This window comes from Schistocerca piceifrons, chromosome X (assembly GCF_021461385.2).
Source record: "Schistocerca piceifrons isolate TAMUIC-IGC-003096 chromosome X, iqSchPice1.1, whole genome shotgun sequence".
In the NCBI taxonomy this organism is placed as follows: Eukaryota; Metazoa; Arthropoda; class Insecta; order Orthoptera; family Acrididae; genus Schistocerca; species Schistocerca piceifrons.
In genome coordinates this window covers 938,350,399-938,422,487 of record NC_060149.1, presented here as the reverse complement: position 1 = coordinate 938,422,487, position 72,089 = coordinate 938,350,399, and positions in this window count along the sequence as shown.

Below are 72,089 nucleotides of genomic sequence, written 5' to 3'. Positions count from 1 at the left end.
ACCTTCTTATTGACGATGAAACACAGAAACTGCATCTGAATTTAATACAAAAGGCACAATGCCGACTTAAGTAAAAGAGGAATGACACTCTCATTTTCTATCATTTGAGCCTCTCCTGTGAGTCCAGTTTTAGATTCCGATGCTTCACTACAGGTTTACTGTATACCTTACACCTTCTTATTGACGATGAAAAACAAAAATTGCTTCGGAATTAAATTCAAAAGGCACAATGCCGCCTTAAGTACAAGAGGACTGACACTCTAACTATCTATGATTTGAACCTCTCCTGAGACTCCAGTTTTAGATTCCGATGCTTCACATCAGCTTTACTGTACCCTTGGACCTTGTAATTGACGATAAAACACAGAAATTGCATCCGAATCTAATACAAAAGGCACAATGCAGAGTTAAGTACAAGAGGACTGACACTCTAACTATCTATGATTTGAAACTCTCCTGTGAGTCCAGTTTTAGATTCCGATGCTTCACTTCGGGTTTACTGTATACCTAGCACCCTCTTATAGACGATGAAACACAGAAATTGCATCCGAATTTAATACAAAAGTCACAATGCCGAATTAAGTAAAAGAGGACTGACACTCTCACTTTCTACCTCTCCTTTGAGTCCAGTTTTAGATTCTGAAGCTTCACTTCAGGTTTACTGTATACCTTGCACCTTCTTATTGACGATGAAACAGAAATTGCCTCCGAATTTAATACAAAAGGCACAATGCCGAATTAAGTAAAAGAGGGCTGACACTCTTACTTTCTATGATTGGAACCTCTCCTGTGAGTCCAGTTTTAGATTCCGGTGCTTCACTTCAGGTTTACTGTACACCTTGGACCTTCTTATTGACGATGAAACACAGAAATTGCATCCGAATTTAATACAAAGGGCACAATGCCGACTTAAGTAAAAGAGGGCCGACACTCTCACTTTCTATGATTTGAAACTCTCCTGTGAGTTTAGTTTTAGATTACGATGATTCACTTCAGGTTTACTGTATCACTTGGACCTTCTTATTGACGATGAAACACAGAGTTTGCATTCGAATTTAATACAAAAGGCACAATGCCGACTTAAGTGCAAGCGGACTGACACTCTTACTTTCTATGATTTGAACCTCTCCTGTGAGTCCAGTTTTAGATTCCGATGCTTCACTTCAGGTTTACTGTATCCCTTGGGCCTTCTTATTTACGATGAAACACACTAATTGCATCGGAATTAAATTCAAAAGGCACAATGCCGACTTAAGTACAAGAGGACTGACAGTCTAACTTTAAATGATTTGAACTTGTCCTGTGGGTCCGGTATCAGATTCCCATGCTTCACTTCAGTTTTACTGTATCCCTTGGACCTACGTATTGACGATGAAACTCAGAAATTGCATCCAAATTTAATACAAAAGGCACAATGCCGACTTAAGTACAAGAGGACTGACACTCTCACTTTCTATGATTTGAACCTCTCCTGTGAGTCCAGTTTTAGATTCCGATGCTTCACTTCAGGTTTACTGTATCCCTTGGACCTTCTTATTGACGATGAAACACAGAAACTGCATCTGAATTTAATACAAAAGGCACAATGCCGACTTAAGTAAAAGAGGAATGACACTCTCATTTTCTATCATTTGAGCCTCTCCTGTGAGTCCAGTTTTAGATTCCGATGCTTCACTACAGGTTTACTGTATACCTTACACCTTCTTATTGACGATGAAAAACAAAAATTGCTTCGGAATTAAATTCAAAAGGCACAATGCCGACTTAAGTACAAGAGGACTGACACTCTAACTATCTATGATTTGAACCTCTCCTGAGACTCCAGTTTTCGATTCCGATGCTTCACATCAGCTTTACTGTATCCCTTGGACCTTGTAAATGACGATAAAACACAGAAATTGCATCCGAATCTAATACAAAAGGCACAATGCAGAGTTAAGTACAAGAGGACTGACACTCTAACTTTCTATGATTTGAAACTCTCCTGTGAGTCCAGTTTTAGATTCCGATGCTTCACTTCAGGTTTACTGTATACCTAGCACCCTCTTATTGACGATGAAAAACAGAAATTGCATCCGAATTTAATACAAAAGTCACAATGCCGAATTAAGTAAAAGAGGACTGACACTCTCACTTTCTACCTCACCTTTGAGTCCAGTTTTAGATTCTGAAGCTTCACTTCAGGTTTACTGTATACCTTGCACCTTCGTATTGACGATGAAACAGAAATTGCCTCCGAATTTAATACAAAAGGCACAATGCCGAATTAAGTAAAAGAGGGCTGACACTCTTACTTTCTATGATTGGAACCTCTCCTGTGAGTCCAGTTTTAGATTCCGGTGCTTCACTTCAGGCTTACTGTACACCTTGGACCTTCTTATTGACGATGAAACACAGAAATTGCATCCGAATTTAATACAAAGGGCACAATGCCGACTTAAGTAAAAGAGGGCCGACACTCTCACTTTCTATGATTTGAACCTCTCCTGTGAGTCTAGTTTTAGATTACGATGATCACTTCAGGTTTACTGTATCACTTGGACCTTCTTATTGACGATGAAACACAGAGTTTGCATTCGAATTTAATACAAAAGGCACAATGCCGACTTAAGTGCAAGCGGACTGACACTCTTACTTTCTATGATTTGAACCTCTCCTGTGAGTCCAGTTTTAGATTCCGATGCTTCACTTCAGGTTTACTGTATCCCTTGGACCTTCTTATTGACGATGAAACACACTAATTGCATGGGAATTAAATTCAAAAGGCACAATGCCGACTTAAGTACAAGAGGACTGACAGTCTAACTTTAAATGATTTGAACTTGTCCTGTGTGTCCGGTTTCAGATTCCCATGCTTCACTTCAGTGCAAGCGGACTGACACTCTTACTTTCTATGATTTGAACCTCTCCTGTGAGTCCAGTTTTAGATTCCGATGCTTCACTTCAGGTTTACTGTATGCCTTGGACCTTCTTATTGACGATGAAACACACTAATTGCATGGGAATTAAATTCAAAAGGCACAATGCCGACTTAAGTACAAGAGGACTGACAGTCTAACATTAAATGATTTCAACTTGTCCTGTGTGTCCGGTTTCAGATTCCCATGCTTCACTTCAGTGCAAGCGGACTGACACTCTTACTTTCTATGATTTGAACCTCTCCTGTGAGTCCAGTTTTAGATTCCGATGCTTCACTTCAGGTTTACTGTATCCCTTGGACCTTCTTATTGACGATGAAACACACTAATTGCATCGGAATTAAATTCAAAAGGCACAATGCCGACTTAAGTACAAGAGGACTGACAGTCTAACTTTAAATGATTTGAACTTGTCCTGTGTGTCCGGTATCAGATTCCCATGCTTCACTTCAGTTTTACTGTATCCCTTGGACCTTCGTATTGACGATGAAACTCAGAAATTGCATACAAATTTAATACAAAAGGCACAATGCCGACTTAAGTACAAGAGGACTGACACTCTCACTTTCTATGATTTGAACCTCTCGTGTGAGTCCAGTTTTAGATTCCGATGCTTCACTTCAGGTTTACTGTATCCCTTGGACCTTCTTATTGACGATGAAACACAGAAACTGCATCTGAATTTAATACAAAAGGCACAATGCCGACTTAAGTAAAAGAGGAATGACACTCTCATTTTCTATCATTTGAGCCTCTCCTGTGAGTCCAGTTTTAGATTCCGATGCTTCACTACAGGTTTACTGTATACCTTACACCTTCTTATTGACGATGAAAAACAAAAATTGCTTCGGAATTAAATTCAAAAGGCACAATGCCGACTTAAGTACAAGAGGACTGACACTCTAATTATCTATGATTTGAACCTCTCCTGAGACTCCAGTTTTCGATTCCGATGCCTCACATCAGCTTTACTGTATCCCTTGGACCTTGTAATTGACGATAAAACACAGAAATTGCATCCGAATTTAATACAAAAGTCACAATGCCGAATTAAGTAAAAGAGGACTGACACTCTCACTTTCTACCTCTCCTTTGAGTCCAGTTTTAGATTCTGAAGCTTCACTTCAGGTTTACTGTATACCTTGCACCTTCTTATTGACGATGAAACACAGAAATTGCATCCGAATTTAATACAAAATGCACAATGCCTTATTAAGTAAAAGAGAACTGACACTCTCACTTTCTATGATTTGAACCTCTCCTGTGAGTCCAGATTTAGATTCCGATGCATCACTTCAGGTTTATTGTACACCTTGGACCTTCTTATTGACGATGAAACACAGAAATTGCATCCGAATTCAATACAAAAGGCACAATGTCGACTTAAGTACACGAGGACTGACACTCTAACTTTCTATGATTTGAACCTCTCGTGTGAGTCCAGTTTTAGATTCCGATGCTTCACTTCAGGTTAACTGTATACCTTGCACCTTCTTATTGACGGTGAAACACAGAAATTGCATCCGAATTTAATACAAAAGGCACAATGCCGACTTAAGTACAAGAGGACTGACACTCTCACTTTCTACGGTTTGAACCTCTCCTGTGAGTCCAGTTTTAGAGTCTGATGCTTCACTTCAAGATTACTGTATACCTTGCACGTTCTTATTGACGAAGAAACACAGAAATTGCATCCGAATTTAATACAAAAGGCACAATGCCGACTTAAGTCCAAGAGGACAGACACTCTCACTTTCTATGATATGAACCTCTCCTGTGAGTCCAGTTTTAGATTCCGATGCTTCTCTTCAGGTTTACTGTATCCCTTGGACCTTCTCATTGACGATGAAACACAGAGTCTGCATTCCAATTAAATACAAAAGGCACAATGCCAACTTAAGTACAAATGGACTGACACTCTTACTTTATATGATTTGAACCTCTCCTGTGAGTCCAGTTTTAGATTCCGATGCTTCACTTCAGGTCTACTGCATTCCTTCGACCTTCTTATTGACGATGAAACACAGAAGTTGCATTCAAATTTAATACAAAAGGCACAATGCCGATTCAACTACAAGAGGACTGACACTCTCACTTTCTACCTCTCCTTATAGTCCAGTTTTAGATTCCGAAGCTTCACATCATGTTTACTGTATCCCTTGGACCTTCGTATTGACGATGAAACTCAGAAATTGCATCCAAATTTAATACAAAAGGCACAATGCCGACTTAAGTACAAGAGGACTGACACTCTCACTTTCTATGATTTGAACCTCTCCTGTGAGTCCAGTTTTAGATTCCGATGCTTCACTTCAGGTTTACTGTATCCCTTGGACCTTCTTATTGACGATGAAACACAGAAACTGCATCTGAATTTAATACAAAAGGCACAATGCCGACTTAAGTAAAAGAGGAATGACACTCTCATTTTCTATCATTTGAGCCTCTCCTGTGAGTCCAGTTTTAGATTCCGATGCTTCACTACAGGTTTACTGTATACCTTACACCTTCTTATTGACGATGAAAAACAAAAATTGCTTCGGAATTAAATTCAAAAGGCACAATGCCGCCTTAAGTACAAGAGGACTGACACTCTAACTATCTATGATTTGAACCTCTCCTGAGACTCCAGTTTTAGATTCCGATGCTTCACATCAGCTTTACTGTACCCTTGGACCTTGTAATTGACGATAAAACACAGAAATTGCATCCGAATCTAATACAAAAGGCACAATGCAGAGTTAAGTACAAGAGGACTGACACTCTAACTATCTATGATTTGAAACTCTCCTGTGAGTCCAGTTTTAGATTCCGATGCTTCACTTCGGGTTTACTGTATACCTAGCACCCTCTTATAGACGATGAAACACAGAAATTGCATCCGAATTTAATACAAAAGTCACAATGCCGAATTAAGTAAAAGAGGACTGACACTCTCACTTTCTACCTCTCCTTTGAGTCCAGTTTTAGATTCTGAAGCTTCACTTCAGGTTTACTGTATACCTTGCACCTTCTTATTGACGATGAAACAGAAATTGCCTCCGAATTTAATACAAAAGGCACAATGCCGAATTAAGTAAAAGAGGGCTGACACTCTTACTTTCTATGATTGGAACCTCTCCTGTGAGTCCAGTTTTAGATTCCGGTGCTTCACTTCAGGTTTACTGTACACCTTGGACCTTCTTATTGACGATGAAACACAGAAATTGCATCCGAATTTAATACAAAGGGCACAATGCCGACTTAAGTAAAAGAGGGCCGACACTCTCACTTTCTATGATTTGAAACTCTCCTGTGAGTTTAGTTTTAGATTACGATGATTCACTTCAGGTTTACTGTATCACTTGGACCTTCTTATTGACGATGAAACACAGAGTTTGCATTCGAATTTAATACAAAAGGCACAATGCCGACTTAAGTGCAAGCGGACTGACACTCTTACTTTCTATGATTTGAACCTCTCCTGTGAGTCCAGTTTTAGATTCCGATGCTTCACTTCAGGTTTACTGTATCCCTTGGGCCTTCTTATTTACGATGAAACACACTAATTGCATCGGAATTAAATTCAAAAGGCACAATGCCGACTTAAGTACAAGAGGACTGACAGTCTAACTTTAAATGATTTGAACTTGTCCTGTGGGTCCGGTATCAGATTCCCATGCTTCACTTCAGTTTTACTGTATCCCTTGGACCTACGTATTGACGATGAAACTCAGAAATTGCATCCAAATTTAATACAAAAGGCACAATGCCGACTTAAGTACAAGAGGACTGACACTCTCACTTTCTATGATTTGAACCTCTCCTGTGAGTCCAGTTTTAGATTCCGATGCTTCACTTCAGGTTTACTGTATCCCTTGGACCTTCTTATTGACGATGAAACACAGAAACTGCATCTGAATTTAATACAAAAGGCACAATGCCGACTTAAGTAAAAGAGGAATGACACTCTCATTTTCTATCATTTGAGCCTCTCCTGTGAGTCCAGTTTTAGATTCCGATGCTTCACTACAGGTTTACTGTATACCTTACACCTTCTTATTGACGATGAAAAACAAAAATTGCTTCGGAATTAAATTCAAAAGGCACAATGCCGACTTAAGTACAAGAGGACTGACACTCTAACTATCTATGATTTGAACCTCTCCTGAGACTCCAGTTTTCGATTCCGATGCTTCACATCAGCTTTACTGTATCCCTTGGACCTTGTAAATGACGATAAAACACAGAAATTGCATCCGAATCTAATACAAAAGGCACAATGCAGAGTTAAGTACAAGAGGACTGACACTCTAACTTTCTATGATTTGAAACTCTCCTGAGAGTCCAGTTTTAGATTCCGATGCTTCACTTCAGGTTTACTGTATACCTAGCACCCTCTTATTGACGATGAAAAACAGAAATTGCATCCGAATTTAATACAAAAGTCACAATGCCGAATTAAGTAAAAGAGGACTGACACTCTCACTTTCTACCTCACCTTTGAGTCCAGTTTTAGATTCTGAAGCTTCACTTCAGGTTTACTGTATACCTTGCACCTTCGTATTGACGATGAAACAGAAATTGCCTCCGAATTTAATACAAAAGGCACAATGCCGAATTAAGTAAAAGAGGGCTGACACTCTTACTTTCTATGATTGGAACCTCTCCTGTGAGTCCAGTTTTAGATTCCGGTGCTTCACTTCAGGCTTACTGTACACCTTGGACCTTCTTATTGACGATGAAACACAGAAATTGCATCCGAATTTAATACAAAGGGCACAATGCCGACTTAAGTAAAAGAGGGCCGACACTCTCACTTTCTATGATTTGAACCTCTCCTGTGAGTCTAGTTTTAGATTACGATGATCACTTCAGGTTTACTGTATCACTTGGACCTTCTTATTGACGATGAAACACAGAGTTTGCATTCGAATTTAATACAAAAGGCACAATGCCGACTTAAGTGCAAGCGGACTGACACTCTTACTTTCTATGATTTGAACCTCTCCTGTGAGTCCAGTTTTAGATTCCGATGCTTCACTTCAGGTTTACTGTATCCCTTGGACCTTCTTATTGACGATGAAACACACTAATTGCATGGGAATTAAATTCAAAAGGCACAATGCCGACTTAAGTACAAGAGGACTGACAGTCTAACTTTAAATGATTTGAACTTGTCCTGTGTGTCCGGTTTCAGATTCCCATGCTTCACTTCAGTGCAAGCGGACTGACACTCTTACTTTCTATGATTTGAACCTCTCCTGTGAGTCCAGTTTTAGATTCCGATGCTTCACTTCAGGTTTACTGTATGCCTTGGACCTTCTTATTGACGATGAAACACACTAATTGCATGGGAATTAAATTCAAAAGGCACAATGCCGACTTAAGTACAAGAGGACTGACAGTCTAACATTAAATGATTTCAACTTGTCCTGTGTGTCCGGTTTCAGATTCCCATGCTTCACTTCAGTGCAAGCGGACTGACACTCTTACTTTCTATGATTTGAACCTCTCCTGTGAGTCCAGTTTTAGATTCCGATGCTTCACTTCAGGTTTACTGTATCCCTTGGACCTTCTTATTGACGATGAAACACACTAATTGCATCGGAATTAAATTCAAAAGGCACAATGCCGACTTAAGTACAAGAGGACTGACAGTCTAACTTTAAATGATTTGAACTTGTCCTGTGTGTCCGGTATCAGATTCCCATGCTTCACTTCAGTTTTACTGTATCCCTTGGACCTTCGTATTGACGATGAAACTCAGAAATTGCATACAAATTTAATACAAAAGGCACAATGCCGACTTAAGTACAAGAGGACTGACACTCTCACTTTCTATGATTTGAACCTCTCGTGTGAGTCCAGTTTTAGATTCCGATGCTTCACTTCAGGTTTACTGTATCCCTTGGACCTTCTTATTGACGATGAAACACAGAAACTGCATCTGAATTTAATACAAAAGGCACAATGCCGACTTAAGTAAAAGAGGAATGACACTCTCATTTTCTATCATTTGAGCCTCTCCTGTGAGTCCAGTTTTAGATTCCGATGCTTCACTACAGGTTTACTGTATACCTTACACCTTCTTATTGACGATGAAAAACAAAAATTGCTTCGGAATTAAATTCAAAAGGCACAATGCCGACTTAAGTACAAGAGGACTGACACTCTAATTATCTATGATTTGAACCTCTCCTGAGACTCCAGTTTTCGATTCCGATGCCTCACATCAGCTTTACTGTATCCCTTGGACCTTGTAATTGACGATAAAACACAGAAATTGCATCCGAATTTAATACAAAAGTCACAATGCCGAATTAAGTAAAAGAGGACTGACACTCTCACTTTCTACCTCTCCTTTGAGTCCAGTTTTAGATTCTGAAGCTTCACTTCAGGTTTACTGTATACCTTGCACCTTCTTATTGACGATGAAACACAGAAATTGCATCTGAATTTAATACAAAATGCACAATGCCTTATTAAGTAAAAGAGAACTGACACTCTCACTTTCTATGATTTGAACCTCTCCTGTGAGTCCAGATTTAGATTCCGATGCATCACTTCAGGTTTATTGTACACCTTGGACCTTCTTATTGACGATGAAACACAGAAATTGCATCCGAATTCAATACAAAAGGCACAATGTCGACTTAAGTACACGAGGACTGACACTCTAACTTTCTATGATTTGAACCTCTCGTGTGAGTCCAGTTTTAGATTCCGATGCTTCACTTCAGGTTAACTGTATACCTTGCACCTTCTTATTGACGGTGAAACACAGAAATTGCATCCGAATTTAATACAAAAGGCACAATGCCGACTTAAGTACAAGAGGACTGACACTCTCACTTTCTACGGTTTGAACCTCTCCTGTGAGTCCAGTTTTAGAGTCTGATGCTTCACTTCAAGATTACTGTATACCTTGCACGTTCTTATTGACGAAGAAACACAGAAATTGCATCCGAATTTAATACAAAAGGCACAATGCCGACTTAAGTCCAAGAGGACAGACACTCTCACTTTCTACGATTTGAACCTCTCCTGTGAATCCAGTTTTAGAGTCCGATGTTTCACTTCAAGATTACTGTATACCTTGCTCCTTCTTATTGACGAAGAAACACAGAAATTGCATTCGAATTTAATAAAAAGGCACAATGCCGACTTAAGTACAAGAGGACTGACACTCTCACTTTCTATGATACGAACCTCTCCTGTGAGTCCAGTTTTAGATTCCGATGCTTCTCTTCAGGTTTACTGTATCCCTTGGACCTTCTCATTGACGATGAAACACAGAGTCTGCATTCCAATTAAATACAAAAGGCACAATGCCAACTGAAGTACAAATGGACTGACACTCTTACTTTAAATGATTTGAACCTCTCCTGTGAGTCCAGTTTTAGATTCCGATGCTTCACTTCAGGTCTACTGCATTCCTTCGACCTTCTTATTGACGATGAAACACAGAAGTTGCATTCAAATTTAATACAAAAGGCACAATGCCGATTCAACTACAAGAGGACTGACACTCTCACTTTCTACCTCTCCTTATAGTCCAGTTTTAGATTCCGAAGCTTCACATCATGTTTACTGTATCCCAGGGACCTTCTTATTGTCGATGAAACACAGAAATTGCATCCGAGTTTAATACAAAAGGCACAATGCCGAATTAAATAAAAGAGGGCTGACACTCTCACCTTCTACCTCTCCTTTGAGTCTAGTTTTAGATTCCGAAGCTTCACTTTCTGGTTTACTGTATCCCATGGACCTTCTTATTGACGATGAAACACAGAAATTGCCTCCGAATTTAATACTAAAGGCACAATGACGAATTAAGTAAAAGAGGACTGACACTCTCACTTTCTATGATTTGAACCTCTCCCGTGAGTCCAGTTTTAGATTCCGATGCTTCACTTCAGGTTTACTGTACACCATGGACCTTCTTATTGACGATGAAACACAGAAATTGCATCGGAATTTAATAGAAAAGGCACAATGCTGACTTAAGTAAAAGAGGAATGACACTCTCAGTTTCTATGATTTGAACCTCTCCTGTGAGTCTAGTTTTAGATTCCGATGCTTCACTTCAGGTTTACTGTATCACTTGGACCTTCTTATTGACGATGAAACACAGAAATGGCATCCGAATTTAATAGAAAAGGCACAATGCCGACTTAAGTAAAAGAGGAATGACACTCTCAGTTTCTATGATTTGAACCTCTCCTGTGAGTCCAGTTTTAAATTGCGATGCTTCACTTCAGGCTTACTATATACCTTGCACCTTCTTATTGACGGTGAAACACAGAAATTGCATCCGAATTTAATACAAAAGGCACAATGCCGACTTAATTACAAGTGGACAGACACTCTCACTTTCTACGATTTGATCCTCTCCCGTGAGTCTAGTTTTAGAGTCCGATGCTTCACTTCAGGTTTACTGTATACCTTGCACCTTCTTATTGACGATGAAACACAGAAATTGCATCCCAATTTAATACAAAAGGCACAATGCCGAGTTAAGTACAAGAACACGGACACTCTCACTTTCTATGATTTGAACCTATCCTGTGAGTCCAGTTTTAGATTCCGATGCTTAACCTCAGGTTTACTGTATACCTTGCACCTTCTTATTGATGGCGAAACACAGAAATTTCATCCGAATTTAATACAAACGGCACAATGCCGACTTAAGTACAAGAGGACTGACACTCTCACATTCTACGATTTGAACCACTCCTGTGAGTCCAGTTTTAGAGTCCGATGCTTCACTTCATGATAACTGTATCCCTTGCACCTTCTTATTGACGATGAGACACAGAAATTGCATCCGAATTTAATAAAAAGCACATGGCCGACTTAAGTACAAGAGGACTGACACTCTCACTTTCTATGAATTGAACCGCTCCTGTTAGTCCAGTTTTAGATACCGATGGTTCACTTCATGTTTACTGTATCCCTTGGACCTTCTTATTGACTATGAAACACAGAGTTTGCATCCGAATTTAATACAAAAGGCACAATGCCGACTTAAGTAAAAGAGGACTGAAACTCTAACTTTTTTTGATTTGAACCTCTCCTGTGAGTCCAGTTTTAGATTTGGATGCTTCACTTCAGGTTTACTGTATCCCTTGGACTTTCTTAATGACGATGAAACACAGAAATTGCATCCGAATTTAATACAAAAGGCACAATGCCGACTTAAGTACAAGAGGACTGACACTCTCACTTTCTACCTCTCCTTTGAGTACAGTTTTAGTTTCCGAAGCTTCACTTCAGGTTTACTGTATCCCTTGGACCTTTTTATTGACGATGAAACACAGAAATTGCATCCGAATTTAATACAAAAGGCACAATTCCGACTTAAGTACAGGAGGACTGACGCTCTAACTTTCTATGATTTGAACCTCTCCTGTGAGTCCAGTTTCAGATTCTGTTGCTTCACTTCAGGTTTACTGTATCCCTTGGACCTTCTTATTGACCATGAAACACAGAAATTGCATCCGAATTTAATGCAAAAGGCACAATTCCGACTTAAGTACAAGGGGACTGACACTCTCACTTTCTATGATTTGAACCTCTCCAGTGAGTCCAGTTTCAGATTCCGATACTTCACATCAGTTTTACTGTATACCTTGGACCTTCTTATTGACGATGAAACACAGAAATTGCATCCGAATTTAATACTAAATGCACAATGCCGACTTAAGTACAAGAGGACTGACATTCTCACTTCCTATAATTTAAACCTACCTGTGAGTCCAGTTTTAGATTCCGATGCTTCACTTCAGGTTTACTGTATGCCTTGGACCTTCTTATTGACGATGAAACACACTAATTGCATCGGAATTAAATTCAAAAGGCACAATGCCGACTTAAGTACAAGAGGACTGACAGTCTAACTTTAAATGATTTGAACTTGTCCTGTGTGTCCGGTATCAAATTCCCATGCTTCACTTCAGTTTTACTGTATCCCTTGGACCTTCGTATTGACGATGAAACTCAGAAATTGCATCCAAATTTAATACAAAAGGCACAATGCCGACTTAAGTACAAGAGGACTGACCCTCTCACTTTCTTTGATTTGAACCTCTCCTGTGGGTCCAGTTTTAGATTCCGATGCTTCACATCAGGTTTACTGTATCCCTTGGACCTTGTAATTGACGATAAAACACAGAAATTGCATCCGAATCTAATACAAAAGGCACAATGCAGACTTAAGTGCAAGAGGACTTACACTCTCACTTTCTACCTCTCCTTATAGTCCAGTTTTAGATTCCGAAGCTTCACAACAGGTTTACTGTATTTAAGGGACCTTCTTATTGACGATGAAACACAGAAATTGCATCCGAATTTAATACAAAATGCACAATGCCTTATTAAGTAAAAGAGAACTGACACTCTCACTTTCTATGATTTGAACCTCTCCTGTGAGTCCAGATTTAGATTCCGATGCTTCACTTCAGGTTTATTGTACACCTTGGACCTTCTTATTGACGATGAAACACAGAAATTGCATCCGAATTTAATACAAAAGGCACAATGCCGACTTAAGTACACGAGGACTGACACTCTAACTTTCTATGATTTGAACCTCTCGTGTGAGTCCAGTTTTAGATTCCGATGCTTAACTTCAGGTTAACTGTATACCTTGCACCTTCTTATTGACGATGAGACACAGAAATTGCATCCGAATTTAATAAAAAGCACATGGCCGACTTAAGTACAAGAGGACTGACACTCTCACTTTCTATGAATTGAACCGCTCCTGTTAGTCCAGTTTTAGATACCGATGGTTCACTTCATGTTTACTGTATCCCTTGGACCTTCTTATTGACTATGAAACACAGAGTTTGCATCCGAATTTAATACAAAAGGCACAATGCCGACTTAAGTAAAAGAGGACTGAAACTCTAACTTTTTTTGATTTGAACCTCTCCTGTGAGTCCAGTTTTAGATTTGGATGCTTCACTTCAGGTTTACTGTATCCCTTGGACTTTCTTAATGACGATGAAACACAGAAATTGCATCCGAATTTAATACAAAAGGCACAATGCCGACTTAAGTACAAGAGGACTGACACTCTCACTTTCTACCTCTCCTTTGAGTACAGTTTTAGTTTCCGAAGCTTCACTTCAGGTTTACTGTATCCCTTGGACCTTTTTATTGACGATGAAACACAGAAATAGCATCCGAATTTAATACAAAAGGCACAATTCCGACTTAAGTACAGGAGGACTGACGCTCTAACTTTCTATGATTTGAACCTCTCCTGTGAGTCCAGTTTCAGATTCTGTTGCTTCACTTCAGGTTTACTGTATCCCTTGGACCTTCTTATTGACCATGAAACACAGAAATTGCATCCGAATTTAATGCAAAAGGCACAATTCCGACTTAAGTACAAGGGGACTGACACTCTCACTTTCTATGATTTGAACCTCTCCAGTGAGTCCAGTTTCAGATTCCGATACTTCACATCAGTTTTACTGTATACCTTGGACCTTCTTATTGACGATGAAACACAGAAATTGCATCCGAATTTAATACTAAATGCACAATGCCGACTTAAGTACAAGAGGACTGACATTCTCACTTCCTATAATTTAAACCTACCTGTGAGTCCAGTTTTAGATTCCGATGCTTCACTTCAGGTTTACTGTATGCCTTGGACCTTCTTATTGACGATGAAACACACTAATTGCATCGGAATTAAATTCAAAAGGCACAATGCCGACTTAAGTACAAGAGGACTGACAGTCTAACTTTAAATGATTTGAACTTGTCCTGTGTGTCCGGTATCAAATTCCCATGCTTCACTTCAGTTTTACTGTATCCCTTGGACCTTCGTATTGACGATGAAACTCAGAAATTGCATCCAAATTTAATACAAAAGGCACAATGCCGACTTAAGTACAAGAGGACTGACCCTCTCACTTTCTTTGATTTGAACCTCTCCTGTGGGTCCAGTTTTAGATTCCGATGCTTCACATCAGGTTTACTGTATCCCTTGGACCTTGTAATTGACGATAAAACACAGAAATTGCATCCGAATCTAATACAAAAGGCACAATGCAGACTTAAGTGCAAGAGGACTTACACTCTCACTTTCTACCTCTCCTTATAGTCCAGTTTTAGATTCCGAAGCTTCACAACAGGTTTACTGTATTTAAGGGACCTTCTTATTGACGATGAAACACAGAAATTGCATCCGAATTTAATACAAAATGCACAATGCCTTATTAAGTAAAAGAGAACTGACACTCTCACTTTCTATGATTTGAACCTCTCCTGTGAGTCCAGATTTAGATTCCGATGCTTCACTTCAGGTTTATTGTACACCTTGGACCTTCTTATTGACGATGAAACACAGAAATTGCATCCGAATTTAATACAAAAGGCACAATGCCGACTTAAGTACACGAGGACTGACACTCTAACTTTCTATGATTTGAACCTCTCGTGTGAGTCCAGTTTTAGATTCCGATGCTTAACTTCAGGTTAACTGTATACCTTGCACCTTCTTATTGACGGTGAAACACAGAAATTGCATTCGAATTTAATACAAAAGGCACAATGCCGACTTAAGTACAAGAGGACTGACACTCTCACTTTCTACGGTTTGAACCTCTCCTGTGAGTCCAGTTTTAGAGTCTGATGCTTCACTTCAAGATTACTGTATACCTTGCACGTTCTTATTGACGAAGAAACACAGAAATTGCATCCGAATTTAATACAAAAGGCACAATGCCGACTTAAGTCCAAGAGGACAGACACTCTCACTTTCTACGATTTGAACCTCTCCTGTGAATCCAGTTTTAGAGTCCGATGTTTCACTTCAAGATTACTGTATACCTTGCACCTTCTTATTGACGAAGAAACACAGAAATTGCATTCGAATTTAATAAAAAGGCACAATGCCGACTTAAGTACAAGAGGACTGACACTCTCACTTTCTATGATATGAACCTCTCCTGTGAGTCCAGTTTTAGATTCCGATGCTTCTCTTCAGGTTTACTGTATCCCTTGGACCTTCTCATTGACGATGAAACACAGAGTCTGCATTCCAATTAAATACAAAAGGCACAATGCCGACTTAAGTACAAATGGACTGACACTCTTACTTTATATGATTTGAACCTCTCCTGTGAGTCCAGTTTTAGATTCCGATGCTTCACTTCAGGTCTACTGCATTCCTTGGACCTTCTTATTGACGATGAAACACAGAAGTTGCATTCAAATTTAATACAAAAGGCACAATGCCGATTCAACTACAAGAGGACAGACACTCTCACTTTCTACCTCTCCTTATAGTCCAGTTTTAGATTCCCAAGCTTCACATCATGTTTACTGTATCCCAGGGACCTTCTTATTGTCGATGAAACACAGAAATTGCATCCGAGTTTAATACAAAAGGCACAATGCCGAATTCAATAAAAGAGGGCTGACACTCTCACTTTCTACCTCTCCTTTGAGTCCAGTTTTAGATTCCGAAGCTTCACTTTCTGGTTTACTGTATCCCATGGACCTTCTTATTGACGATGAAACACAGAAATTGCCTCCGAATTTAATACTAAAGGCACAATGACGAATTAAGTAAAAGAGGACTGACACTCTCACTTTCTGTGATTTGAACCTCTCCCGTGAGTCCAGTTTTAGATTCCGATGCTTCACTTCAGATTTACTGTACACCTTGGACCTTCTTATTGACGATGAAACACAGAAATTGCATCGGAATTTAATAGAAAAGGCACAATGCCGACTTAAGTAAAAGAGGAATGACACCCTCAGTTTCTATGATTTGAACCTCTCCTGTGAGTCTAGTTTTAGATTCCGATGCTTCACTTCAGGTTTACTGTATCACTTGGACCTTCTTATTGACGATGAAACACAGAAATTGCATCCGAATTTAATAGAAAAGGCACAATGCCGACTTAAGTAAAAGAGGAATGACACTCTCAGTTTCTATGATTTGAACCTCTCCTGTGAGTCCAGTTTTAAATTGCGATGCTTCACTTCAGGCTTACTATATACCTTGCACCTTCTTATTGACGGTGAAACACAGAAATTAAATCCGAATTTAATACAAAAGGCACAATGCCGACTTAATTACAAGTGGACAGACACTCTCACTTTCTACGATTTGATCCTCTCCCGTGGGTCTAGTTTTAGAGTCCGATGCTTCACTTCAGGTTTACTGTATACCTTGCACCTTCTTATTGACGATGAAACACAGAAATTGCTTCCCAATTTAATACAAAAGGCACAATGCCGACTTAAGTACAAGAACACGGACACTCTCACTTTCTATGATTTGAACCTATCCTGTGAGTCCAGTTTTAGATTCCGATGCTTAACCTCAGGTTTACTGTATACCTTGCACCTTCTTATTGATGGCGAAACACAGAAATTTCATCCGAATTTAATACAAACGGCACAATGCCGACTTAAGTACAAGAGGACTGACACTCTCACGTTTTACGATTTGAACCTCTCCTGTGAGTCCAGGTTTAGAGTCCGATGCTTCACTTCATGATAACTGTATCCCTTGCACCTTCTTATTGACGATGAGACACAGAAATTGCATCCGAATTTAATAAAAAGCACATGGCCGACTTAAGTACAAGAGGACTGACACTCTCACTTTCTATGATTTGAACCGCTCCTGTTAGTCCAGTTTTAGATACCGATGCTTCACTTCATGTTTACTGTATCCCTTGGACCTTCTTATTGACTATGAAACACAGAGTTTGCATCCGAATTTAATACAAAAGGCACAATGCCGACTTAAGTAAAAGAGGACTGAAACTCTAACTTTTTTTGATTTGAACCTCTCCTGTGAGTCCAGTTTTAGATTTGGATGCTTCACTTCAGGTTTACTGTATCCCTTGGACTTTCTTAATGACGATGAAACACAGAAATTGCATCCGAATTTAATACAAAAGGCACAATGCCGACTTAAGTACAAGAGGACTGACACTCTCACTTTCTACCGCTCCTTTGAGTCCTGTTCTACATTCCGAAGCTTCACTTCAGGTTTACTGTATCCCTTAGACCTTCTAATTGACGACAAAATACAGAAATTGCATCTGAATTAAATTCAAAGGCACAATGCAGACTTAAGTACAAGAGGACTGACACTCTCACTTTCTACCTCTCCTTTGAGTACAGTTTTAGTTTCCGAAGCTTCACTTCAGGTTTACTGTATCCCTTGGACCTTTTTATTGACGATGAAACACAGAAATTGCATCCGAATTTAATACAAAAGGCACAATGCCGACTTAAGTACAGGAGGACTGACGCTCTAACTTTCTATGATTTGAACCTCTCCTGTGAGTCCAGTTTCAGATTCTGTTGCTTCACTTCAGGTTTACTGTATCCCTTGGACCTTCTTATTGACCATGAAACACAGAAATTGCATCCGAATTTAATGCAAAAGGCACAATTCCGACTTAAGTACAAGGGGACTGACACTCTCACTTTCTATGATTTGAACCTCTCCTGTGAGTCCAGTTTCAGATTCCAATACTTCACATCAGTTTTACTGTATACCTTGGACCTTCTTATTGACGATGAAACACAGAAATTGCATCCGAATTTAATACTAAATGCACAATGCCGACTTAAGTACAAGAGGACTGACATTCTCACTTCCTATAATTTAAACCTACCTGTGAGTCCAGTTTTAGATTCCGATGCTTCACTTCCAGCTTACTGTATACCTTGCACCTTCTTATTGACGATGAAACACAGAAATTGCATCGGAATTTAATACAAAAGGCACAATGCTGACTTAAGTACAAGAGGACTGACACTCTCATTTTCTATGATTTGAACCTATCCTGTGAGTCCAGTATTAGATTCCGTTCCTTCACTTCAGGTTTACTGGATCCCTTGGACCTTCTTATTGACGATGAAACACAGAGTTTGCATCCGAATTTAATACAGAAGGCACAATGCCGACTTAAGAACAAGAGGACTGACACTCTCACTTTCTACTTCTCCCTTGAGTCCAGGTTTAGATTCCGAAGCTTCACTTCAGGTTTACTGTATTTCTTGGACCTTCTTATTGACGATGACACACAGAAATTGCATCTGAATTTAATACAAAAAGCACAATGCCGAATTAAGCAAAGGGGACTGACACTCTCACTTTCTATGATTTGATCCTCTCCTGTGAGTCCAGTTTTGGATTCCGATGCTTCACTTCAGGTTTACCGTATACCTTGGACCTTCTTATTGACGATGAAACACAGAAATTGCATCCGAATTTAATACAAAATGCACAATGCCGACTTAAGTACAAGAGGACTGACACTCTCACTTTCTACGATTTGAACCTCTCCTGTGAGTCCAGTTTTTGAGTCTGATGCTTCACTTTAAGATTACTGTATACCTTGCACCATCTTATTGACGAAGAAACAAGGAAATTGCATCCGAATTTAATAAAAAGGCACAATGCCGACTTAAGTACAAAAGGACTGACACTCTCACTTTCTATGATTTGAATCTCTCCTGTGAGTCCAGTTTTAGATTCCGATGCTTCACTTCAGGTTTACTGTATCCCTTGGACCTTCTTATTAACGATGAAACACAGAGTCTGCATCCGAATTTAATACAAAAGGCAGAATGCCGACTTAAGTAAAAGAGGACCGACACTCTTTCTTTCTATGATTTGAACCCCTCCTGTGAGTCCAGTTTTAGATTCCGATCCTTCACATCAGGTTTACTGTATAACTTGGACCTTCTTATTGACGATGAAATACAGAAATTGCATCGGAATTTAATACAAAAGGCACAATGCCGACTTAAGTACAAGAGGACTGACACTCTCACATTCTATGATTTGAACCTCTCCTGTGAGTCCAGTTTTAGATTCCGATGCTTCACTTCACGTTTACTGTATCCCATGGACCTTCTTATTGACGAAGAAATACTGAAATTGCTTCGGAATTAAATTCAAAATAAACATTCCCGACTTAAGTACAAGAGGACTGACACTCTAACTCTCTATGACTTGAACCTCTCCTGTGAGTCCAGTTCTAGATTCCGATGCTTCACTTCAGGTTTACTGCATACCTTGCACCGTCTTATCGACGATGAAACACAGAAATTGAATCGGAATTAAATTCAAAAGGCACAATGCCGACTTAAGGACAAGAGGACTGACACTCTAACTTTATATGTTATGAACCTCTCCTGTGAGTCCAGATTTAGAGTCCTAAGCTTCGCTTCAGGTTTACTGTATCCCTTGGACCTTCTTATTGACGATGAAACACAGAAATTGCATCCAGATTTAATACAAAAGGCACAATGCCGATTTAAGTACAAGAGGACTGACACTCTCTCTTTCTATGATTTTAACCCCTCCTGTGAGTCCAGTTTTAGATTCCGCTGCTTCACTTCAGGTTTACTGTACCCCATGGACCATCTAATTGACGATGAATCACAGAAATTGCATCCGAATTTTATACAAGAGGCACAATGCCGACCAAAGTACAAGAGGACTGACACTCTCACTTTCTACGATTTGAACCTCTCCTGTGAGTCCAGGTTTAGATTCCGATGCTTCACTTCAGGTTTACTGTATACCTTGCACCTTCTTATTCACGATGAAACACAGAAATTGCATCCCAATTTAATACAAAAGGCACAATGCCGACTTAAGTACAAGAAGACGGACACTCTCTTTTTCTATGCTTTGAACCTATCCTGTGCGTCCAGTTTTAGATTCCGATGCTTAACCTCAGGTTTACTGTATACCTTGCACCTTCTTATTGATGGCGAAACACAGAAATTTCATCCGAATTTAATACAAACGGCACAATGCCGACTTAAGTACAAGAGGACTGACACTCTCACATTCTACGATTTGAACCTTTCCTGTGAGTCCAGCTTTAGTGTCTGATGCTTCACTTCATGATAACTGTATCCCTTGCACCTTCTTATTGACGATGAGACACAGAAATTGCATCCGAATTGAATAAAAAGCACATGGCCGACTTAAGTACAAGAGGACTGACACTCTCACTTTTTATGATTTGAACCGCTCCTGTTAGTCCAGTTTTAGATTCCGATGCTTCACTTCAGGTTTACTGTATCCCTTGGACCTTCTTATTGACTATGAAACACAGAGTCTGCATCCGAATTTAATACAAAAGGCACAATGCCGACTTAAGTACAAGAGGACTGACACTCTAACTTTCTTTGATTTGAACCTCTCCTGTGAGTCCAGTTTCAGATTTGGATGCTTCACTTCAGGTTTACTGTAATCCTTGGACTTTCTTAATGACGATGAAACACAGAAATTGCATCCAAATTTAATACAAAAGGCACAATGCCGACTTGAGTACAAGAGGTCTGACATTCTCACTTTCTACCGCTCCTTTGAGTCCTGTTCTACAGTCCGAAGCCTCACTTCAGGTTTACTGTATTCCTTGGACCTTCTAATTGACGACAAAATACAGAAATTGCGTCGGAATTAAATTCAAAGGCCACAATGCAGACTTAAGTACAAGAGGACTGACACTCTCAATTTCTACCTCTCCTTTGAGTACTGTTTTAGTTTCCGAAGCTTCACTTCAGGTTTACTGTATCTCTTGGACCTTCTTATTGACGATGAAACACAGAAATTGCATCCCAATTTAAAACAAAAGGCACAATGCCGACTTAAGTACAGGAGGACTGACGCTCTAACTTTCTATGATTTGAACCTCTCCTGTGAGTCCAGTTTCAGATTCCGATGCTTCACTTCAGGTTTACTGTATCCCTTAGAACTTCTTATTGACCATGAAACACAGAAATTGCATCCGAATATAATGCAAAAGGCACAATGCCGACTTAAGTACAAGGGGACTGACACTCTCACTTTCTATGATTTGAACCTCTACTGTGAGTCCAGTTTCAGATTCCGATGCTTCACTTCAGTTTTACTGTATCCCTTGGACCTTCTTATTGACGATGAAACACAGAAATTGAATCCGAATTCAATACAAAAGGCACAATGCCGACTTAAGTAGATGAGGACTGACACTCTCACTATCCATGATTTGAGCCTCTCCTGTGAGTCCAGTTTTAGATTCCGATGCTTCACTTCCAGCTTACTGTATACCTTGCACCTTCTTATTGACGATGAAACACAGAAATTGCATCCGAATTTAATACAAAAGGCACAATGCCGACTTAAGTACAAGAGGACTGACACTCTCACTTTCTACTTCTCCTTTGAGTCCAGGTTTAGATTCCGAAGCTTCACTTCAGGTTTACTGTATTTCTTGGACCTTCTTATTGACGATGAAACACAGAAATTGCATCTGAATTTAATACAAAAGCACAATGCCGAATTAAGTAAAATAGGACTGACACTCTCACTTTCTATGATTTGATCCTCTCCTGTGAGTCCAGTTTTGGATTCCGATGCTTCACTTCAGGTTTACTGTATACCTTGGACCTTCTTATTGACGATGGAACACAGAAATTACATCCGAATTTAATACTAAATGCACAATGCCGACTTAAGTACAAGAGGACTGACATTCTCACTTACTATAATTTGAACCTACCTGTGAGTCCAGTTTTAGATTCCGATGCTTCACTTCAGGTTTACTGTATCCCTTGGACCTTCTTATTGACGATGAAACACAGAAATTGCAACCGAATTTAATACAAAAGGCACAATGCCGACTTAAGTACAAGAGGACTGATACTCTCACTTTCTACGATTTGAACCTCTCCTGTGAGTCCAGTTTCTGAGTCTGATGCTTCACTTTAAGATCACTGTATACCTTGCACCTTCTTTTTGACGAACAAACACAGAAATTGCATCCGAATTTAATAAAAAGGCACAATGCCGACTTAAGTACAAGAGGACTGACACTCACACTTTCTATGATTTGAACCTCTCCTGTGAGTCCAGTTTTAGATTCCGATGCTTCACTTCAGGTTTACTGTATCCCTTGGACCTTCTTATTGACGATGAAACACAGAAATTGTATCCGAATTTAATACAAAGAGCACAATGCCGACTTAAGTAAAAGATGGCCGACACTCTCACTTTCTATGATTTGAACCTCTCCTGTGAGTCTAGTTTTAGATTACGATGCTTCACTTCAGGTTTACTGTATCACTTGGACCTTCTTATTGACGATGAAACACAGAGTTTTCATTCGAATTTAATACAAAAGGCACAATGCCGACTTAAGTGCAAGCGGACTGACACTCTTACTTTCTATGATTTGAACCTCTCCTGTGAGTCCAGTTTTAGATTCCGATGCTTCACATCAGGTTTACTGTATCCCTTGGACCTTGTAATTGACGATAAAACACAGATATTGCATCCGAATCTAATACAAAAGGCACAATTCAGACTTAAGTACAAGAGGACTGACACTCTCACATTCTACCTCTCCTTATAGTCCAGTTTTAGATTCCGAAGCTTCACATCAGGTTTACTGTATCCCAGGGACCTTGTTATTGACGTTGAAACACAGAAATTGCATCCGAATTTAATACAAAAGGCTCAATGCCGACTTAAGTACACGAGGACTGACAATCTAACTTTCTATGATTTGAAACTTTCCTATGAGTCCAGTTTTCGATTCCGATGCTTCACTTCAGGTTAACTGTATACCTTGCACCTTCTTATTGACGGTGAAACACAGAAATTGCATCCGAATTTAATACAAAAGGCACAATGCCGACTTAAGTACAAGAGGACCGACACTCTCACTTTCTATGACATGAACCTCTCCTGTGAGTCCAGTTTTAGATTCCGATGCTTCTCTTCAGGTTTACTGTATCCCTTGGACCATCTTATTGACGATGAAACACAGAGTCTGCATTCCAATTAAATACAGAAGGCACAATGCCGACTTAAGTACAAGCGGACTGACACTCTTACTTTATATGATTTGAACCTCTCCTGTGAGTCCAGTTTTAGATTCCGATGCTTCTCTTCAGGTCTACTGCATTCCTTGGACCTTCTTATTGACGATGAAACACAGAAGTTGCATTCAAATCTAATACAAAAGGCACAATGCCGATTAAACTACAAGAGGACTGACACTCTCACTTTCTACCTCTCCTTATAATCCAGTTTTAGATTCCGAAGCTTCACATCAGGTTTACTGGATCCCAGGGACCTTCTTATTGACGATGAAACACAGAAATTGCATCCGAGTTTAATACAAAAGGCACAATGCCGAATTAAGTAAAAGAGGGCTGACACTCTCACTTTCAACCTCTCCTTTGTGTCCAGTTTTAGATTCCGAAGCTTCACTTTCTGGTTTACTGTATCCCTTGGACCTTCTTATTGACGATGAAACACAGAAATTGCCTCCGAATTTAATACAAATGGCACAATGCCGAATTAAGTAAAAGAGGACTGACACTCTCCCTTTCTATGATTTGAACCTCTCTTGTGAGTCCAGTTTTAGATTCCGATGCTTCACTTCAGGTTTACTGTACACCTTGGACCTTCTTATTGACGATGATACACAGAAATTGCATCCGAATTTAATAGAAAAGGCACAATGCCGACATAAGTAAAAGAGGAATGACACTCTCAGTTTCTATGATTTGAACCTCTCCTGTGAGTCTAGTTTTAGATTCCGATGCTTCACTTCAGGTTTACTGTTTCACTTGGACCTTCTTATTGACGATGAAACACAGAAATTGCATCCGAATTTAATAGAAAATGCACAATGCCGACTTAAGTAAAAGAGGAATGACACTCTCAGTTTCTATGATTTGAACCTCTCCTGTGAGTCCAGTTTTAGATTCTGATGGTTCACTTCAGGCTTACTATATACCTTGCACCTTCTTATTGACGGTGAAACACAGAAATTGCATCCGAATTTAATACAAAAGGTACAATGCCGACTTAAGTACAAGTGGACAGACACTCTCACTTTCTACGATTTGAACCTCTCCCGTGAGTCCAGTATTAGAGTCCGATGCTTCACTTCAAGGTTACTGTATACCTTGCACCTTCTTATTGACAAAGAAACACAGAAATTGCATCCGAATTTAATAAAAAGGCAAAATGCCGACTTAAGTACAAGTGGACTGACACTCTGACTTTCTTTGATTTGAACCTCTCCTGTGAGTCCAGTTTTAGATTCCGATGCTTCACTTCAGGTTTACTGTATACCTTGGACCTTCTTATTGACGATGAATCACAGAAATTGCATCCGAATTTATTACAAAATAAACAATGCCAACCTAATTACAAGAGGACTGACACTCTAACTGTCTATGATTTGAACCTCTCCTGTGAGTGCAGTTTAAGATTCCGATGCTTCACTTCAGGTTTACTGTATCCCTTGGACCTTCTTATTGACGATGAAACACAGAAATTGCATCCGAATTTAATCCAAAATGCACAATGCCGACTTAAGTGCAAGAGGACTGACATTCTCACTTTCTATGATTTGAACCTCTCCTGTGAGACCAGTTTTAGATTCCGATGCTTCACTTCAGGTTTACTGTATCCCTTGGACCTTCTTATTGACGATGAAACACAGAAATTGCATCCGAATTTAATACAAAATAAACAATGCCGACTTAAGTACACGAGGACTGACACTCTAACTTTCTATGATTTGAACATCTCCTGTGAGTCCAGTTTTAGATTCCGATGATTCACTACAGGTTTCCTGTATACCTTGGACCTTCTTATTGACGATTAATCACAGAAATTGCATCCGAATTTAATACAAAATAAACAATGCCGACCTAAGTACAAGAGGACTGACACTCTAACTGTCTATGATTTGAACCTCTCCTGGGAGACAAGTTTTTGATTCCGATGCTTCACTTCAGGTTTACTGTATCCCTTGGACCTTCTTATTGACGATGAAACACAGAAATTGCATCCGAATTTAATAAAAAAGGCACAATGCCGACATAAGTACACGAGGACTGACACTCTAACTATCTATGATTTGAACCTTTCCTGTGAGTCCAGTTTTAGATTCCGAGGTTTCACTTCAGGTTTACTGTATCCCTTGGACCTTCTTATTGACGATGAAACACACAAACTGCCTCTGAATTTAATACAAAAGGCACAATGCCGACTTAAGTAAAAGAGGAATGACACTCTCATTTTCTATCATTTGAACCTCTCCTGTGAGTCCAGTTTTAGATTCCGATGCTTCACTTCTGGTTTACTGTAAACCTTGCAATTTCTTATTGACGATGAAAAACAAAAATTGCTTCGGAATTAAATTCAAAAGACACAATGCCGACTTAAGTACATGAGGACTGACACTCTAACACTCTATGATTTGAACCTCTCCTGCGAGTCAGTTTTAGATTCCGATGCTTCACTTCAGGTTTACTGTATCCCTTGTACCTTCTTATTGACGATGAAACACAGAAATTGCATCCGAGTTTAGTACAAAGGGCACAATGCCGACTTAAGTAAAAGATGGCCGACACTCTCACTTTCTATGATTTGAACCTCTACTGTGAGTCCAGTTTTAGATTCCGATGCTTCACTTCAGGTTTACTGTATCCCTTGGACCTTCTTATTGACGATGAAACACAGAAATTGTATCCGAATTTAATACAAAGAGCACAATGCCGACTTAAGTAAAAGATGGCCGACACTCTCACTTTCTATGATTTGAACCTCTCCTGTGAGTCTAGTTTTAGATTACGGTGCTTCACTTCAGGTTTACTGTATCACTTGGACCTTCTTATTGACGATGAAACACAGAGTTTTCATTCGAATTTAATACAAAAGGCACAATGCCGACTTAAGTGCAAGCGGACTGACACTCTCACTTTCTATGATTTGAACCTCTCCTGTGAGTCCAGTTTTAGATTCCGATGCTTCACTTCAGGTTTACTGTATCCCTTGGACCTTCTTATTGACGATGGAACACAGAATCTGCATCCGAATTTAATACAAAAAGCACAATGCCGACTTAAGTACAAGAGGACTAACACTCTAACTATCTATGATTTGAACCTCTCCTGTGAGTCCAGTTTTAGATTCCGATGCTTCACATCAGGTTTACTGTATACCTTGGACCTTGTAATTGACGATAAAACACAGATATTGCATCCGAATCTAATACAAAAGGCACAATTCAGACTTAAGTACAAGAGGACAGACACTCTCACATTCTACCTCTCCTTATAGTCCAGTTTTAGTTTCCGAAGCTTCACATCAGGTTTACTGTATCCCAGGGACCTTGTTATTGACGATGAAACACAGAAATTGCATCCGAATTTAATACAAAAGGCACAATGCCGACTTAAGTACACGAGGACTGACACTCTCACTTTCTATGATATGAACCTCTCCTGTGAGTCCAGTTTTAGATTCCGATGCTTCTCTTCAGGATTACTGTATCCCTTGGACCTTCTTATTGACGATGAAACACAGAGTCTGCATTCCAATTAAATACAGAAGGCACAATGCCGACTTAAGTACAAGCGGACTGACACTCTTACTTTATATGATTTGAACCTCTCCTGTGAGTCCAGTTTTAGATTCCGATGCTTCTCTTCAGGTCTACTGCATTCCTTGGACCTTCTTATTGACGATGAAACACAGAAGTTGCATTCAAATTTAATACAAAAGGCACAATGCCGATTAAACTACAAGAGGACTGACACACTCACTTTCTACCTCTCCTTATAGTCCAGTTTTAGATTCCGAAGCTTCACATCAGGTTTACTGTATCCCAGGGACCTTCTTATTGACGATGAAACACAGAAATTGCATCCGAGTTTAATACAAAAGGCACAATGCCGAATTAAGTAAAAGAGGGCTGACACTCTCACTTTCAACCTCTCCTTTGTGTCCAGTTTTAGATTCCGAAGCTTCACTTTCTGGTTTACTGTATCCCTTGGACCTTCTTATTGACGACGAAACACAGAAATTGCCTCCGAATTTAATACAAATGGCACAATGCCGAATTAAGTAAAAGAGGACTGACACTCTCCCTTTCTATGATTTGAACCTCTCCTGTGAGTCCAGTTTTAGATTCCGATGCTTCACTTCAGGTTTACTGTACACCTTGGACCTTCTTATTGACGATGATACACAGAAATTGCATCCGATTTTAATAGAAAAGGCACAATGCCGACTTAATTAAAGAGGAATGACACTCTCAGTTTCTATGATTTGAACCTCTCCTGTGAGTCTAGTTTTAGATTCCGATGCTTCACTTCAGGTTTACTGTATCACTTGGACCTTCTTATTGACGATGAAACACAGAAATTGCATCCGAATTTAATAGAAAAGGCACAATGCCGACTTAAGTAAAAGAGGAATGACACTCTCAGTCTCTATGATTTGAACCTCTCCTGTGAGTCCAGTTTTAGATTCCGATGGTTCACTTCAGGCTTACTATATACCTTGCACCTTCTTATCGACGGTGAAACACAGAAATTGCATCCGAATTTAATTCAAAAGGTACAATGCCGACTTAAGTACAAGTGGAGAGACACTCTCACTTTCTACGATTTGAACCTCTCCCGTGAGTCCAGTATTAGAGTCCGATGCTTCACTTCAAGGTTACTGTATACCTTGCACCTTCTTATTGACAAAGAAACACAGAAATTGCATCCAAATTTAATAAAAAGGCACAATGCCGACTTAAGTACAAGTGGACTGACACTCTGACTTTCTTTGATTTGAACCTCTCCTGTGAGTCCAGTTTTAGATTCCGATGCTTCACTTCAGGTTTACTGTATACCTTGGACCTTCTTATTGACGATGAATCACAGAAATTGCATCCGAATTAATTACAAAATAAACAATGCCGACCTAAGTACAAGAGGACTGACACTCTTACTGTCTATGATTTGAACCTCTCCTGTGAGTCCAGTTTAAGATTCCGATGCTTCACTTCAGGTTTACTGTATCCCTTGGACCTTCTTATTGACGATGAAACACAGAAATTGCATCCGAATTTAATCCAAAATGCACAATGCCGACTTAAGTATAAGAGGACTGACATTCTCACTTTCTATGATTTGAACCTCTCCTGTGAGACCAGTTTTAGATTCCGATGCTTCACTTCAGGTTTACTGTATCCCTTGGACTTCTTATTGACGATGAAACACAGAAATTGCATCCGAATTTAATACAAAATATACAATGCCGACTTAAGTACACGAGGACTGACACTCTAACTTTCTATGATTTGAACCTCTCCTGTTAGTCCAGTTTTAGATTCCGATGCTTCACTTCAGGTTTCCTGTATACCTTGGACCTTCTTATTGACGATGAATCACAGAAATTGCATCCGAATTTAATACAAAATAAACAATGCCGACCTAAGTACAAGAGGACTGACACTCTAACTGTCTATGATTTGAACCTCTCCTGTGAGACAAGTTTTAGATTCCGATGCTTCACTTCAGGTTTACTGTATCCCTTGGACCTTCTTATTGACGATGAAACACAGAAATTGCATCCGAATTTAATACAAAAGGCACAATGACGACTTAAGTACACGAGGACTGACACTCTAACTATCTATGATTTGAACCTTTCCTGTGAGTCCAGTTTTAGATTCCGAGGTTTCACTTCAGGTTTACTGTATCCCTTGGACCTTCTTATTGACAATGAAACACAGAAATTGCATCCGAATTTAATACAAATGGCACAATGCCGACTTAAGTACAAGATGACTGACACTCTAACTATCTATGATTTGAACCTCTCCTGTGACTCCAGTTTTAGATTCCGATGCTTCACATCAGCTTTACTGTATCCCTTGGACCTTGTAATTGACGATAAAACACAGAAATTGCATCCGAATCTAATACAAAAAGCACAATGCAGAGTTAAGTACAAGAGGACTGACACTCTAACTTTCTATGATTTGAACCTCTGCTGTGAGTCCAGTTTCAGATTCCGATGCTTCACTTCAGGTTTACTGTATACCTTGCACCCTCTTATTGACGATGAAACACAGAAATTGCATCCAAATTTGATACAAAAGGCAGAATGCAGATTTAACTACAAGAGGACAGACATTCTCACTTTCTACTTCTCCTTATAGTCCAGTTTTAGATTCCGAAGCTTCACATCAGGTTTTACTGTATCCCTTGGACCTTCTTATTGACGATGAAACACAGAAATTGCATCTGAATTTAATACAAAAGGCACAATGCCGAATTAAGTAAAAGAGGACTGACACTCTCACTTTCTACCTCTCCTTTGAGTCCAGTTTTAGGTTCTGAAGCTTCACTTCTGGTTTACTGTATACCTTGCACCTTGTTATTGACGATGAAACACAGAAATTGATTCCGAATTTAATACAAAAGGCACAATGCCGAATTAAGTAAAAGAGGACTGACACTCTTACTTTCTATGATTGGAACCTCTCCTGTGAGTCCAGTTTTAGATTCCAGTGCTTCACTTCAGGTTTACTGTACACCTTGAACCTTCTTATTGACGATGAAACACAGAAATTGCATCCGAATTTAATACAAAGGGCACAATGCCGACTTAAGTAAAAGAGGACGGACACTCTCACTTTCTATGATTTGAACCTCTCCTGTGAGTCTAGTTTTAGATTACGATGCTTCACTTCAGGTTTACTGTATCACTTGGACCGTCTTATTGACGATGAAATACAGAGTTTTCATTCGAATTTAATACCAAAGGCACAATGCCGACTTAAGTGGAAGCGGACTGACACTCTTACTTTCTATGATTTGAACCTCTCCTGTGACCCCAGTTTTAGATTCCGATGCTTCACATCAGCTTTACTGTATCCCTTGGACCTTGTAATTGACGATAAAACACAGAAATTGCATCCGAATCTAATACAAAAAGCACAATGCAGAGTTAAGTACAAGAGGACTGACACTTTAACTTTCTATGATTTGAACCTCTGCTGTGAGTCCAGTTTCAGATTCCGATGCTTTACTTCAGGTTTACTGTATACCTTGCACCCTCTTATTGACGATGAAACACAGAAATTGCATCCAAATTTGATACAAAAGGCACAATAAAGATTTAACTACAAGAGGACAGACACCCTCACTTTCTACTTCTCCTTATAGTCCAGTTTTAGATTCCGAAGCTTCACATCAGGTTTTACTGTATCCCTTGGACCTTCTTAATGACGATGAAACACAGAAATTGCATCCGAATTTAATACAAAAGGCACAATGCCGAATTAAGTAAAAGAGGACTGACACTCTCACTTTCTACCTCTCCTTTGAGTCCAGTTTTAGGTTGTGAAGCTTCACTTCTGGTTTACTGTATACCTTGCACCTTCTTATTGACGATGAAACACAGAAATTGATTCCGAATTTAATACAAAAGGCACAATGCCGAATTAAGTAAAAGAGGACTGACACTCTTAGTTTCTATGATTGGAACCTCTCCTGTGAGTCTAGTTTTAGATTCCAGTGCTTCACTTCAGGTTTACTGTACACCTTGGACCTTCTTATTGACGATGAAACACAGAAATTGCATCCGAATTTAATACAAAGGGCACAATGCCGACTTAAGTAAAAGAGGGCGGACACTATCACTTTCTATGATTTGAACCTCTCCTGTGAGTCTAGTTTTAGATTACGATGCTTCACTTCAGGTTTACTGTATCAGTTGGACCTTCTTATTGACGACGAAATACAGAGTTTTCATTCGAATTTAATACCAAAGGCACAATGCCGACTTATGTACAAGAGGACTGACATTCTAACTTTCAATGATTTGAACTTGTCCTGTGTGTCCGGTTTCAGATTCCCATGCTTCACTTCAGTTTCACTGTATCCCTTGGACCTTCGTATTGACGATGAAACTCAGAAATTGCATCCGAACTTAATACAAAAGGCACAATGCCGACTGAAGTACAGGAGGACTGACACTCTTACTTTCTTTGATTTTAACCTCTCCTGTGAGTCCACTTTTAGATTCCGATGCTTCACTTCAGGTTTACTGTATCCCTTGGACCTTGTAATTGACGATAAAACACAGATATTGCATCCGAATCTAATACAAAAGGCACAATTCAGACTTAAGTACAAGAGGACAGACACTCTCACATTCTACCTCTCCTTATAGTCCAGTTTTAGATTCCGAAGCTTCACATCAGGTTTACTGTATCCCAGGGACCTTGTTATTGACGATGAAACACAGAAATTGCATCCGAATTTAATACAAAAGGCACAATGCCGACTTAAGTACACGAGGACTGACACTCTCACTTTCTATGATATGAACCTCTCCTGTGAGTCCAGTTTTAGATTCCGATGCTTCTCTTCAGGATTACTGTATCCCTTGGACCTTCTTATTGACGATGAAACACAGAGTCTGCATTCCAATTAAATACAGAAGGCACAATGCCGACTTAAGTACAAGCGGACTGACACTCTTACTTTATATGATTTGAACCTCTCCTGTGAGTCCAGTTTTAGATTCCGATGCTTCTCTTCAGGTCTACTGCATTCCTTGGACCTTCTTATTGACGATGAAACACAGAAGTTGCATTCAAATTTAATACAAAAGGCACAATGCCGATTAAACTACAAGAGGACTGACACACTCACTTTCTACCTCTCCTTATAGTCCAGTTTTAGATTCCGAAGCTTCACATCAGGTTTACTGTATCCCAGGGACCTTCTTATTGACGATGAAACACAGAAATTGCATCCGAGTTTAATACAAAAGGCACAATGCCGAATTAAGTAAAAGAGGGCTGACACTCTCACTTTCAACCTCTCCTTTGTGTCCAGTTTTAGATTCCGAAGCTTCACTTTCTGGTTTACTGTATCCCTTGGACCTTCTTATTGACGACGAAACACAGAAATTGCCTCCGAATTTAATACAAATGGCACAATGCCGAATTAAGTAAAAGAGGACTGACACTCTCCCTTTCTATGATTTGAACCTCTCCTGTGAGTCCAGTTTTAGATTCCGATGCTTCACTTCAGGTTTACTGTACACCTTGGACCTTCTTATTGACGATGATACACAGAAATTGCATCCGATTTTAATAGAAAAGGCACAATGCCGACTTAATTAAAGAGGAATGACACTCTCAGTTTCTATGATTTGAACCTCTCCTGTGAGTCTAGTTTTAGATTCCGATGCTTCACTTCAGGTTTACTGTATCACTTGGACCTTCTTATTGACGATGAAACACAGAAATTGCATCCGAATTTAATAGAAAAGGCACAATGCCGACTTAAGTAAAAGAGGAATGACACTCTCAGTCTCTATGATTTGAACCTCTCCTGTGAGTCCAGTTTTAGATTCCGATGGTTCACTTCAGGCTTACTATATACCTTGCACCTTCTTATCGACGGTGAAACACAGAAATTGCATCCGAATTTAATTCAAAAGGTACAATGCCGACTTAAGTACAAGTGGAGAGACACTCTCACTTTCTACGATTTGAACCTCTCCCGTGAGTCCAGTATTAGAGTCCGATGCTTCACTTCAAGGTTACTGTATACCTTGCACCTTCTTATTGACAAAGAAACACAGAAATTGCATCCAAATTTAATAAAAAGGCACAATGCCGACTTAAGTACAAGTGGACTGACACTCTGACTTTCTTTGATTTGAACCTCTCCTGTGAGTCCAGTTTTAGATTCCGATGCTTCACTTCAGGTTTACTGTATACCTTGGACCTTCTTATTGACGATGAATCACAGAAATTGCATCCGAATTAATTACAAAATAAACAATGCCGACCTAAGTACAAGAGGACTGACACTCTTACTGTCTATGATTTGAACCTCTCCTGTGAGTCCAGTTTAAGATTCCGATGCTTCACTTCAGGTTTACTGTATCCCTTGGACCTTCTTATTGACGATGAAACACAGAAATTGCATCCGAATTTAATCCAAAATGCACAATGCCGACTTAAGTATAAGAGGACTGACATTCTCACTTTCTATGATTTGAACCTCTCCTGTGAGACCAGTTTTAGATTCCGATGCTTCACTTCAGGTTTACTGTATCCCTTGGACTTCTTATTGACGATGAAACACAGAAATTGCATCCGAATTTAATACAAAATATACAATGCCGACTTAAGTACACGAGGACTGACACTCTAACTTTCTATGATTTGAACCTCTCCTGTTAGTCCAGTTTTAGATTCCGATGCTTCACTTCAGGTTTCCTGTATACCTTGGACCTTCTTATTGACGATGAATCACAGAAATTGCATCCGAATTTAATACAAAATAAACAATGCCGACCTAAGTACAAGAGGACTGACACTCTAACTGTCTATGATTTGAACCTCTCCTGTGAGACAAGTTTTAGATTCCGATGCTTCACTTCAGGTTTACTGTATCCCTTGGACCTTCTTATTGACGATGAAACACAGAAATTGCATCCGAATTTAATACAAAAGGCACAATGACGACTTAAGTACACGAGGACTGACACTCTAACTATCTATGATTTGAACCTTTCCTGTGAGTCCAGTTTTAGATTCCGAGGTTTCACTTCAGGTTTACTGTATCCCTTGGACCTTCTTATTGACAATGAAACACAGAAATTGCATCCGAATTTAATACAAATGGCACAATGCCGACTTAAGTACAAGATGACTGACACTCTAACTATCTATGATTTGAACCTCTCCTGTGACTCCAGTTTTAGATTCCGATGCTTCACATCAGCTTTACTGTATCCCTTGGACCTTGTAATTGACGATAAAACACAGAAATTGCATCCGAATCTAATACAAAAAGCACAATGCAGAGTTAAGTACAAGAGGACTGACACTCTAACTTTCTATGATTTGAACCTCTGCTGTGAGTCCAGTTTCAGATTCCGATGCTTCACTTCAGGTTTACTGTACACCTTGAACCTTCTTATTGACGATGAAACACAGAAATTGCATCCGAATTTAATACAAAGGGCACAATGCCGACTTAAGTAAAAGAGGGCGGACACTCTCACTTTCTATGATTTGAACCTCTCCTGTGAGTCTAGTTTTAGATTACGATGCTTCACTTCAGGTTTACTGTATCACTTGGACCGTCTTATTGACGATGAAATACAGAGTTTTCATTCGAATTTAATACCAAAGGCACAATGCCGACTTAAGTGGAAGCGGACTGACACTCTTACTTTCTATGATTTGAACCTCTCCTGTGACCCCAGTTTTAGATTCCGATGCTTCACATCAGCTTTACTGTATCCCTTGGACCTTGTAATTGACGATAAAACACAGAAATTGCATCCGAATCTAATACAAAAAGCACAATGCAGAGTTAAGTACAAGAGGACTGACACTTTAACTTTCTATGATTTGAACCTCTGCTGTGAGTCCAGTTTCAGATTCCGATGCTTTACTTCAGGTTTACTGTATACCTTGCACCCTCTTATTGACGATGAAACACAGAAATTGCATCCAAATTTGATACAAAAGGCACAATAAAGATTTAACTACAAGAGGACAGACACCCTCACTTTCTACTTCTCCTTATAGTCCAGTTTTAGATTCCGAAGCTTCACATCAGGTTTTACTGTATCCCTTGGACCTTCTTAATGACGATGAAACACAGAAATTGCATCCGAATTTAATACAAAAGGCACAATGCCGAATTAAGTAAAAGAGGACTGACACTCTCACTTTCTACCTCTCCTTTGAGTCCAGTTTTAGGTTGTGAAGCTTCACTTCTGGTTTACTGTATACCTTGCACCTTCTTATTGACGATGAAACACAGAAATTGATTCCGAATTTAATACAAAAGGCACAATGCCGAATTAAGTAAAAGAGGACTGACACTCTTAGTTTCTATGATTGGAACCTCTCCTGTGAGTCTAGTTTTAGATTCCAGTGCTTCACTTCAGGTTTACTGTACACCTTGGACCTTCTTATTGACGATGAAACACAGAAATTGCATCCGAATTTAATACAAAGGGCACAATGCCGACTTAAGTAAAAGAGGGCGGACACTATCACTTTCTATGATTTGAACCTCTCCTGTGAGTCTAGTTTTAGATTACGATGCTTCACTTCAGGTTTACTGTATCAGTTGGACCTTCTTATTGACGACGAAATACAGAGTTTTCATTCGAATTTAATACCAAAGGCACAATGCCGACTTATGTACAAGAGGACTGACATTCTAACTTTCAATGATTTGAACTTGTCCTGTGTGTCCGGTTTCAGATTCCCATGCTTCACTTCAGTTTCACTGTATCCCTTGGACCTTCGTATTGACGATGAAACTCAGAAATTGCATCCGAACTTAATACAAAAGGCACAATGCCGACTGAAGTACAGGAGGACTGACACTCTTACTTTCTTTGATTTTAACCTCTCCTGTGAGTCCACTTTTAGATTCCGATGCTTCACTTCAGGTTTACTGTATCCCTTGGACCTTCTTATTGACGATGGAACACAGAATCTGCATCCGAATTTAATACAAAAAGCACAATGCCGACTTAAGTACAAGAGGACTAACACTCTAACTATCTATGATTTGAACCTCTCCTGTGAGTCCAGTTTTAGATTCCGATGCTTCACATCAGGTTTACTGTATCCCTTGGACCTTGTAATTGACGATAAAACACAGAAATTGCATCCGAATCTTATACAAAGGGCACAATGCGGACTTAAGTACAAGAGGACTGACACTCTCACATTCTACCTCTCCTTATAGTCCAGTTTTAGATTCCGAATCTTTACATCAGGTTTACTGTATCCCAGGGACCTTCTTATTGACGATGAAACACAGAAATTGCATCCGAAAATAATACAAAATGCACAATGCCGTATTCAGTAAAAGAGGAATGACACTCTCACTATCTATGATTTGAACCTCTCCTGTGAGTCCAGATTTAGATTCCGATGCTTCACTTCAGGTTTACTGTACACCTTGGACCTTCTTATTGACGATAAAACAATGAAATTGCATCCGAATGTAATACAAAAGGCACAATGCCGACTTAAGTAAACGAGGACTGACACTCTAACTTTCTATGATTTGAACCTCTCCTGTGAGTCCAGTTTTAGATTCCGATGCTTCACTTCAGGTTAACTGTATCCCTTGCACCTTCTTATTGACGAAGAAACACAGAAATTGCATCCGAATTTAATAAAAAGGCACAATGTCGACTTAAGTAGAAGAGGACTGACACTCTCACATTCTATGATATGAACCTCTCCTGTGAGTCCAGTTTTAGATTCCGATGCTTCTCTTCAGGTTTACTGTATCCCTTGGACCTTCTTATTGACGATGAAACACAGAGTCTGCATTCCAATTAAATACAAAAGGCTCAATGCCGACTTACGTACAAGCGGACTGACACTCTTACTTTATATGATTTGAACCTCTCCTGTGAGTCCAGTTTTAGATTCCGATGCTTCACTTCAGGTCTACTGCATTCCTTGGACCTTCTTATTGACGATGAAACACAGAAGTTGCATTCAAATTTAATACAAAAGGCACAATGCCGATTCAACTACAAGAGGACTGACACTCTCACTTTCTACGTCTCCTTATACTCCAGTTTTAGATTCCGAAGCTTCACATCAGGTTTACTGTATCCCAGGGACCTTCTTATTGACGATGAAACACAGAAATTGCATCCGAGTTCTATACAAAAGGCACAATGCCGAATTAAGTAAAAGAGGGCTGACACTCACACTTTCTACCTCTCCTTTGAGTCCAGTTTTAGATTCCGAAAGTTCACTTTCTGGTTTACTGTATCCCTTGGACCTTCTTATTGACGATTAAACACAGAAATTGCCTCCGAATTTAATACAAAAGGCACAATGCCGAATTAAGTAAAAGAGGACTGACACTCTCACTTTCTATGATTTGAACCTCTCCTGTGAGTCCAGTTTTAGATTCCGATGCTTCACTTCAGGTTTACTGTACACCTTGGACCTTCTTATTGACGATGAAACACAGTAATTGCATCCGAATTTAATAGAAAAGGCACAATGCCGACTTAAGTAAAAGAGGAATGACACTCTCAGTTTCTATGATTTGAACCTCTCCTGTGAGTCTAGTTTTAGATTCCGATGCTTCACTTCAGGTTTACTGTATCACTTGGACCTTCTTATTGACGATGAAACACAGAAATTGCATCCGAATTTAATAGAAAAGGCACAATGCCGACTTAAGTAAAAGAGGAATGACACCCTCAGTTTCTATGATATGAACCTCTCCTGTGAGTCCAGTTTTAGATTCCGATGCTTCACTTCAGGCTTACTATATACCTTGCACCTTCTTATTGACGGTGAAACACAGAAATTGCATCCGAATTTAATACAAAAGGCACAATGCCGACTTAAGTACAAGTGGACAGACACTCTCACTTTCTACGATTTGAACCTCTCCCGTGAGTCCAGTATTAGAGTCAGATGCTTCACTTCAAGATTACTGTATACCTTCCACCTTCTTATTGACAATGAAACACAGAAATTGCATCCGAATTTAATAAAAAGGCACAATGCCGACTTAAGTACAAGTGGACTGACACTCTGACTTTCTTTGATTTGAACCTCTCCTGTGAGTCCAGTATTAGATTCCGATTTTTCACTTCAGGTTTACTGTATACCTTGCACCTTCATATTGACGACGAAACACAGAAATTGCATCCGAATTTTATACAAAAGGAACAATGCCGACTTAAGTGCAAGAGGACTAACACTCTAATTTTCTACGATTTGAACCTCTCCTGTGAGTCCAGTTTTAGATTCCGATGCTTCACTTCAGGTTTACTGTATACCTTGGACCTTCTTATTGCCGATTAAACACAGAAATTGCATCGGAATTAAATTCAAAAGCCACAATGCAGGCTTAAGTACAGGAGGACTGACACTCTAACTTTTGTATGATTTGAACCTCTCCTGTGAGTCCAGTTTTAGATTCCGTTGCTTCACATCAGGTTTACTGTTTCCCTTGGACCATCTTATTGACGATGAATAACAGAAATTGCGTCCGAATTTAATGCAAGAGGCACAATGCCGACCTAAGTACAAGAGGACTGACACTTTCACTTTCTACGATTTGAACCTCTCCTGTGAGTCCAGTTTTAGATTCCGATGCTTCACTTCAGGTTTACTGTATACCTTGCACCTTCATATTGACGACGAAACACAGAAATTGCATCCGAATTTTATACAAAAGGAACAATGCCGACTTAAGTGCAAGAGGACTAACACTCTAATTTTCTACGATTTGAACCTCTCCTGTGAGACCAGTTTTAGATTCCGATGCTTCACTTCAGGTTTACTGTATCCCTTGGACCTTCTTATTGACGATGAAACACAGAAATTGCATCCGAATTCAATACAAAAGGCACAATGCCGACATAAGAACAAGAGGACTGACACTCTCACTTTCTATGGTTTGAACCTCTCCTGTGAGTCCAGTATTAGATTCCGATTTTTCACTTCAGGTTTACTGTATACCTTGCACCTTCATATTGACGACGAAACACAGAAATTGCATCCGAATTTTATACAAAAGGAACAATGCCGACTTAAGTGCAAGAGGACTAACACTCTAATTTTCTACGATTTGAACCTCTCCTGTGAGTCCAGTTTTAGATTCCGATGCTTCACTTCAGGTTTACTGTATACCTTGGACCTTCTTATTGCCGATTAAACACAGAAATTGCATCGGAATTAAATTCAAAAGCCACAATGCAGGCTTAAGTACAGGAGGACTGACACTCTAACTTTTGTATGATTTGAACCTCTCCTGTGAGTCCAGTTTTAGATTCCGTTGCTTCACATCAGGTTTACTGTTTCCCTTGGACCATCTTATTGACGATGAATAACAGAAATTGCGTCCGAATTTAATGCAAGAGGCACAATGCCGACCTAAGTACAAGAGGACTGACACTTTCACTTTCTACGATTTGAACCTCTCCTGTGAGTCCAGTTTTAGATTCCGATGCTTCACTTCAGGTTTACTGTATACCTTGCACCTTCTTATTGACGATGAAAGACAGAAATTGCATCCCAATTTAATACAAAAGGCACAATGCCGACTTAAGTAAAAGAGGAATGACACCCTCAGTTTCTATGATTTGAACCTCTCCTGTGAGTCCAGTTTTAGATTCCGATGCTTCACTTCAGGCTTACTATATACCTTGCACCTTCTTATTGACGGTGAAACACAGAAATTGCATCCGAATTTAATACAAAAGGCACAATGCCGACTTAAGTACAAGTGGACAGACACTCTCACTTTCTACGATTTGAACCTCTCCCGTGAGTCCAGTATTAGAGTCAGATGCTTCACTTCAAGATTACTGTATACCTTGCACCGTCTTATTGACAATGAAACACAGAAATTGCATCCGAATTTAATAAAAAGGCACAATGCCGACTTAAGTACAAGTGGACTGACACTCTGACTTTCTTTGATTTGAACCTCTCCTGTGAGTCCAGTTTTAGATTCCGATGCTTCACATCAGGTTTACTGTTTCCCTTGGACCATCTTATTGACGATGAATAACAGAAATTGCGTCCGAATTTAATGCAAGAGGCACAATGCCGACCTAAGTACAAGAGGACTGACACTTTCACTTTCTACGATTTGAACCTCTCCTGTGAGTCCAGTTTTAGATTCCGATGCTTCACTTCAGGTTTACTGTATACCTTGCACCTTCATATTGACGACGAAACACAGAAATTGCATCCGAATTTTATACAAAAGGAACAATGCCGACTTAAGTGCAAGAGGACTAACACTCTAATTTTCTACGATTTGAACCTCTCCTGTGAGACCAGTTTTAGATTCCGATGCTTCACTTCAGGTTTACTGTATCCCTTGGACCTTCTTATTGACGATGAAACACAGAAATTGCATCCGAATTCAATACAAAAGGCACAATGCCGACATAAGAACAAGAGGACTGACACTCTCACTTTCTATGGTTTGAACCTCTCCTGTGAGTCCAGTATTAGATTCCGATTTTTCACTTCAGGTTTACTGTATACCTTGCACCTTCATATTGACGACGAAACACAGAAATTGCATCCGAATTTTATACAAAAGGAACAATGCCGACTTAAGTGCAAGAGGACTAACACTCTAATTTTCTACGATTTGAACCTCTCCTGTGAGTCCAGTTTTAGATTCCGATGCTTCACTTCAGGTTTACTGTATCCCTTGGACCTTCTTATTGACGATGGAACACAGAATCTGCATCCGAATTTAATACAAAAAGCACAATGCCGACTTAAGTACAAGAGGACTAACACTCTAACTATCTATGATTTGAACCTCTCCTGTGAGTCCAGTTTTAGATTCCGATGCTTCACATCAGGTTTACTGTATCCCTTGGACCTTGTAATTGACGATAAAACACAGAAATTGCATCCGAATCTTATACAAAGGGCACAATGCGGACTTAAGTACAAGAGGACTGACACTCTCACTTTCTACCTCTCCTTATAGTCCAGTTTTAGATTCCGAATCTTTACATCAGGTTTACTGTATCCCAGGGACCTTCTTATTGACGATGAAACACAGAAATTGCATCCGAAAATAATACAAAATGCACAATGCCGTATTCAGTAAAAGAGGAATGACACTCTCACTATCTATGATTTGAACCTCTCCTGTGAGTCCAGATTTAGATTCCGATGCTTCACTTCAGGTTTACTGTACACCTTGGACCTTCTTATTGACGATAAAACAATGAAATTGCATCCGAATGTAATACAAAAGGCACAATGCCGACTTAAGTAAACGAGGACTGACACTCTAACTTTCTATGATTTGAACCTCTCCTGTGAGTCCAGTTTTAGATTCCGATGCTTCACTTCAGGTTAACTGTATCCCTTGCACCTTCTTATTGACGAAGAAACACAGAAATTGCATCCGAATTTAATAAAAAGGCACAATGTCGACTTAAGTAGAAGAGGACTGACACTCTCACATTCTATGATATGAACCTCTCCTGTGAGTCCAGTTTTAGATTCCGATGCTTCTCTTCAGGTTTACTGTATCCCTTGGACCTTCTTATTGACGATGAAACACAGAGTCTGCATTCCAATTAAATACAAAAGGCTCAATGCCGACTTACGTACAAGCGGACTGACACTCTTACTTTATATGATTTGAACCTCTCCTGTGAGTCCAGTTTTAGATTCCGATGCTTCACTTCAGGTCTACTGCATTCCTTGGACCTTCTTATTGACGATGAAACACAGACGTTGCATTCAAATTTAATACAAAAGGCACAATGCCGATTCAACTACAAGAGGACTGACACTCTCACTTTCTACGTCTCCTTATACTCCAGTTTTAGATTCCGAAGCTTCACATCAGGTTTACTGTATCCCAGGGACCTTCTTATTGACGATGAAACACAGAAATTGCATCCGAGTTCTATACAAAAGGCACAATGCCGAATTAAGTAAAAGAGGGCTGACACTCACACTTTCTACCTCTCCTTTGAGTCCAGTTTTAGATTCCGAAAGTTCACTTTCTGGTTTACTGTATCCCTTGGACCTTCTTATTGACGATTAAACACAGAAATTGCCTCCGAATTTAATACAAAAGGCACAATGCCGAATTAAGTAAAAGAGGACTGACACTCTCACTTTCTATGATTTGAACCTCTCCTGTGAGTCCAGTTTTAGATTCCGATGCTTCACTTCAGGTTTACTGTACACCTTGGACCTTCTTATTGACGATGAAACACAGTAATTGCATCCGAATTTAATAGAAAAGGCACAATGCCGACTTAAGTAAAAGAGGAATGACACTCTCAGTTTCTATGATTTGAACCTCTCCTGTGAGTCTAGTTTTAGATTCCGATGCTTCACTTCAGGTTTACTGTATCACTTGGACCTTCTTATTGACGATGAAACACAGAAATTGCATCCGAATTTAATAGAAAAGGCACAATGCCGACTTAAGTAAAAGAGGAATGACACCCTCAGTTTCTATGATATGAACCTCTCCTGTGAGTCCAGTTTTAGATTCCGATGCTTCACTTCAGGCTTACTATATACCTTGCACCTTCTTATTGACGGTGAAACACAGAAATTGCATCCGAATTTAATACAAAAGGCACAATGCCGACTTAAGTACAAGTGGACAGACACTCTCACTTTCTACGATTTGAACCTCTCCCGTGAGTCCAGTATTAGAGTCAGATGCTTCACTTCAAGATTACTGTATACCTTCCACCTTCTTATTGACAATGAAACACAGAAATTGCATCCGAATTTAATAAAAAGGCACAATGCCGACTTAAGTACAAGTGGACTGACACTCTGACTTTCTTTGATTTGAACCTCTCCTGTGAGTCCAGTATTAGATTCCGATTTTTCACTTCAGGTTTACTGTATACCTTGCACCTTCATATTGACGACGAAACACAGAAATTGCATCCGAATTTTATACAAAAGGAACAATGCCGACTTAAGTGCAAGAGGACTAACACTCTAATTTTCTACGATTTGAACCTCTCCTGTGAGTCCAGTTTTAGATTCCGATGCTTCACTTCAGGTTTACTGTATACCTTGGACCTTCTTATTGCCGATTAAACACAGAAATTGCATCGGAATTAAATTCAAAAGCCACAATGCAGGCTTAAGTACAGGAGGACTGACACTCTAACTTTTGTATGATTTGAACCTCTCCTGTGAGTCCAGTTTTAGATTCCGTTGCTTCACATCAGGTTTACTGTTTCCCTTGGACCATCTTATTGACGATGAATAACAGAAATTGCGTCCGAATTTAATGCAAGAGGCACAATGCCGACCTAAGTACAAGAGGACTGACACTTTCACTTTCTACGATTTGAACCTCTCCTGTGAGTCCAGTTTTAGATTCCGATGCTTCACTTCAGGTTTACTGTATACCTTGCACCTTCATATTGACGACGAAACACAGAAATTGCATCCGAATTTTATACAAAAGGAACAATGCCGACTTAAGTGCAAGAGGACTAACACTCTAATTTTCTACGATTTGAACCTCTCCTGTGAGACCAGTTTTAGATTCCGATGCTTCACTTCAGGTTTACTGTATCCCTTGGACCTTCTTATTGACGATGAAACACAGAAATTGCATCCGAATTCAATACAAAAGGCACAATGCCGACATAAGAACAAGAGGACTGACACTCTCACTTTCTATGGTTTGAACCTCTCCTGTGAGTCCAGTATTAGATTCCGATTTTTCACTTCAGGTTTACTGTATACCTTGCACCTTCATATTGACGACGAAACACAGAAATTGCATCCGAATTTTATACAAAAGGAACAATGCCGACTTAAGTGCAAGAGGACTAACACTCTAATTTTCTACGATTTGAACCTCTCCTGTGAGTCCAGTTTTAGATTCCGATGCTTCACTTCAGGTTTACTGTATACCTTGGACCTTCTTATTGCCGATTAAACACAGAAATTGCATCGGAATTAAATTCAAAAGCCACAATGCAGGCTTAAGTACAGGAGGACTGACACTCTAACTTTTGTATGATTTGAACCTCTCCTGTGAGTCCAGTTTTAGATTCCGTTGCTTCACATCAGGTTTACTGTTTCCCTTGGACCATCTTATTGACGATGAATAACAGAAATTGCGTCCGAATTTAATGCAAGAGGCACAATGCCGACCTAAGTACAAGAGGACTGACACTTTCACTTTCTACGATTTGAACCTCTCCTGTGAGTCCAGTTTTAGATTCCGATGCTTCACTTCAGGTTTACTGTATACCTTGCACCTTCTTATTGACGATGAAAGACAGAAATTGCATCCCAATTTAATACAAAAGGCACAATGCCGACTTAAGTAAAAGAGGAATGACACCCTCAGTTTCTATGATTTGAACCTCTCCTGTGAGTCCAGTTTTAGATTCCGATGCTTCACTTCAGGCTTACTATATACCTTGCACCTTCTTATTGACGGTGAAACACAGAAATTGCATCCGAATTTAATACAAAAGGCACAATGCCGACTTAAGTACAAGTGGACAGACACTCTCACTTTCTACGATTTGAACCTCTCCCGTGAGTCCAGTATTAGAGTCAGATGCTTCACTTCAAGATTACTGTATACCTTGCACCTTCTTATTGACAATGAAACACAGAAATTGCATCCGAATTTAATAAAAAGGCACAATGCCGACTTAAGTACAAGTGGACTGACACTCTGACTTTCTTTGATTTGAACCTCTCCTGTGAGTCCAGTTTTAGATTCCGATGCTTCACTTCAGGTTTAATGTATACCTTGGACCTTCTTATTGACGATGAATCACAGAAATTGCATCCGAATTTAATACAAAATAAACAATGCCGACCTAAGTACAAGAGGACTGAAACTCTAACTGTCTATGATTTGAACCTCTCCTGTGAGTCCAGTTTAAAATTCCGATGCTTCACTTTAGGTTTACTGTATCCCTTGGACCTACTTACTGACGATGAAACACAGAAATTGCATCCGAATTTAATCCAAAATGCACAATGCCGACTTAAGTACAAGAGGACTGACATTCTCACTTTCTATGATTTGAACCTCTCCTGTGAGACCAGTTTTAGATTCCGATGCTTCACTTCAGGTTTACTGTATCCCTTGGACCTTCTTATTGACGATGAAACACAGAAATTGCATCCGAATTCAATACAAAAGGTACAATGCCGACATAAGAACAAGAGGACTGACATTCTCACTTTCTATGGTTTGAACCTCTCCTGTGAGTCCAGTATTAGATTCCGATGCTTCACTTCAGGTTTACTGTATACCTTGCACCTTCATATTGACGACGAAACACAGAAATTGCATCCGAATTTAATACAAAAGGAACAATGCCGACTTAAGTGCAAGAGGACTAACACTCAAACTTTCTACGATTTGAACCTCTCCTGTGAGTCCAGTTTTAGATTCCGATGCTTCACTTCCGGTTTACTGTATACCTTGGACCTTCTTATTGCCGATTAAACACAGAAATTGCATCGGAATTAAATTCAAAAGGCACAATGCAGGCTTAAGTACAGGAGGACTGACACTCTAACTTTTGTATGATTTCAACCTCTCCTGTGAGTCCAGTTTTAGATTCCGTTGCTTCACATCTGGTTTACTGTTTCCCTTGGACCATCTTATTGACGATGAATCACAGAAATAGCGTCCGAATTTAATGCAAGAGGCACACTGGCGACCTAAGTACAAGAGCACTGACACTTTCACTTTCTACGATTTGAACCTCTCCTGTGAGTCCAGTTTTAGATTCCGATGCTTCACTTCAGGTTTACTGTATACCTTGCACCTTCTTATTCACGATGAAAGACAGAAATTGCATCCCAATTTAATACAAAAGGCACAATGCCGACTTAAGTACAAGAAGACGGACACTCTCACTTTCTATGATTTGAACCTATCCTGTGAGTCCAATTTTAGATTCCGATGCTTAACTTCAGGTTTACTGTATACTTTGCACCTTCTTATTGATGGCGAAACACAGATATTGCATCCGAATTTAATACAGACGGCACAATGCCGACTTAAGTACAAGAGGACTGACACTCTCACATTCTACGATTTGAACCTCCCCTGTGAGTCCAGTTTTAGAGTCCGATGGTTCACTTCATGATAACTGTATCCCTTGCACCTTCTTATTGATGATGAGACACAGAAATTGCATCCGAATTGAATAAAAAGGCACATGGCCGACTTAAGTACAAGAGGACTGACACTCTCACTTTCTATGATTTGAACCGCTCCTCTTAGTCCAGTTTTAGATTCCGATGCTTCACTTCAGGTTTACTGTATCCCTTGGACCTTCGTATTGACTATGAAACACAGAGTTTGCATCCGAATTTAATACAAAAGGCACAATGCCGACTTAAGTACAAGAGGACTGACACTCTAACTTTCTTTGATTTGAACCTCTCCTGTGAGTCCAGTTTTAGATTTAGATGCTTCACTTCAGGTTTACTGTATCCCTTGGACTTTCTTAATGACGATGAAACACAGAAATTGCATCCGAATTTAATACAAAAGACACAATGCCGACTTAAGTACAAGAGGATTGACACTCTCAGTTTCTATGATTTGAACTTATCCTGTGAGTCCAGTATTAGATTCCGTTCCTTCACTTCAGGTTTACTGTATCCCTTGGACCTTCTTATTGACGATGAAACACAGAGGTTGCATCCGAATTTAATACAAAAGGCACAATGCCGACTTAAGAACAAGAGGACTGACACTCTCACTTTCTACTTCTCCTTTGAGTCTAGGTTTAGATTCCGAAGCTTCACTTCAGGTTTACTGTATACCTTGGACCTTCTTATTGACGATGAAACACAGAAATTGAAACCGAATTTAATACAAAAGGCCCAATGCCGACATAAGAACAAGAGGACTGACACTCTCACTTTCTATGATTTGAACCTCTCCTGTGAGTCCAGTTTTAGATACCGACGCTTCACTTCAGGTTTACTGTATTCCTTGGACCTTGTAATTGACGATAAAACACAGAAATTGCATCCGAATCTAATACAAAAGGCACAATGCAGAGTTAAGTACAAGAGGACTGACACTCTAACTTTCTATGTTTTGAACCTCTCCTGTGTGTCCAGTTTTAGATTCCGATGCTTCACTTCAGGTTTACTGTATACCTTGCACCCTCTTATTGACGATGAAACACAGAAATTGCATCCAAATTTGATACAAAAGGCAAAATGAAGGTTTAACTACAAGAGGACAGACACTCTCACTTCTACTTCTCCTTATAGTCCAGTTTTAGATTCCGAAGCTTCACATCAGGTTTTACTGTATCCCTTGGACCTTCTTATTGACGATGAAACACAGAAATGGCATCCGAATTTAATACAAAAGGCACAATGCCGGCTTAAGTAAAAGAGGACCGACACTCTCTCTTTCTATGATTTGAACCTCTCCTGTGAGTCCAGTTTTAGATTCCGATGCTTCACTTCAGGTTCACTGTATAACTTGGACTTCCTTATTGACGATGAAACACAGTAATTGCATCGGAATTTAATACAAAAGACACAATGCCGACTTAAGTACAAGAGGACTGTCACTCTCACATTCTATGATTTGAACCTCTCCTGTGAGTCCAGTTTTAGATTCCGATGCTTCACTTCAGGTTTACTGTATACCTTGGACCTTCTTATTGACGATGAAACACAGAAATTGCATCCGAATTTAATACTAAATGCACAATGCCGACTTAAGTACAAGAGGACTGACATTCTCACTTTCTATGATTTGAACCTACCTGTGAGTCCAGTTTTAGATTCCGATGCTTCACTTTAGGTTTACTGTATCCCATGGACCTTCTTGTTGACGATGAAACACAGAAATTGCATCCGAATTTAATACAAACGGCACAATGCCGACTTAAGTACAAGAGGACTGACACTCTCACTTTCTATGATTTGAACCTCTCCTGTGAGTCCTGTTTTAGATTCCAATGCTTCACTTCAGGTTTACTGTATCCCTTGGACCTTCTTATTGACGTTGAAACACAGAAACTGACTCTGAATTTAATACAAAAGGCACAATGCCGACTTAAGTAAAAGAGGAATGACACTCTCATTTTCTATCATTTGAACCTCTCCTGTGAGTCCAGTTTTAGATTCCGATGCTTCACTACAGGTTTACTGTAAACCTTGCACCCTCTTATTGACGATGAAAAACAAAAATTGCATCGGAATTAAATTCAAAAGACACAATGCCGACTTAAGTACAAGAGGACTGACACTCTAACACTCTATAATTTGAACCTCTCCTGTGGGTCCAGTTTTAGATTCCGATGCTTCACTTCAGGTTTACTGTATACCTTGGACCTTCTTATTGACGATGAAACGCAGAAATTGCTTCCGAATTTAGTACAGAATGCAGAATGCCGACTTAAATACAAGAGGACAGACATTCTCACTTTCTATGATTTGAACCTCTCCTGTGAGTCCAGTTTTAGATTCCGATGCTTCACTTCAGGTTTACTGTATCCCTTGGACCTTCTTATTGACGATGAAACACAGAAATTGCATCCGAATTTAATACAAAGGGCACAATGCCGACTTAAGTACAAGAGGACTGACACTCTCACTTTCTATGATTTGAACCTCTCCTGTGAGTCCAGTTTTAGATTCCGATGCTTCACTTCAGGTTTACTGTATCCCTTGGACCTTCTTATTGACGATAAAACACAGAAATTGCATCCGAATCTTATACAAAGGGCACAATGCGGACTTAAGTACAAGAGGACTGACACTCTCACTTTCTACCTCTCCTTATAGTCCAGTTTTAGATTCCGAATCTTTACATCAGGTTTACTGTATCCCAGGGACCTTCTTATTGACGATGAAACACAGAAATTGCATCCGAAAATAATACAAAATGCACAATGCCGTATTCAGTAAAAGAGGAATGACACTCTCACTATCTATGATTTGAACCTCTCCTGTGAGTCCAGATTTAGATTCCGATGCTTCACTTCAGGTTTACTGTACACCTTGGACCTTCTTATTGACGATAAAACAATGAAATTGCATCCGAATGTAATACAAAAGGCACAATGCCGACTTAAGTAAACGAGGACTGACACTCTAACTTTCTATGATTTGAACCTCTCCTGTGAGTCCAGTTTTAGATTCCGATGCTTCACTTCAGGTTAACTGTATCCCTTGCACCTTCTTATTGACGAAGAAACACAGAAATTGCATCCGAATTTAATAAAAAGGCACAATGCCGACTTAAGTAGAAGAGGACTGACACTCTCACATTCTATGATATGAACCTCTCCTGTGAGTCCAGTTTTAGATTCCGATGCTTCTCTTCAGGTTTACTGTATCCCTTGGACCTTCTTATTGACGATGAAACACAGAGTCTGCATTCCAATTAAATACAAAAGGCTCAATGCCGACTTACGTACAAGCGGACTGACACTCTTACTTTATATGATTTGAACCTCTCCTGTGAGTCCAATTTTAGATTCCGATGCTTCACTTCAGGTCTACTGCATTCCTTGGACCTTCTTATTGACGATGAAACACAGAAGTTGCATTCAAATTTAATACAAAAGGCACAATGCCGATTCAACTACAAGAGGACTGACACTCTCACTTTCTACGTCTCCTTATACTCCAGTTTTAGATTCCGAAGCTTCACATCAGGTTTACTGTATCCCAGGGACCTTCTTATTGACGATGAAACACAGAAATTGCATCCGAGTTCTATACAAAAGGCACAATGCCGAATTAAGTAAAAGAGGGCTGACACTCACACTTTCTACCTCTCCTTTGGTCCAGTTTTAGATTCCGAAAGTTCACTTTCTGGTTTACTGTATCCCTTGGACCTTCTTATTGACGATTAAACACAGAAATTGCCTCCGAATTTAATACAAAAGGCACAATGCCGAATTAAGTAAAAGAGGACTGACACTCTCACTTTCTATGATTTGAACCTCTCCTGTGAGTCCAGTTTTAGATTCCGATGCTTCACTTCAGGTTTACTGTACACCTTGGACCTTCTTATTGACGATGAAACACAGTAATTGCATCCGAATTTAATAGAAAAGGCACAATGCCGACTTAAGTAAAAGAGGAATGACACTCTCAGTTTCTATGATTTGAACCTCTCCTGTGAGTCTAGTTTTAGATTCCGATGCTTCACTTCAGGTTTACTGTATCACTTGGACCTTCTTATTGACGATGAAACACAGAAATTGCATCCGAATTTAATAGAAAAGGCACAATGCCGACTTAAGTAAAAGAGGAATGACACCCTCAGTTTCTATGATATGAACCTCTCCTGTGAGTCCAGTTTTAGATTCCGATGCTTCACTTCAGGCTTACTATATACCTTGCACCTTCTTATTGACGGTGAAACACAGAAATTGCATCCGAATTTAATACAAAAGGCACAATGCCGACTTAAGTACAAGTGGACAGACACTCTCACTTTCTACGATTTGAACCTCTCCCGTGAGTCCAGTATTAGAGTCAGATGCTTCACTTCAAGATTACTGTATACCTTCCACCTTCTTATTGACAATGAAACACAGAAATTGCATCCGAATTTAATAAAAAGGCACAATGCCGACTTAAGTACAAGTGGACTGACACTCTGACTTTCTTTGATTTGAACCTCTCCTGTGAGTCCAGTTTAAAATTCCGATGCTTCACTTTAGGTTTACTGTATCCCTTGGACCTACTTACTGACGATGAAACACAGAAATTGCATCCGAATTTAATCCAAAATGCACAATGCCGACTTAAGTACAAGAGGACTGACATTCTCACTTTCTATGATTTGAACCTCTCCTGTGAGACCAGTTTTAGATTCCGATGCTTCACTTCAGGTTTACTGTATCCCTTGGACCTTCTTATTGACGATGAAACACAGAAATTGCATCCGAATTCAATACAAAAGGCACAATGCCGACATAAGAACAAGAGGACTGACACTCTCACTTTCTATGGTTTGAACCTCTCCTGTGAGTCCAGTATTAGATTCCGATTTTTCACTTCAGGTTTACTGTATACCTTGCACCTTCATATTGACGACGAAACACAGAAATTGCATCCGAATTTTATACAAAAGGAACAATGCCGACTTAAGTGCAAGAGGACTAACACTCTAATTTTCTACGATTTGAACCTCTCCTGTGAGTCCAGTTTTAGATTCCGATGCTTCACTTCAGGTTTACTGTATACCTTGGACCTTCTTATTGCCGATTAAACACAGAAATTGCATCGGAATTAAATTCAAAAGCCACAATGCAGGCTTAAGTACAGGAGGACTGACACTCTAACTTTTGTATGATTTGAACCTCTCCTGTGAGTCCAGTTTTAGATTCCGTTGCTTCACATCAGGTTTACTGTTTCCCTTGGACCATCTTATTGACGATGAATAACAGAAATTGCGTCCGAATTTAATGCAAGAGGCACAATGCCGACCTAAGTACAAGAGGACTGACACTTTCACTTTCTACGATTTGAACCTCTCCTGTGAGTCCAGTTTTAGATTCCGATGCTTCACTTCAGGTTTACTGTATACCTTGCACCTTCTTATTGACGATGAAAGACAGAAATTGCATCCCAATTTAATACAAAAGGCACAATGCCGACTTAAGTAAAAGAGGAATGACACCCTCAGTTTCTATGATTTGAACCTCTCCTGTGAGTCCAGTTTTAGATTCCGATGCTTCACTTCTGGCTTACTATATACCTTGCACCTTCTTATTGACGGTGAAACACAGAAATTGCATCCGAATTTAATACAAAAGGCACAATGCCGACTTAAGTACAAGTGGACAGACACTCTCACTTTCTACGATTTGAACCTCTCCCGTGAGTCCAGTATTAGAGTCAGATGCTTCACTTCAAGATTACTGTATACCTTGCACCTTCTTATTGACAATGAAACACAGAAATTGCATCCGAATTTAATAAAAAGGCACAATGCCGACTTAAGTACAAGTGGACTGACACTCTGACTTTCTTTGATTTGAACCTCTCCTGTGAGTCCAGTTTTAGATTCCGATGCTTCACTTCAGGTTTAATGTATACCTTGGACCTTCTTATTGACGATGAATCACAGAAATTGCATCCGAATTTAATACAAAATAAACAATGCCGACCTAAGTACAAGAGGACTGAAACTCTAACTGTCTATGATTTGAACCTCTCCTGTGAGTCCAGTTTAAAATTCCGATGCTTCACTTTAGGTTTACTGTATCCCTTGGACCTACTTACTGACGATGAAACACAGAAATTGCATCCGAATTTAATCCAAAATGCACAATGCCGACTTAAGTACAAGAGGACTGACATTCTCACTTTCTATGATTTGAACCTCTCCTGTGAGACCAGTTTTAGATTCCGATGCTTCACTTCAGGTTTACTGTATCCCTTGGACCTTCTTATTGACGATGAAACACAGAAATTGCATCCGAATTCAATACAAAAGGCACAATGCCGACATAAGGACAAGAGGACTGACATTCTCACTTTCTATGGTTTGAACCTCTCCTGTGAGTCCAGTATTAGATTCCGATGCTTCACTTCAGGTTTACTGTATACCTTGCACCTTCATATTGACGACGAAACACAGAAATTGCATCCGAATTTAATACAAAAGGAACAATGCCGACTTAAGTGCAAGAGGACTAACACTCAAACTTTCTACGATTTGAACCTCTCCTGTGAGTCCAGTTTTAGATTCCGATGCTTCACTTCCGGTTTACTGTATACCTTGGACCTTCTTATTGCCGATTAAACACAGAAATTGCATCGGAATTAAATTCAAAAGGCACAATGCAGGCTTAAGTACAGGAGGACTGACACTCTAACTTTTGTATGATTTCAACCTCTCCTGTGAGTCCAGTTTTAGATTCCGTTGCTTCACATCTGGTTTACTGTTTCCCTTGGACCATCTTATTGACGATGAATCACAGAAATAGCGTCCGAATTTAATGCAAGAGGCACACTGGCGACCTAAGTACAAGAGCACTGACACTTTCACTTTCTACGATTTGAACCTCTCCTGTGAGTCCAGTTTTAGATTCCGATGCTTCACTTCAGGTTTACTGTATACCTTGCACCTTCTTATTCACGATGAAAGACAGAAATTGCATCCCAATTTAATACAAAAGGCACAATGCCGACTTAAGTACAAGAAGACGGACACTCTCACTTTCTATGATTTGAACCTATCCTGTGAGTCCAATTTTAGATTCCGATGCTTAACTTCAGGTTTACTGTATACTTTGCACCTTCTTATTGATGGCGAAACACAGATATTGCATCCGAATTTAATACAGACGGCACAATGCCGACTTAAAAACAAGAGGACTGACACTCTCACATTCTACGATTTGAACCTCCCCTGTGAGTCCAGTTTTAGATTTAGATGCTTCACTTCAGGTTTACTGTATCCCTTGGACTTTCTTAATGACGATGAAACACAGAAATTGCATCCGAATTTAATACAAAAGACACAATGCCGACTTAAGTACAAGAGGATTGACACTCTCAGTTTCTATGATTTGAACTTATCCTGTGAGTCCAGTATTAGATTCCGTTCCTTCACTTCAGGTTTACTGTATCCCTTGGACCTTCTTATTGACGATGAAACACAGAGGTTGCATCCGAATTTAATACAAAAGGCACAATGCCGACTTAAGAACAAGAGGACTGACACTCTCACTTTCTACTTCTCCTTTGAGTCTAGGTTTAGATTCCGAAGCTTCACTTCAGGTTTACTGTATACCTTGGACCTTCTTATTGACGATGAAACACAGAAATTGAAACCGAATTTAATACAAAAGGCCCAATGCCGACATAAGAACAAGAGGACTGACACTCTCACTTTCTATGATTTGAACCTCTCCTGTGAGTCCTGTTTTAGATTCCGACGCTTCACTTCAGGTTTACTGTATTCCTTGGACCTTGTAATTGACGATAAAACACAGAAATTGCATCCGAATCTAATACAAAAGGCACAATGCAGAGTTAAGTACAAGAGGACTGACACTCTAACTTTCTATGTTTTGAACCTCTCCTGTGTGTCCAGTTTTAGATTCCGATGCTTCACTTCAGGTTTACTGTATACCTTGCACCCTCTTATTGACGATGAAACACAGAAATTGCATCCAAATTTGATACAAAAGGCAAAATGAAGGTTTAACTACAAGAGGACAGACACTCTCACTTCTACTTCTCCTTATAGTCCAGTTTTAGATTCCGAAGCTTCACATCAGGTTTTACTGTATCCCTTGGACCTTCTTATTGACGATGAAACACAGAAATGGCATCCGAATTTAATACAAAAGGCACAATGCCGGCTTAAGTAAAAGAGGACCGACACTCTCTCTTTCTATGATTTGAACCTCTCCTGTGAGTCCAGTTTTAGATTCCGATGCTTCACTTCAGGTTCACTGTATAACTTGGACTTCCTTATTGACGATGAAACACAGTAATTGCATCGGAATTTAATACAAAAGACACAATGCCGACTTAAGTACAAGAGGACTGTCACTCTCACATTCTATGATTTGAACCACTCCTGTGAGTCCAGTTTTAGATTCCGATGCTTCACTTCAGGTTTACTGTATACCTTGGACCTTCATATTGACGATGAAACACAGAAATTGCATCCGAATTTAATACTAAATGCACAATGCCGACTTAAGTACAAGAGGACTGACATTCTCACTTTCTATGATTTGAACCTACCTGTGAGTCCAGTTTTAGATTCCGATGCTTCACTTTAGGTGTACTGTATCCCATGGACCTTCTTGTTGACGATGAAACACAGAAATTGCATCCGAATTTAATACAAACGGCACAATGCCGACTTAAGTACAAGAGGACTGACACTCTCACTTTCTATGATTTGAACCTCTCCTGTGAGTCCTGTTGTAGATTCCAATGCTTCACTTCAGGTTTACTGTATCCCTTGGACCTTCTTATTGACGTTGAAACACAGAAACTGACTCTGAATTTAATACAAAAGGCACAATGCCGACTTAAGTAAAAGAGGAATGACACTCTCATTTTCTATCATTTGAACCTCTCCTGTGAGTCCAGTTTTAGATTCCAATGCTTCACTACAGGTTTACTGTAAACCTTGCACCCTCTTATTGACGATGAAAAACAAAAATTGCATCGGAATTAAATTCAAAAGACACAATGCCGACTTAAGTACAAGAGGACTGACACTCTAACACTCTATAATTTGAACCTCTCCTGTGGGTCCAGTTTTAGATTCCGATGCTTCACTTCAGGTTTACTGTATACCTTGGACCTTCTTATTGACGATGAAACGCAGAAATTGCTTCCGAATTTAGTACAGAATGCAGAATGCCGACTTAAATACAAGAGGACAGACATTCTCACTTTCTATGATTTGAACCTCTCCTGTGAGTCCAGTTTTAGATTCCGATGCTTCACTTCAGGTTTACTGTATCCCTTGGACCTTCTTATTGACGATGAAACACAGAAATTGCATCCGAATTTAATACAAAGGGCACAATGCCGACTTAAGTACAAGAGGACTGACACTCTCACTTTCTATGATTTGAACCTCTCCTGTGAGTCCAGTTTTAGAGTCCGATGTTTCACTTCAGGTTTACTGTATAACTTACACCTTCTTATTGACGATGAAACACAGAAATTGCATCCGAATTTTATACAAAAGGCACAATGCCGACTTGAGTGCAAGAGGACTTACACACTAACTTTCTATGATTTGAACCTCTCCCGTGAGTCCAGTTTTAGTTTCCGATGCTTCACTTCAGGTTTACTGTATCCCTTGGACCTTCTTATTGACGATGAAACACAGAAATTGCATCCGAATTTAATACAAATGTCACAATGCCAACTTAAGTACAAGAGGACTGACACTCTAACTTTCCATGATTTGAACCTCTCCTGTGACTCCAGTTTTTGATTCCGATGCTTCACATCAGCTTTACTGTATCCCTTGGACCTTGTAATTGACGATGAAACACAGAAATTGCATCAAAATTTGATACAAAAGGCAAAATCAAAATTTAACTACAAGAGGACAGACACTCTCACTTTCTACTTCTCCTTATAGTCCAGTTTTAGATTCCGAAGCTTCACATCAGGTTTTACTGTATCCCTTGGACCTTCTTATTGACGATGAAACACAGAAATGGCATCCGAATTTAATACAAAAGGCACAAGGCCAAATTAAGTAAAAGAGGTCTGACACTCTCACTTTCTACCTCTCCTTTGAGTCCAGTTTTAGGTTCTGAAGCTTCACTTATGGTTTACTGTATACCTTGCACCTTCTTATTGACGATGAAACACAGAAATTGCCTCCGAATTTAACACAAAAGGCACAATGCCGAATTAAGTAAAAGAGGACTGACACTCTTACTTTCTATGATTGGAACCTCTCCTGTGAGTCCAGTTTTAGATTCCGGTGCTTCACTTCAGGTTTACTGTACACCTTGGACCTTCTTATTGACGATGAAACACAGAAATTGCATCCGAATTTCATACAAAGGGCACAATGCCGACTTAAGTAAAAGAGGGCCGACACTCTCACTTACTATGATTTGAACCTCTCCTGTGAGTCTAGTTTTAGATTACGATGCTTCACTTCAGGTGTACTATATCACTTGGACCTTCTTCTTGACGATGAAACACAGAGTTTTCATTCGAATTTAATACAAAAGGCACAATGCAGACTTAAGTACAAGAGGAGTGACACTCTCACTTTCTACCTCTCCTTATAGTCCAGTTTTAGATTCCGGTGCTTCACTTCAGGTTTACTGTATCCCTTGGACCTTCTTATTGACGATGAAACACACAAATTGCATCGGAATTAAATTCAAAATCCACAATGCCGACTTAAGTACAAGAGGACTGACAGTCTAACTTTCAATGATTTGAACTTGTCCTGTGTGTCCGGTTTCAGATTCCCACGCTTCACTTCAGTATTACTGTATCCCTTGGACCTTCGTATAGACGATGAAACTCAGAAATTGCATCCGAATTTAATACAAAAGGCACAATGCCGACTTAAGTACAAGAGGACTGACACTCTCACTTTCTTTGATTTGAACCTCTCCTGTGAGTCCAGATTTAGATTCCGATGCTTCACTTCAGGTTTACTGTACACCTTGGACCTTCTTATTGACGATGAAACAGAGAAATTGCATCCGAATTTAATACAAAAGGCATAATGCCGACTTAAGTACACGAGGACTGACACTCTAACTTTCTATTATTTGAACCTCTCCTGTGAGTCCAGTTTTAGATTCCGATGCTTCACTTCAGGTTAACTGTATACCTTGCACCTTCTTATTGACGGTGAAACACAGAAATTGCATCCGAATTCAATACAAAAGGCACAATGCCGACTTAAGTACATGAGGACTGACACTCTCACTTTCTACGGTTTGAACCTCTCCTGTGAGTCCAGTTTTAGAGTCTAATGCTTCACTTCAAGATTACTGTATACCTTGCACGTTCTTATTGACGAAGAAACACAGAAATTGCATCCGAATTTAATACCAAAGGCACAATGCCGACTTAAGTCCAAGAGGACGGACACTCTCACTTTCTACGATTTGAACCTCTCCTGTGAATCCAGTTTTAGAGTCCGATGCTTCACTTCAAGATTACTGTATACCTTGCACCTTCTTATTGACGAAGAAACACAGAAATTGCATCCGAATTTAATGAAAAGGCACAATGCCGACTTAAGTACAAGCGGACTGACACTCTTACTTTATATGATTCGAACCCCTCCTGTGAGTCCAGTTTTAGATTCCGATGCTTCACTTCAGGTCTACTGTATTCCTTAGACCTTCTTATTGACGATGAAACAAAGAAGTTGCATTCAAATTTAATACAAAAGTCACAATGCCGATTAAACTACAAGAGGACTGACACTCTCACTTTCTATGATTTGAACCTCTCCTGTGAGTCCAGTTTTAGATTCCGATGCTTCACTTCAGGTGTACTGTACACCTTGGACCTTCTTATTGACGATGAAACACAGAAATAGCATCCGAATTTAATACAAAAGGCACAATGCCGAATTAAGTAAAAGAGGAATGACACTCTCAGTTTCTATGATTTGAACCTCTCCTGTGAGTCCAGTTTTAGATTCCGATGCTTCACTTCAGGTTTACTGTACACCTTGGACCTTCTTATTGACGATGAAACACAGAAATAGCATCCGAATTTAATACAAAAGGCACAATGCCGAATTAAGTAAAAGAGAGCTGACACTCTCACTTTCTACCTCTCCTTTGAGTCCAGTTTTAGATTCCGAAGCTTCACTTTCTGGTTTACTGTATCCCTTGGACCTTCTTATTGACGATGAAACACAGAAATTGCCTCCGAATTTAATACAAAAGGCACAATGCCGAATTAAGTAAAAGAGGACTCACACTCTCACTTTCTATGATTTGAACCTCTCCTGTGAGTCCAGTTTTAGATTCCGATGCTTCACTTCAGGTTTACTGTACACCTTGGACCTTCTTATTGACGATGAAACACAGAAATAGCATTCGAATTTAATACAAAAGGCACAATGCCGACTTAAGTAAAAGAGGAATGACACTCTCAGTTTCTATGATTTGAACCTCTCCTGTGAGTCTAGTTTTAGATTCCGATGCTTCACTTCAGGTTTACTGTATCACTTGGACCTTCTTATTGACGATGAAACACAGTAATTGCATCGGAATTAAATTCAAAAGGCACAATGCCGACTTAAGTACAAGAGGACTGACACTCTCACTTTCTTTGATGTGAACATCTCCTGTGAGTCCAGTTTTAGATTCCGATGCTTCACTTCAGGTTTACTATACACCTTGCACCTTCTTATTGGCGGCGAAACACAGAAATTGCATCCGAATTTAATACAAAAGGCACAATGCCGACTTAAGTACAAGTGGACAGACACTCTCACTTTCTACGATTTGAACCTCTCCCGTGAGTCCAGTATTAGAGTCCGATGCTTCACTTCAAGATTACTGTATACCTTGGACCTTCTTATTGACGATGAATCACAGAAATTGCATCAGAACTTAATACAAAAGGCACAATGCCGACCTAAGTACAAGAGGACTGTCACTCTAACTGTCTATGATTTGAACCTCTCCTGTGAGACCAGTGTAAGATTCCGATGCTTCACTTCAGGTTTACTGTATCCCTTGGACCTTCTTATTGACGATGAAACACAGAAATTGCATCCGAATTTAATACAAAAGGCACAATGCCGACTAAAGTACAGGAGGACTGACGCTCTAACGTTCTATGATTTGAACCTCTCCAGTGAGTCCAGTTTCAGATTACGATGCTTCACTTTAGGTTTACTGTATCCCTTGGACCTTCTTATTGACCATGAAACACAGAAATTGCATCCGAATTTAATGCAAAAGGCACAATGCCGATTTAAGTACAAGGGGACTGACACTCTCATTTTCTATGATTTGAACCTCTCCTGTGAGTCCAGTTTCAGATTCCGAAGCTTCACTTCAGTTTAAATGTATCCCTTGGACCTTCTTATTGACGATGAAACACAGAAATTGAATCCGAATTCAATACAAAAGGCACAATGCCGACTTAAGTAGATGAGGACTGACACTCTCACTATCTATGATTTGAACCTCTCCTGTGAGTCCAGTTTTAGATTCCGATGCTTCACTTCAGGCTTACTGTATACCTTGTACCTTCTTATTGACGATGAAACACAGACTTTGCATCCGAATTTAATACAAAAGGCATGATGCCGACTTAAGAACAAGAGGACTGACACTCTCACTATCTACTTCTCCTTTGAGTCCAGTTTTTGATTCCGAAGCTTCACTTCAGGTTTTACTGTATTTCTTGGACCTTCTTATTGACGATGAAACACAGAAATTGCATCTGAATTTAATACAAAACGCACAATGCCGAATAAAGTAAAAGAGGACTGACACTCTCACTTTCTATGATTTGATGCTCTCCTGTGAGTCCAGTTTTGGATTCCGATGCTTCACTTCAGGTTTACTGTATACCTTGGACCTTCTTATTGACGATGAAACACAGAAATTGCAACCGAATTTAATACAAAAGGCACAATGCCGACATAAGAACAAGAGGACTGACACTCTCACTTTCTATGATTTGAACCTCTCCTGAGAGTCCAGTTTTAGATTCCGATGCCTCACTTCAGGTGTACCGTATACCTTGTACCTTCTTATTGACGACGAAACACAGAAATTGTATCCGAACTTTATACAAAAGGCTCAATGCCGACTTAAGTGCAAGAGGACTAATACTCTAACTTTCTATGATTTGACCCTCTCCTGTGAGTCCAGTTTTAGATTCCGATGCTTCCCTTCAGGTTTACTGTATACCTTGGACCTTCTTATTGACGATTAAACACAGACATTGCATCGGAATTAAATTCAAAAGGCACAATGCAGGCTTAAGTACAAGAGGACTGACATTCTAACTTTCTATGATTTGAACCTCTCCTGTGAGTCCCGTTAAAGATTCCGAAGCTTCACTTGAGGTTTACTGTATCCCTTGGACTTTCTTATTGACGATGAAACACAGAAATTGCATCCGAATTTAATACAAAAGGCACAATGCCGACTTAAGTACAGGAGGACTGACACTCTAACTTTCTATGATTTGAACCTCTCCTGTGAGTCCAGTTTTAGATTCCGTTGCTTCACTTCTGGTTTACTGTATACCTTGCACCTTCTTATTGACGATGAAACAGAGATATTGCATCCCAATTTAATACAAAAGGCACAATGTCGACTTAAGTACAAGAAGATGGACACTCTCACTTTGTATGATTAGAACCTATCCTGTGAGTCCAGTTTTAGATTCCGATGCTTCACTTCAGGTTTACTGTATACCTTGCACCTTCTTATTGATGGCGAAACACAGAAATTGCATCCGAATTTAAAACAAACGGCACAATGCCGACTTAAGTACAACAGGATGGACACTCTCACATTCTACGATTTGAACCTCTCCTGTGAGTCCAGTTTTAGAGTCCGATGCTTCACTTCATGATAACTGTATCCCTTGCACCTTCTTATTGACGATGAGACACAGAAATTGCATCCGAATTTAATAAAGAGGCATAATGCCGACTGAAGTACAAGAGGACTGACACTCTCACTTTCTATGATTTGAACCGCTCCTGTTAGTCCAGTTTTAGATTCCGATGCTTCACTTCAGTTTTACTGTATCCCTTGGACCTTCTTATTGACTATGAAACACAGAGTTTGCATCCGAATTTAATACAAAAAGCACAATGCCGACTTAAGTACAAGAGGACTGACACTCTAACTTTCTATGATTTGAACCTCTCCTGTGAGTCCAGTTTTAGATTCGGATGCTTCACTTCAGGTTTACTGTATACCTTGGACCTTCTTATTGAGGAGTAAAAACAGAAATTGCATCGGAATTAAATTCAAAAGGCACAATGCAGGCTTAAGTACAAGAGGACTGACACTCTAACTTTCTATGATTTGAACCTCTCCTGTGCGTCTAGTTTAAGATTCCGAAGCTTCACTTCAGGTTTACTGTATCCCTTGGACCTTCTTATTGACGATGAAACACAGAAATTGCATCCGAATTTAATACAAAAGGCACAATGCCGACTTAAGTACAGGAGGACTGACACTCTAACTTTCTATGATTTGAACCTCTCCTGTGAGTCCAGTTTTAGATTCCGTTGCTTCACTTGAGGTTTACTGTTTCCCTTGGACCATCTTATTGACGATGAATCACAGAAATTGCATCCGAATTTAATACAAGAAGCACAATGCCGACCCAAGTACAAGAGGACTGACACTCTCACTTTCTACGATTTGAACCTCTCCTGTGAGTCCAGTTTTAGATTCCGATGCTTCACTTCAGGTTTACTGTATACCTTGCACCTTCTTATTGACGATGAAACACAGAAATTGAATCCCAATTTAATACAAAAGGCACAATGCCGACTTAAGTACAAGAAGACGGACACCCTCACTTTCTATGATTTGAACCTATCCTGTGAGTCCAGTTTTAGATTCCGATGCTTCACTTCAGGTTTACTGTATACCTTGTACCTTCTTTTTGATGGCGAAACACAGAAATTGTCCCGAATTTAATACAAACGGCACAATGCCGACTTAAGTACAAGAGGACTGACACTCTCACATTCTACGATTTGAACCTCTCCTGTGAGTCCAGTTTTAGAGCCCGATGCTTCACTTCATGATAACTGTATCCCTTGCACCTTCTTATTAACGATGAGACACAGAAATTGCATCCGAAGTTAATAAAAAGCATATGGCCGACTTAAGTACAAGAGGACTGACACTCTCACTTCCTACTATTTGAACCGCTCCTGTTAGTCCAGTTTTAGATTCCGATGCTTCACTTCAGGTTAACTGTATCCCTTGGACCTTCTTATTGACTATGAAACACAGAGTTTGCATCCGAATTTAATACAAAAGGCACAATGCCGACTTAAGTACAAGAGGACTGACACTCTAACTTTCTATGATTTGAACCTCTCCTGTGTGTCGAGTTTTAGATATGGATGCTTCACTTCAGGTTTACTGTATCCCTTGGACTTTCTTATTGACGATGAAACACAGAAATTGCATCCGAATTTAATACAAAAGGCACAATGCCGACTTAAGTACAAGAGGACTGACACTCTCACTTTCTACCGCTCCTTTGAGTCCTGTTCTAGATTCCGAAGCTTCACTTCAGGTTTACTGTATCCTTGGACCTTCTAATTGACGACAAAATACAGAAATTGCATCGGAATTAAATTCAAAAGTCACAATGCAGACTTAAGTACAAGAGGACTGACACTCTCACTTTCTACCTCTCCTTTGAGTCCAGTTTTAGTTTCCGAAGCTTCACTTCAGGTTTACTGTATCCCTTGGACCTTCTTATTGAAGATGAAACACATGAAATTGCATCCGAATTTAATACAAAATGCACAATGCCGACTAAAGTACAGGAGGACTGACGCTCTAACTTTCTGTGATTTGAACCTCTCCTGTGAGTCCAGTTTCACATTCCGATGCTTCACTTCAGGTTTACTGTATCCCTTGGACCTTCTTATTGACCATGAAACACAGAAATTGCATCCGAATTTAATGCAAAAGGCACAATGCCGACTTAAGTACAAGGGGACTGACACTCTCACTTTCTATGATTTGAACCTCTCCTGTGAGTCCAGTTTCAGATTCCGATGCTTCACTTCAGTTTTACTGTATCCCTTGGACCTTCTTATTGACGATGAAACACAGAAATTGAATCCGAATTCAATGCAAAAGGCACAATGCCGACTTATGTAGATGAGGACTGACACTCTCACTATCTATGATTTGAACCTCTCCTGTGAGTCCAGTTTTAGATCCCGATGCTTCACTTCAGGCTTACTGTATACCTTGCACCTTCTTATTGACGATGAAACACAGAAATTGCATCGGAATTTAATACAAAAAGCACAATGCCGACTTAAGTACAAGAGGACTGACACTCTCAGTTTCTATGATTTGAACCTATCCTGCGAGTCCAGTATTAGATTTCGTTCCTTCACTTCAGGTTTACTGTATCCCTTGGACCTTCTTATTGACGATGAAACACAGAGTTTGCATCCGAATTTAATACAAAAGGCACGATGGCGACTTAAGAACAAGAGGACTGACACTCTCACTTTCTACTTCTCCTTTATGTCCAGTTTTAGATTCCGATGCTTCACTTCAGGTTTACTGTATCCCTTGAACCTTCTTATTGACAAGGAAACACAGAAATTGCATCCGAATTTAATACAAAAGGCACAATGCAGAGTTAAGTACAAGAGGACTGACACTCTAACTTTCTATGTTTTGAACCTCTCCTGTGAGTCCAGTTTTAGATTCCGATGCTTCACTTCAGGTTTAATGTATACCTTGCACCCTCTTATTGACGATGAAACACAGAAATTGCATCAAAATTTGATACAAAAGGCAAAATGAAGATTTAACTACAAGAGGACAGACACTCTCACTTTCTACTTCTCCTTATAGTCCAGTTTTAGATTCCGAAGCTTCACATCAGGTTTTACTGTATCCCTTGGACCTTCTTATTGACGATGAAACAAAGATATGGCATCCGAATTTAATACAAAAGGCACAATGCCGAATTAAGTAAAAGAGGACTGACACTCTCACTTTCTACCTCTCCTTTGAGTCCAGTTTTAGGTTCTGAAGCTTCACTTATGGTTTACTGTATACCTTGCACCTTCTTATTGACGATGAAACACAGAAAATGCCTCCGAATTTAACACAAAAGGCACAATGCCGAATTAAGTAAAAGAGGTCTGACACTCTTACTTTCTATGATTGGAACCTCTCCTGTGAGTCCAGTTTTAGATTCCGGTGCTTCACTTCAGGTTTACTGTACTCCTTGGACCTTCTTATTGACGATGAAACACAGAAATTGCATCCGAATTTAATACAAAGGGCACAATGCCGACTTAAGTAAAAGAGGGCCGACACTCTCACTTTCTATGATTTGAACCTCTCCTGTGAGTCTAGTTATAGATTACGATGCTTCACTTCAGGTTTACTATATCACTTGGACCTTCTTCTTGACGATGAAACACAGAGTTTTCATTCGAATTTAATACAAAAGGCACAATGCAGACTTAAGTACAAGAGGAGTGACACTCTCACTTTCTACCTCTCCTTATAGTCCAGTTTTAGATTCCGGTGCTTCACCTCAGGTTTACTGTATCCCTTGGACCATCTTATTGACGATGAAACACACTAATTGCATCGGAATTAAATTCAAAAGCCACAATGCCGACTTAAGTACAAGAGGACTGACAGTCTAACTTTCAATGATTTGAACTTGTCTTGTGTGTCCGGTTTCAGATTCCCATGCTTCACTTCAGTTTTACTGTATCACTTGGACCTTCGTATTGACGATGAAACTCAGAAATTGCATCCGAATTTATTACAAAAGGGCACAAAGCCGACTTAAGTACAAGAGGACTGACACTCTCACTTTCTTTGATTTGAACCTCTCCTGTGAGTCCAGTTTTAGATTCCGGTGCATCACTTCAGGTTTACTGTATCCCTTGGACCTTCTTATTGACGATGAAACACAGAATCTGCATCGGAATTTAATACAAAAAGCACAATGCCGACTTAAGTACAAGAGGACTAACACTCTAACTATCTATGATTTGAACCTCTCCTCTGAGTCCAGTTTCAGATTCCGATACTTCACATCAGGTTTACTGTATCCCTTGGACCTTGTTATTGACGATAAAACACAGAAATTGCATCCGAATCTAATACAAAAGGCGAAATGCAGACTTAAGTACAAGAGGAGTGACACTCTCACTTTCTACCTCTCCTTATAGTACAGTTTTAGATTCCGAAGCTTCACATCAGGTTTACTGTATCCCAGGGACCTTCTTATTGACGATGAAACACAGAAATTGCATCCGAATTTAATACAAAATGCACAATGCCGAATTAAGTAAAAGAGGACTGACACTATCACTTTCTATGATTTCAACCTCTCCTGTGAGTCCAGATTTAGATTCCGATGCTTCACTTCCGGTTTACTGTACACCTTGGACCTTCTTGTTGACGATGAAACACAGAAATTGCATCCGAATTTAATACAAAAGGCATAATGAAGACTTAAGTACACGAGGACTGACACTCTAACTTTCTATTATTTGAACCTCTCCTGTGAGTCCAGTTTTAGATTCCGATGCTTCGCTTCAGGTTAACTGTATACCTTGCACCTTCTTATTGACGGTGAAACACAGAAATTGCATCCGAATTTAATACAAAAGGCACAATGCCGACTTAAGTACATGAGGACTGACACTCTCACTTTCTACGGTTTGAACCTCTCCTGTGAATCCAGTTTTAGAGTCTAATGCTTCACTTCAAGATTACTGTATACCTTGCACGTTCTTATTGACGAAGAAACACAGAAATTGCATCCGAATTTAATACCAAAGGCACAATGCCGACTTAAGTCCAAGAGGACGGACACTCTCACTTTCTACGATTTGAACCTCTCCTGTGAATCCAGTTTTAGAGCCGATGCTTCACTTCAAGGTTTCTGTATACCTTGCACCTTCTTATTGACGAAGAAACACAGAAAGTGCATCCGAATTTAATGAAAAGGCACAATGCCGACTTAAGTACAAGCGGACTGACACTCTTACTTTATATGATTCGAACCTCTCCTGTGAGTCCAGTTTTAGATTCCGATGCTTCACATCAGGTCTACTGTATTCCTTGGACCTTCTTATTGACGATGAAACAAAGAAGTTGCATTCAAATTTAATACAAAAGTCACAATGCCGATTAAACTACAAGAGGACTGACACTCTCACTTTCTATGATTTGAACCTCTCCTGTGAGTCCAGTGTTAGATTCCGATGCTTCACTTCAGGTTTACTGTACACCTTGGACCTTCTTATTGACGATGAAACACAGAAATAGCATCCGAATTTAATACAAAAGGCACAATGCCGAATTAAGTAAAAGAGGAATGACACTCTCAGTTTCTATGATTTGAACCTCTCCTGTGAGTCCAGTTTTAGATTCCGATGCTTCGCTTCAGGTTTACTGTACACCTTGGACCTTCTTATTGACGATGAAACACAGAAATAGCATCCGAATTTAATACAAAAGGCACAATGCCGAATTAAGTAAAAGAGAGCTGACACTCTCACTTTCTACCTCTCCTTTGAGTCCAGTTTTAGATTCCGAAGCTTCACTTTCTGGTTTACTGTATCCCTTGGACCTTCTTATTGTCGATGAAACACAGAAATTGCCTCCGAATTTAATACAAAAGGCACAATGCCGAATTAAGTAAAAGAGGACTGACACTCTCACTTTCTATGATTTGAACCTCTCCTGTGAGTCCAGTTTTAGATTCCGATGCTTCACTTCAGGTTTACTGTACACCTTGGACCTTCTTATTGACGATGAAACACAGAAATAGCATCCGAATTTAATACAAAAGGCACAATGCCGACTTAAGTACAAGCGGACTGACACTCTCACTTTATATGATTTGAACATCTCCTGTGAGTCCAGTTTTAGATTCCGATGCTTCACTTCAGGTCTACTGTATTCCTTGGACCTTCTTATTGACGATGAAACACCGTAATTGCATCGGAATTAAATTCAAAAGGCACAATGCCGACTTAAGTACAAGAGGACTGACACTCTCACTTTCTTTGATGTGAACATCTCCTGTGAGTCCAGTTTTAGATTCCGATGCTTCACTTCAGGTTTACTATATACCTTGCACCTTCTTATTGGCGGTGAAACACAGAATTTGCATCCGAATTTAATACAAAAGGCACAATGCCGACTTAAGTACAAGTGGACAGACACTCTCACTTTCTACGATTTGAACCTCTCCCCGTGAGTCCAGTATTAGAGTCCGATGCTTCACTTCAAGATTACTGTATACCTTGGACCTTCTTATTGACGATGAATCACAGAAATTGCATCCGAATATAATACAAAAGGCACAATGCCGACCTAAGTACAAGAGGACTGTCACTCTAACTGTCTATGATTTGAACCTCTCCTGTGGGTCCAGTTTAAGATTCCGATGCTTCACTTCAGGTTTACCGTATCCATTGGACCTTCTTATTGACGATGATACACAGAAATTGCATCCGAATTTAATACAAAAGGCACAATGCCGACTAAAGTACAGGAGGACTGACGCTCTAACGTTCTATGATTTGAACCTCTCCAGTGAGTCCAGTTTCAGATTACGATGCTTCACTTCAGGTTTACTGTATCCCTTGGACCTTCTTATTGACCATGAAACACAGAAATTGCACCCGAATTTAATGCAAAAGGCACAATGCCGACTTAAGTACAAGGGGACTGACACTCTCACTTTCTATGATTTGAACCTCTCCTGTGAGTCCAGTTTCAGATTCCGAAACTTCACTTCAGTTTTACTGTATCCCTTGGACCTTCTCATTGACGATGAAACATAGAAATTGAATCCGAATTCAATACAAAAGGCACAATGCCGACATAAGTAGATGAGGACTGACACTCTCACTATCTATGATTTGGACCTCTCCTGTGAGTCCAGTTTTAGATACCGATGCTTCACTTCAGGCTTACTGTATACCTTGTACCTTCTTATTGACGATGAAACACAGAGTTTGCATCCGAATTTAATACAAAAGGCACAATGCCGACTTAAGAACAAGAGGACTGACACTCTCACTATCTACTTCTCCTTTGAGTCCAGTTTTAGATTCCGAATCTTCACTTCAGGTTTACTGTATTTCTTGGACCTTCTTATTGACGATGAAACACAGAAATTGCATCTGAATTTAATACAAAAAGCACAATGCCGAATTAAGTAAAAGAGGACTGACACTCTCACTTTCTATGATTTGATGCTCTCCTGTGAGTCCAGTTTTGGATTCCGATGCTTCACTTCAGGTTTACTGTATACCTTGGACCTTCTTATTGACGATGAAACACAGAAATTGCATCCGAATTTAATACTAAATGCACAATGCCGACTTAGGTACAAGAGGACTGACATTCTCACTTTCTATGATTTGAACCTACCTGTGAGTCCAGTTTTAGATTCCGATGCTTCACTTCAGGTTTACTGTATCCCTTGGACATTCTTATTGACGATGAAACACAGAAATTGCAACCGAATTTAATACAAAAGGCACAATGCCGACATAAGAACAAGAGGACTGACACTCTCACTTTCTATGATTTGAACCTCTCCTGAGAGTCCAGTTTTAGATTCCGATGCCTCACTTCAGGTGTACCGTATACCTTGTACCTTCTATTTGACGACGAAACACAGAAATTGTATCCGAATTTTATACAAAAGGCACAATGCCGACTTAAGTGCAAGAGGACTAATACTCTAACTTTCTATGATTTGAACCTCTCCTGTGAGTCCAGTTTTAGATTCCGATGCTTCCCTTCAGGTTTACTGTATACCTTGGACCTTCTTATTGACGATTAAACACAGAAATTGCATCGGAATTAAATTCAAAAGGCACAATGCAGGCTTAAGTACAAGAGGACTGACATTCTAACTTTCTATGGTTTGAACCTCTCCTGTGAGTCCCGTTAAAGATTCCGAAGCTTCACTTCAGGTTTACTGTATCCCTTGGACTTTCTTATTGACGATGAAACACAGAAATTGCATCCGAATTTAAAACAAAAGGCACAATGCCGACTTAAGTACAGGAGGACTGACACTCTAACTTTCTATGATTTGAACCTCTCCTGTGAGTCCAGTTTTAGATTCCGTTGCTTCACTTCTGGTTTACTGTTTCCCTTGGACCATCTTATTGACGATGAATCACAGAAATTGCATCCGAATTTAATACAAGAGGCACAAGGCCGACCTAAGGTCAAGAGGACTGACACTCTCACTTTCTACGATTTGAACCTCTCCTGTGAGTCCAGTTTTAGATTCCGATGCTTCACTTCAGGTTCACTGTATACCTTGCACCTTCTTATTGACGATGAAACACAGATATTGCATCCCAATTTAATACAAAAGGCACAATGCCGACTTAAGTACAAGAAGATGGACACTCTCACTTTCTATGATTTGAACCTATCCTTTGAGTCCAGTTTTAGATTCCGATGCTTTACTTCAGGTTTACTGTATACCTTGCACCTTCTTATTGATGGCGAAACACAGATTTTGCATCCGAATTTAATACAAACGGCACAATGCCGACTTAAGTACAACAGGATGGACACTCTCACATTCTACTATTTGAACCTCTCATGTGAGTCCAGGTTTAGAGTCCCATGCTTCACTTCATGATAACTGTATCCCTTGCACCTTCTTATTGACGATGAGACACAGAAATTGCATCCGAATTTAATAAAGAGGCATAATGCCGACTTAAGTACAAGGGGACTGACACTCTCACTTTCTATGATTTGAACCGCTCCTGTTAGTCCAGTTTTAGATTCCGATGCTTCACTTCAGGTTTACTGTATCCCTTGGACCTTCTTATTGACTATGAAACACTGAGTTTGCATCCGAATTTAATACAAAAAGCACAATGCCGACTTAATTACAAGAGGACTGACACTCTAACTTTCTATGATTTGAACCTCTCCTGTGAGTCCAGTTTTAGATTCGGATGCTTCACTTCAGGTTTACTATATACCTTGGACCTTCTTATTGAGGAGTAAACACAGAAATTGCATCGGAATTAAATTCAAAAGGCACAATGCAGGCTTAAGTACAAGAGGACTGACACTCTAACTTTCTATGATTTGAACCTCTCCTGTGAGTCTAGTTTAAGATTCCGAAGCATCACTTCAGGTTTACTGTATCCCTTGGACCTTGTTATTGACGATGAAACACAGAAATTGAATTCCAATTTAATACAAAAGGCACAATGCCGACTTAAGTACAGGAGGACTGACACTCTAACTTTCTATGATTTGAACCTCTCCTGTGAGTCCAGTTTTAGATTCCGTTGCTTCACTTGAGGTTTACTATTTCCCTTGGACCATCTTATTGACGATGAATCACAGAAATTGCATCCGAATTTAATACAAGAGGCACAATGCCGACCTAAGTACAAGAGGACTGACACTCTCACTTTCTACGATTTGAACCTCTCCTGTGAGTCCAGTTTTAGATTCCGATGCTTCACTTCAGGTTTACTGTATACCTTGCACCTTCTTATTGACGATGAAACACAGAAATTGAATTCCAATTTAATACAAAAGGCACAATGCCGACTTAAGTACAAGAAGACGGACACTCTCACTTTCTACCGCTCCTTTGAGTCCTGTTCTAGATTCCGAAGCTTCACTTCAGGTTTACTTTATCCCTTGGACCTTCTAATTGACGACAAAATAGAGAAAATGCATCGGAATTAAATTCAAAAGTCACAATGCAGACTTAAGTACAAGAGGACTGACACTCTCACTTTCTACCTCTCCTTTGAGTCCAGTTTTAGTTTCCGAAGCTTCACTTCAGGTTTACTGTATCCCTTGGACCTTCTTATTGAAGATGAAACACATGAAATTGCATCCGAATTTAATACAAAAGGCACAATGCCGACTAAAGTACAGGAGGACTGACGCTCTAACTTTCAATGATTTGAACCTCTCCTGTGAGTCCAGTTTCACATTCCGATGCTTCACTTCAGGTTTACTGTATCCCTTGGACCTTCTTATTGACCATGAAACACAGAAATTGCATCCGAATTTAATGCAAAAGGCACAATGCCGACTTAAGTACAAGGGGACTGACACTCTCACTTTCTATGATTTGAACCTCTCCGTGAGTCCAGTTTAGATTCCGATGCTTCACTTCAGTTTTACTGTATCCCTTGGACCTTCTTATTGACGATGAAACACAGAAATTGAATCCGAATTCAATGCAAAAGGCACAATGCCGACTTATGTAGATGAGGACTGACACTCTCACTATCTATGATTTGAACCTCTCCTGTGAGTCCAGTTTTAGATTCCGATGCTTCACTTCAGGCTTACTGTATACCTTGCACCTTCTTATTGACGATGAAACACAGAAATTGCATCGGAATTTAATACAAAAGGCACAATGCCGATTTAAGTACAAGAGGACTGACACTTTCAGTTTCTATGATTTGAACCTATCCTGCGAGTCCAGTATTAGATTCCGTTCCTTCACTTCAGGTTTACTGTATCCCTTGGACCTTCTTATTGACGATGAAACACAGAGTTTGCATCCGAATTTAATACAA